We start from the raw sequence: 72,089 nt of genomic DNA, 5'->3' as shown, positions 1-72,089 counted from the left end.
GGTCAGTTATATAGCATTCGCAATTCATTGTGTTCTCTTATATAATATAGACCCACTGACATTGCAGTCAGAGTCAGGCAACTCATTTTGCACAGCTTCACAATATGCACCTAACCTCTGCTGTATATAACATCCCTGATAGATGTCCTCTCCATTGTTCATCTGGATGCTTATATCACAAAGATATCTTCTCCATTATTGTATCACCTTGTGTAACAGCCACATAATACACATTTTCACTGTGCAGTCCATACTGTATCATGTCGATAAGTGATTAGTGTTCCTGCTACAACTGTCTTCATTTACATGCCCTCATCTGCTGTATATTAAGATGCTTCATCTGTCCTCTTTCCTTGTGTTTATTCTTGAAGTTCATCTGTGTCCCTATTCAATAAATATACTCTTCCCCTGACTGTTTATTTTAAATGGCAGTTCATGTACCGTTATGTCATTTACATAACTTTTGTACAGAATGCCTGAAATGGGACTCCACAATCCTCTGCACTGTATACACTGTCCTGTTTTGTGTTTGGACTATATACATTGCTATATTATTAACCCTGGTAATCACTGTGGCATTTCGTGCAAACACGAAGACCTAGTTTGCCTGTAGATAAACAGGTCTACAAGACTGCTGCTATCCATGTTGCTTTACACAGTTTTCTGGTTAGCAGCACTGTTGCTAACCATGAAACCATGGTTGTTTACATTTAAATGCCGTGTGTGGCATGAATATGTAATTAGCGCTGCTGCTCACAGCTCAAACACATAAACTCTGTGTAGGCTTCATACATAACCAACATGGAGTTTATTGAATCCCCAGGATTGAATATAAATAAGGATGCGTAACTTGCAGTGCAAATATCAGACAGTTTTTGTCAAGAATATCTAAGGTTTCACCTGTCATACATCAGTTTGTAAGTCATATGTTTTTTGAAGTGTTAAATGCATGTGGAAATATTATTTATTTTCATAATTAACAACTAACAATATCTTAGGTATAGTGTGATATAAATGGACATTGACAGTGAATTTTCTTGTCTCTTACCATGGCATTTACACCATGTCCTTCAGTAACATGTAAAACTCTCAGTTATGAGAATATGAACATAAATATGAAAATATGAATATGTGACAAATTGCTTAATTTCTCTACTGTAGGACACCCAAGATTAACAATCTTACTATCGTTATAATGACTATTTGCGCTTACTATTATTAGCTGATAAGTCACTTGGTTAAAGAAGCCAGGCCTAAAAATGTCTGGACACCATAAGGCAGTGTGGTTGTGTATTAGAAATATATAAAAATGGCATTATAGGCTTGAATGAGTTAACTTTTACTTTTGTTCATTATATGTTCATAATTTTACATTGTATAATATTATCTTTATAGACTTCTGGGAAAATTACAATATTTTTTCCTTTTTTTGTGTACAGTGCCTTTTTCATACTTTTCATATTGATATGTCAAGCTTTTCTCCAAGCGTCTCCACTGAAAACAGGATTAGCTTTTGCTGACCCACTCTATCCAGTAAACATATAAATACATAACTAAATCATTTAGCGTATCCATTCATTCATTCACAACCCCTTTTCCTATTTTGCACATGAGGTTGGGATTTCATTTCGCCAGAGACAATCATCTATAACAGTGCAGGCAGCTTTTCAAATACCCAAAGTGGGACATTTTTTTCGAAGAAATATGAGATTTTGCAGGCCAAACCAAACCCACACCCAGTATAAGGGACAGAACGTCACTTTTTGACAGAATAAAATCTTCTTCTTGTAGCATTTGAGTTGCTTATGCTGTTTCATTTATATATTTCAGATGAAAACATACTGTTTATACAACTATTAAAAAAAACTTAGGAGATTTTTTTTTTGTCCTAAAATCTCAGGACATTTGCTTTTCTTTATGTTTTTCACAGTACACAACTGCTCAAATAGGGACTGTCCTACACAAAGAAGGACAGAGGGTAACCCTATTAGGCTTAAGGAGGCATGAATATGTCTAGCCAGTTTGTTGACATGCGAATGTCTGGGGTTCTACTGAGTGATTAGAAATATAGTCAGATGAAATACTCTGGTACATTCTGGGAAAGCAACCTGTCAACAGAGAAACCAGTTTGTTTTGTTTTCTTTTATTATGTTCATACTATACATTTCTTGTGCTATGGAAAGCAAGTATAACCAAAAGATAGAGTCTTGGAAGCAAGTCACTAAGAACAGAAGTGGAAGAACATTCAATAGTCCTCATTTATCAAGTATTTCACTTTTTGCCCTTACATTTATTTGAGTAAGCTTTATGTATGAACTGCATGGGAGAGCCCTACAACAATCTGTCCAAATCCATTGTCACCATTTTCATGCCATGTACAATTTATACAGTCTTGATGATAGCATTTGTCAGTCTCACTTGAAGCTGCAAGTTTATCAACAACTCTATGAAGTGGTAAGTTTTATCAGTTTTTTCTTTTCTGTGAAGTATATCATAAGTGTCATCTTCTTGGGAAGTATGCAACAAGTACCCTAGCCTGTGACAGAGATACTTGTGTATGGCTTATTTTACAAACACTCCTGATACCTGTTTGAGGTCCTTGTATGCCACATTTTACAAGTACCCTGATCCATGTCCTTGTCTGCAGAATATTTAACAAGTATAGTTGTTGAGATCCTGGTATGGGACATATTTCACAAGCATGTCATCCCTGATCCAGCTGCTTGGGTGTAGCACAATTCTCAAATTCTGATATATATAAAACTGCATAATTTCCCCAAGTATTCCTTTTAAGCGGTGACTATAAGTCTCTGAACTCAGGTTTTATGGCGAATATTGCTGCCTTTTAGAAGTGTTTTCCGTTTATAATCCTGATGGATTTCTTGGAAAGTATAGACTGTGACTCATCTAAAAGCTGACCTTGCCTGGTTTATGCTATAAGGCTAAACAGAGAACACATTGAAGAAATAATGTTACTGCTAATTTCTTTCTCAGATACATTTTTGTGTTATAGTTAGCTCATGGGGCATAGCTGTCTGCATGGTGTTTGTGATGTCACAATGAGTGTGTAGCCATAAATCCAGAAGTAATGTAAACTTTAGCCCCAATTTAATTGTATATTTTAGCTGTCAGTTAATGATGTGTCAGGTTCCTAAGAGATGACAGGCTGGACAGCAATTACTTGGAGCTCATAGTTATAGTCATACATAAAGTGAAAAACATTTTTTAATTAAGTATTTGAATTAGTTATTTTCCTGACATGTTAAATGTAACAATTTTCTTACATTTAAGCTACTAAGTCATGACATTGAATGCCACAAATTCAATGAGGTGAATGAACTGCATTGTAACAATAGTGCTGTGTCTGTGTGTGGTCTGCTTTAGATGTGCTGCAGGCTTGAATGAAAGAAGGTTACCCATACAATCAATGCTGCAAGAAGGAAGCAAAACAGAACACAATTTGCAATCTAGACATGAACGAGCTGGACTTCACCAGTGAATAATGAAGCTAAGATGAATTTTTTTAACATAAGTAAATGATAAAAAAGAAAAGTAATTCTATTTCACATCTAAACTCCTTCAAACAAAGTCTGTGCACCCCTTCATATGCCAAGAGCAATCCACTCCTTTCTAGAAGAGACCTCTATTTTATTTTTATTTTATCTGCCTTATTCACATTCAAGCAATAATTCATTCCACTGTATGTGGTAGAGAACAGTAACTTGATTGTAAACTAGAAATATAAAACTGTCACAGACTTACAAGATGGCTGCACATGGAGTAATAGCTTAACTCTAGCTCTCCCAGTGTGAAAATGCAAATTCAACAGAGAAGGCCAGTAGAGTTTTGTGTTTATGGGTAAATTTCAGTAACTAGCTAGTAAATGTACTGCCTGAATGCCAGGAAAAATGAAATACAGAGCACATGGAAAAAAAATCAGTTACAAAAAGTGAGGAAGAAACACTGACTGGGAAATGTTCTGCAGCTGTTCAGCAAAAAGCAATGCAACCTCCAGACATGACTTTCAGTAACCTACAGGAAGATTATAAGACAACTGCACAAAGATCTGGTTAAATAAATGAAACCCTATTGGAGTACATGAACAGAAATAAAATGCTGAAAAAATGGAAGACGCTTTAAACAGATATTAGATGAGGTTATAATGCAAAAATCAGAGGCTGAAATGAGGAAAAGGCTGGCTGAATATCAGACTGCCCAGGAGGAGAGGGAATGACTGGATTAAGGACTTTTGATTTAGCAACATGTTTTAAGAGAAAGCAAGTAAATGACAAATAATACTGAATATTATGAGACTTTTTTCTATCAAATGAATGTATGCTTAGTATCAATTCTGTATCTGGCCCTCATGTCTCCATGGAAACAATCTGATAAAGAGAAATTGACTATCTGGTTCTCATGTCTCCATGGAGACAATCTGATGATGAGAAATTGGCTATCTGGTTCTCATGTCTCCATGGAGATGATCTGATAACGAGAAATTGGCTACAGTCTGTTGGAGAGTGATTGGCTAGGGAAAATAAAAGAAAAAAGAAACTGGCTAGGAGATAATGTTCTCTAAAAGCATTCAAGAGTTTTTTCCAGCTGGGAGACCTATAAAGATAAGACAAAACCAGTTAGCACTTAGTAGAAACATAGGCTGCACCATGCATCTTAGAATGGATAACCTTTCTTTTAGGGTAATTCAGGTCTATGAGTGTGGCTGTCAGTTTGGGACATTTGTTCCTATTAGGAGGGCAAAACTTCAATATTTGAAGATGTACATAGTTTTGTGTGTTGGTATTAAATTAACAGGTTTTAGGGGGTTTTGATGACTTTCAATAAAACAAAAAGTCTTGTAAGATGTGACAAAGGCTCAAATGGATATGACAAGAAACAGCTATATAACACTTCAACCTGCCAAACAGTATATGCATGTAACACAAAAGCTGATACTAAATATTTAAAAAAAGGTGTTATACATAAAAGGTGGGAATAACGGCTTTATAATACAATGATGCTTTCCATAATGTCTTTAAATGCCAATGGTCTCACAGATAAATACAAAAAAGAAAGAATAGTGAACTATATTTAAAAAATAAACAGTGCAAATAGCTATGTTACAGGAGACAGACTTGGAAAGATCTGAACATGTGAATTTGATAAAGAAAGGTTTTCAGGATGGTTATTCAGTGCAATATCTGAGGCAAAGGAAAAGAGGAGTACTTATATTAATTGCAAGAGGAGCTCCAATAGTGATAGAAGAGGATAAAAAAAGATGATAATGGCAGATTTGTAGTTCTAGGAGGTTACTGGCAAGGGAGGAGGATTACACTGGCATGTGCTTATATTCTATGTAAAACTGCAGTAAAGGACCTTAAGAAAATTCTGGGAGAAATATTCAGTTTTCAGCAAGGAATATTACTTATGGGTGGGAACTGGAATTTGATTTGCAGCAGTGAATACGTGTCTGGAGGGGGCAAGAAGGGAAAGTACAACAAAGGAGGATAGATTTTTTTTTGAAGAAATTTATGAAAATATTTGCCATGGAAGATGTGAATTCAGTAATAGGAGTTCAAAGTAAATGTACATATTATTCCCCAAGACATAAAAACTGGGTTAAGCCAGACAGAATTTACATTTCACAAGAACATGTGTATTTAATTGAAGGTCTTGCTACATACCCAATAACTATTTCAGATCGTGCCAATAATAACCAAAATAAAAACACAGGGTAATGAAATAAAAAATGAGACACTGTTGCTTTCCCACCTATCCATTGAAAAGAGAGAATTTAAGGAATGGGTAGTGGAGCCTTTTGAGAAGATAGAAATTACTTTTGAAAATATAGCTAGGGAGTGGGATAAAATTAAAGTGAAGTTTAACAGTAGGGTGGAAATAAAAGAAAGGGAGCTATGGTTAAGAAGTAACAAGAATTATTTAGAGGGACTGCCAAACATTGAAGTATTGCAGAATAGGGGAAATCTCACAGAACAAGAAGAGGATCAACTGCAGAATGCTAAGCAGAAAATAAGGGATTACTTCAATAATATACACAAGTTTAGAAAGCTTGCTGTCACGCAGCTGTTTTTTGATAATAATATTACATTTTAGTACAACAACTCAGGCAACAGAAAGTAGAAAAGGCTTTCGCCAAGCTTAGGGAGCCTCTGACAAGAAAGGTAATACGAGCTCCTGAAGAAATACTAGAAATATTTCAGAAATACTATGAAAATCTATATAAGGCAGAGAAATGGGAAACAAAAAAAAAAGATACACATGGAAATGTTTATGGAAAAATTAAATATGCCAAGGCTAGAGGTAGATGAGGCTCAATTACTAACAGAAGAGGAAGAGATGAGATAAAAATTGTGATGTATAACCAATCTACAGGAAAGTCCCCAGGAATAGATGGTACTCCTATGGGAATTTGGAAGCTAGGAGGGAAACAACTGATAAAGATCTAAGAAGAGGAGAAGTACCGACATCCTAGAAGAAAGCTGAGGCAGGTGTAATACCTAAAGAGGGTAAAGATCCATCAGATCCAGCTTCATACAGGCCCATTTCAATACTAAACCATGATTATACAGTAAAAAAAAACAGAAAAAAACAGAAAAAAAAATAGTTTTATCTATTTGTTTTATAGGTGAGCTTCTGCCCACATCGGTGATATTTTGCAGTTTCTGTGAGCGTTACCAGACTGCTTGTTGCTAGCTGCATTACTGTCATAGCTCATCTATAAAATGCCTTAAGTAACACTAATGCTTATGTGCATTTGTGACACTTGGCTTCAGCAGTATCAACCCCCCCCCCCCAAAAAAAAAACTCTCCACATAGCATACATACAGGAACAAATGGACTATGGCACACACAATAAGCATTTACTACTTCTATGGCCAGTAACAAAAATGCAAAAACACCCTCATACAACATACAAAAACCTGGCACCTGCATAATCTTGGACTAAGTTTCACAACAGCAGTACACGACTTCCTTAACATTAAGCTCTGCACCTTCAATGATGAACTGCTCCTTCACCTGAAACGCTATGACCATTGGTACCCTCTCCTTTTGACAAGTTTACCTGCTTTGATTGCACTTCGTACTGCAGCAACATCTTACAAATGGTCCCAATATTTATTTTATTTTATTTTACATGTGTTAACCGGGTTAGTCTGTCTGGGTTCTTAGAAGCCCTTTTTCAGCAGAGACCCAAGGAGAAAAGCTCCCCAAAAAAGTTTAAGCAACCAAATAGTAAGAACAAAGAAAGACAGATCACATTTTAAGTAAACATACCTCTGAAGTAATTACATAACATGTAATAAAGGAATATTTAGAATGGATAGAAATACAACACATATATGGAAATTTTCATATAGTATGGCAAGAAACTAAGCAGAAATATGGTAAGATTAATGTCAATACATTGCTGAACCAAGGTACTAGGCATGAAGTAAGTAAATATACAGATAAAGTTGTGTGAACTTTGGAAGTTAATAAATCAATTGAAGAACAATAATAAGGGATTATGGGAAGTGAGTGTAACATGAGCCAACTAGTATGGAATATGACGGAAAAAAAATGTGTAGGTAGTAGTAAGAGAGAGAGAGCTAGAAGTGATACGGTTAAGTTGAGTTATCCCTGAATGTTTCTTGGGGATTAGTTTAGAGCATGAACATATCCAGTTTGATAGGGAAAAAAGATTTAAGCTGTTTCTTGAAGGCATTTTAGTCTAAAAGTGGTCTAAGAGCTAAAGGGAGTGTGTTCCAATGTTTTGCAACTGAGTGACAAAGTATTTTCCCAAAGGTTTTGTTTGGCTTATGAACTTCAAGAAAGTATTGATTAGTACTTATTAGTAGGCGTTGAGGAGTATAAAAAGTGTAAGAATTTGCAAGGGATGGGCAAGATTTAGGACTGTTTAGTATATTGTGGGCTATAAGGAGTTGGGATTGAGGCAGTAAGTTGGAAAATTCAGGCCAGTAAAGCCTTTAATGAGAGGCAGTGATGGGATTTGTAAGGTTTATCTGTTGCCACATGTAGGTCTTGCCCAGCTTTTTATGTGGGCAAGACTGATAGGCGACTTAAAGATAGAATAAGAGAACATTTATATAATATTTGGATCAAATCAGATAAAAATGCATTATCCAAACATGTTCTGGATACATCTATAGAACATACGTTTAAGTTTATGGTAGTTCAGGTTAACCAGCCAACCATAAGGAGGGGTGATATTCAAAATCGGACTGAATAGAATGAAACAAAATGGATTATTAGATTAAGAGCTGACCGGGAGCCTGGGTTGAATGACAGGGTACCCCTCCGACCTATGCTGAAGGGAAGGAAGCTGAGAACTTAAAATGTAACTATTTCTTACATTGTTTTATAATATTTATTAGCCAGAAATGTATTCTATATGTATTTAAATTGATTGCTTATATTAAGCGTGTATTTTATAGTATATATATATATATATATATATATATATATATATATGTATATATATCGGAATATGAAATAAGGAAGGTACTCGATATATAGCAGCTTAATTATTGTTTTTATTTTGTGAATATTAGATGTATCAGTTTAAGTAATTTTAGTATTATTGTATAGGTTAGTTATTTTATAGGTCGTTATGTCATTTTAAGATGTTGCTTGTTAAATGATCAGGAGGATGTGATGTCATTACTTATTTGTGTATATATGCTGGTTTTTAAATGATTGCTTTTTAGCCTGAAGAAGCCCTTTGGGTGAAAGTGCTTGCCATGTTCCTGTATCATTAAAAGGATTTGGTTTTTACATCGTCCTTGGATCAAATTATTGGTGAAGTGAAAACTGCCTGCGTATACAAACTGCTTTTTTGCATTATATTGCATTTTTGCATGGTGTATTCGTGTATCCAGTACAGCCGATAGTGAACGCTACCATAGACTGTTTAAATATCCTATTTATGAGGAGCATATTGCTCTGCCATCATTCTCTACTGTGCATTATTTCAATTTACATGATTATACAGTGTTCATGTCTATAATGGCCAAAAGGAAGGCAAAAGTAATTCCAAAATTGATAGATATGGATTAGTGTGGCTTTGTGAAGGGGAGGCAAACATTTGACAACATTAACAGAACACTGATGATACAGAGGGAAGCAGAATGTACAAAAAAAAAAACACTGTTGTTGGTAAGTCTTGTTGCAGAAAAAGCATTTGACAGAGTAAGCTTGGACTTTATGAGCAGGGGAATGGAAGCATTTGCATTTCCTGAAAAATTATAAGGTTGATTAGGAAGATATATGCAGGATCGGAGGTGAAAATTAAAGTGGGTGGGGACTTCCTGATAATATCTGTTTGAGCAGAGGAACCAGGCAGGGGTGTCCTCCTTTCCCTTTGTTATTTGCATTATATTTAGAACCATTGGTAAAGAAAATAAGGAATGTAGAAATTCAAGGATATAATTGGTATGGTACTCAAGTAAATTTGGCTCTGTTTGCAGATGATATTATTTTATACCTGACAAAACCAGAAAGAGACATTATAGTGTTGTGGAACATTTTGAGAGTTTCAGAACTTTTTAGGATACAAAATTAATGAAGTTAAAACAAAAGCAATAGCAATACATTATGTACCCACATATGAATTGGTTCAGCAATATCCATATTTATGGGGATATAATAAAATAAATTATTTAGGAGTATGGATTAAAAATTATTATGGTGTGGCAGGTAAGGATATGTGGGAAGAGACTGAACAGAAGATAATACAGAAACTGAGTGAATGGAAGCTTTGTTATATTGATATTGAGAGTAAGATACGACCAGTTAAAATGTTTTAGTCCCATTAGTCTTATACACAGGTAAGGCATATTTTTATCAACCAGAGGAAAAGTTTTGGATAGCAATTAATAAAGAGTTGAAGGACTTTATCTGCGAGGGGAAGACGGCAAGAGTCAAGTGGGATAAGTTGATTCTTCCAGTAGAACAGGGTGGATTGGGATTACCTGATTTGAAGGAGTATTTCAGAGCTACACAGTTAAGACTCTTATACATAACACAAGCAGAATACTATAATTCAAATAAGAAAGGGATGATGATGAAATGTGGGAAAGCTCAAAAAACAAGGAGAGACTGGAATTTTGGATGCAGGCCTTTAAGGGGAATAACAGTAATCATACAGAATATTATATCTATAAAGTAGCAGAAAGTATTCTAAGAATTAAGCCAACACATGAATGGTGAAAGGAGATTCTACTGATGGAGATGACTGCAACTAGACATACAGACAACAGGCAAGAGGGGCTTAAATTTATTGGAGAATACTGACAAAGGAACCAAGGTACTGGGAACAAATAACTAGAGAGAGAAGGATGATAGAATGGGAAGACACCAATAATTTATTTGGACTGTAGGTTAGAGATTGCCTTCCCTATTGAGGATTGATATCAGAGTATAAGGAAAGAGGAAGAAATAGGGGGTCGTAAATGAAAGGCCAGCACTGGTAGAGTTTTTAGTAGAATCTAGAAAAGAAGATGCCATTAAAAAAGGAATAATTAGTAGACCATATAACATATTGCATGATAACTATAAGAATCAATCAGAGGAGGTTACAATGGAATGAGGAGAGGTTGGATAAGCAATTCACAAAGAAACAAGGGGAGAATATATGTATATCTCCCAAATATGCAACAAAATCTAGAAGATTTAAAATTTTTGCTTAGAAATGTTTACATAGATATTTTTATACCCCAAGTAGACTCTGGAGTATTTTTCTTCAGGTAGACAGCAAATGGAGGTATGGCAGGGAAGAAAGAGGTAATTGGGAACATATTTTTTGGGAGTGTGGTGAGTAGGTAGACTTTAAGGATTCCCTGTGGCATGCACTGTCAGAGATGCTGGGCAGATTTTTGTGATGAGGGAGATGATTTTTCTGAGCTGTTAATCAGAATTGGAATTACGTAGACATGGTAAGGCCTTGCTGTGTCTAACTATAGTGGCTGCCAAAAAAGTAATTACTAGAAAATGGAAATCAAAATCTAAACCATCTATAGTAGAATAGTCAATATAGTAACAGAGATAAAACAACTGGAATTGAGATCTTTAGAAAAGGGCAGGAGCAAACTACATAGGAAAAATGGGAATTGTGAGAACAATACATACAGGGGAGGAATGAGGCTTAAAAGAAGGCAGGACTTTAGCTATGTAATGTCTGACTATATATATATAGATTATAAGTGATGTGTAATGCTTGCAACCGGGAGTGTGTCAGCATGGTTAGGGAAGTAAAATGCTTGCAACTAGAATTATGTCAGTGTGGTTTGTTTTCATTTATATAAATGTATGGTTGCCTATGTCATAAGTGATGCTTTAATAAAGTTGTTTTTTGTTTAAAAAATGGTCAGGAATCGAATAATGTATGTAATGTTGCTTAGGTTATATGATATATAGCAATATATGTGAAATATGTTTGTAAACGTGAAGTTGCTAATACAGTTTGATTAATTTTATATAAATGCAAATTTGCCCGTGTCACAAGTGATAATTCAATAAAGGTGTTTTAAAAAAAAGAAATATAAAACTGTCACATCCCAAACTGAAAGCTATACAAACCTTGACTGCAGCATTTGCATCCTATTGGACAAAATCACAAACAGAATTGAGGGCAAGACATAGCCTTGTGTGGAGTCCCACACACTTTGAATGACTTTAAATTAAAACCAGGAATACTGAGACCGAAAAGTGTGCTAAAGTACCTCTGGGGACAGTTGTAGCACTTCCCACAATACATTTCTGGGTACATGCTCTTAGTGTCTTCTGAATCTAGTAGACATGGGCATGTAGTAATGGCAAAAGTCCATGTCTCTTCCAATATTTGTACAAGGACAAAGAGTTGATCCATTGTTTTGAAGGACAAAGAGTTGATCCATTGTTCTGTGGCTAAAATGGAATCTGCATTGCTTCTTCTGAAACAACTTTTTGACTCTTGGTATCTCCTTCCCAGCACCCTGGTGTATACTTTTTCAGGGTGGCTGAAACACACCCTTTTGTTTTTATTTTCTAAAAATAGGGCTATTACTCCAGTTTTCTAGGACAGATATACATTCTTGGGCTTCCACTCAGCACTAAAATACATGTTAACCATGTCTGCAACTTCAGCATTTCTGGATCAAGTTGGTCTGGTTGACAGCATTTCCACAGAGGAAATATATCACACAGGATCAATTTGTCCTGCCTTTGACAGTTACTACTAAGAGGATAGCTTGTCCACTGGATTCAGAAACTGCTGAAAGTACCCATTCTAACTCCTGAAAATGCTCCTTCAATGTCGATGTTAATTAACCCTTGTTGAAAACAACATGGACAGTATCCTACCTCCTCCTCCTCCTTAGTTATTGACTAGTTTGCCAAAATACCCAGAATGTATCAATAATTCATTCTCTGTGCTTATGCTAAACTTCACCCACACTCAAGCATTCATTTTTTTCACTGCTACAGCTGCTGCTTTCCTGGTTTGTCAGTACTTAAAAGATAGATTCAGCGATCCCTTTGTGTGATAGACCTTTTTCTCTGACATAGCAGATTCCATGTGCTCTAGTGTTTATACCAGCAGGACCTAGGTATTACCATAGTGACAAGTACTGACCACATTTTGACCACATTTCCTCACTACTTCCTCAACTATTGAAGTATGGAATGGAGTTCAGACTTCACATGTCCATATTCCCCAAGTGTGTGGGAGAAGCTGTTGTGGCTATGGAAATTGAACTTTCCACAAACATAAAAACAGTGGCTAAACATGTCCAGGAGATCATTGTTACATATTTATGTTTCCAGATCTTGTCTACTACTGCACTGGCCATTTGACCCATTCTGCCATGAAATGGTAATCATCTTGACAGCTCAACACATTGTTTGACCCCAGTATTAAGTTATTATAGTTGTGGTTCTGATGACATTTGCACAGGTGGCCCAAGTTGTTGTGGTGCTATGTATACTTATGACAGTCCTTGAGTTGAAGAATAACACTGAAGTCTAACATTTCAGTACTCATGCTCAGATCAGACAAACTATTTGTTCCAGTAACCACCCCCCCCACAGCTATCTCAATCTTCCCCCATGTAAGTGCTGAAGTCTTTCAATACAGGTACACAAATCCACAGATGGTACTTTATCTTAACAAGCACTGCACCTATGGTCTCTAAGAAGGCTAAATACACTGAATAGCTGTTGACTACTGTAGATCACAGTGTATGTGCTATGTCTTTAAGAAGCATATCAAGGACTGAATGTGCACATATAAATACTAGGCATGTGTTATTCCCAGTGCCATTTTGAGAGTGCAGCCAGAGAGTGAGCATGTATGATTTAATTAGTTAGTTTGTATATAAGTTACTTAAGTTGTAGTCAGTAAACTTCTATTGTGATTTGTTTGTATATAATAAAAGCGGCTTGAACAGAAACCACAAAGACTCTTCTACTGTGTCCAAAGTAGGACAGCAGCATGGTGTCAGAATCAGGATTCCAGAGAATGATATTCAGAGCCATGAGATGCAGAGATGGCAGTGAAGGTAAACGAAGACAAACGAGCATGAAAAAGAGCCAGAAAAGAATCAAAGGTAATCAAAATTTGCACGAACTGCTTCTTTTATAAAAAAAGATAAAACAGAGCATTGCAAGGGCACAAACCACATTACTGAACAAGCAGGAGACACAAAGGTTTATTAACAAAGGTAAATGTTTAAAATTAAGATATTTGACAAAATGATTATTAGAAAAGCAAAATGAGTATGTTTAAGGCAAAATGGGGATGTTTAGAGTAAAATGAGCCAAAGAAAAGTACAATGGGCATGAAAAGAGATTAAACGAGCAAAACAAATATAATAAGGGCAAAAAGGGCACATTAAGCATAAATAAAGCAAGATGACTGCATGTTTTTTGCAAAGTGCTGTGTTTTGGCATAACTATGACTTCATATTCTATCAAGGGCCTAACTAGAGTTATTCGGAGTGTCTCAAAGTGTGTAAAATTGCTTACAGTATGTGCTTATTACTGTACATGTATTCTGAAGAGTTTGTGGGCAAAGTGTAGCTATTTCGTGAAGTACAGTCAAAGTACAGCTGTTTTGAAAAGTTTTTTGTGCTGGGTGTGTCTCACCATTTCAGAGTGTTTCTTGCAACGTACCGCCATTTTGTGGAAATTTCAGTGTGCTGTGTACATTTTATTCACAAAGTGCAATTACTTTGAAATGTTATTGACTCTGAGCTTTTCTTGCCCAGTTTGTTCACATTGTGTAGTTGTTTGAAATGTTTCTTAAAATGATGATAAATTACTTTTGCAATACAATAGTTTCAAGAGTATTTGCAGTAGTTTCAAGAGTACTTATTTCATAAAGTTCAGTTACACAGAGGCTTTTTGTGCTTTTAGGCAAAGTTACAAATACTGGCATAAAATTCTGGCATATGTGTATGTGTGTTTGTGCTTATTTACAAAACCCTTTACCAGTATCTATTAATATGGCATATGGATTTTGAAAGCCCTTACCACTTGTATTTGATCAGAATATTGCAGAGAATTGGAGAATATTTGAGCAAGAGTATGATATTTTTATACAAGCAGCTTATTCAAACAAAGATGCATGTACCAGGGCATTCATTTTGTTAAACCTAGCTGAGTCAGAGGCCATAGAAAGAGCCAACAGTATATGAGGGAGAATGTGAAAATCATCATATTGTTGTAGAGGCTGAATCAAGGGAAGACCCCAAGTATTTGAAGTGGAAGTACAGAAAAATGTGTAACCCCAGACAAATATTACATTAGAGAGGCATTTGTTTAACATGAGAGAGCAGAAACCAGGGGAAACTTTTGCAACTTATATAACTGACCTGAGAAACAAAGCCAAAATGTGTTGGTTTGTTGACTTAAAAGAAGGGTTAATAAAGGATAGGCTCATGTGTGGTATTAATAGTGCTGCTGTGAGAAAGATTTTGTTTCGTAGTGGTGATTTAACGTTGAGTAAAGCCGTTGAGATTTGTCAAATCTATGAAGTGGCAGAAAAACACACAAGTATGCTTGCAGGTGACAAGAGCATGCTTTCAGCAGGTTCCAGAGCAAATATAGATAGCATGCAACATGTGGCAAACAGAAGTAGGACTAAGCACATGGCATCCATAGCCACTGCTGGCCCACCACAGAAACCATGCACCTTTCCAGCAATTCTAAGACTAGTTCAGTTAAAGGAGCACGTTCCTCAGTGCAGTACAATCATGAATCAGCAAAAACAGAGGTTGACATACAGCCATTCTCTGCAATTCCATCTGACACAGCCAGTAGGCCTATGCCTACCCACTCCATTGACACCACAGATATTGGACAGGTAGAGGGAGAGGCCATTGATCAGGTAAGTGTGGTTAATGTGGTTTCACTGCCAGTGGAGTTTGTCTGTAGCCCAAGTGTGGGCAAGGTACCATGCAGGAGAGTTGAGAGGGGTGCTTGGAGGGGGCCTGCTGCCCCTTCTCCACTTAGTGCAGGTATCTCTTCCTGTGCCACAAAATGTATGTTTAGGACCATCATGGAGGTGCAGGCACATTCCCATAGGTACTCCAGACACATGCTCAGGGTTGTAGATGAGGCTCAGGCTGACATGCATGAATGCCTCCACCGTGTTGCCGATTTCATGGATCGGGTGAATGACACTTTGGAACATGGGGTGTTTGTCATGGAACATGTGGTGTTTGTTATGGCATATCAGCTGGGAGGGAAATGGCATCCTTGTGGGCATAGGTTACCCATATCATCTGTTGTCAGCCAACATGGCCATGCCTTATCACACCTCCATATTCCACTGCACCATCAGTGAGTGTGCTGTCCACACCCAGACATGGCACACCACTGGGTCGTGGTCCTGAGTGCCCCCGTGAAGGAAACTTGTCTAGCAGACATCAGTCACATTCAGGAAGCAGCAGTGCATCTGACTGTGGACATGCCAGTACAACTCCTGGCAGATCCAGTTCTTGTGGTCAGGGAAGACAACGTTGAACTGCCACCTCTACCATGCATGTCTCACACCTGCCTAACATACCAAGACACAGAGTCAGCAAAGAGTTTGGCTATATCTATGCAGACTCTCATACACCAATTTCACCTGGAGGACCCATACAGACACACACACACACACACACACACACACACACACACACACACACACACACACACACACACACACACACACACACAACAGTTAACATGGTTCAGGCGTGCAGCTTCAGACTCATCTTTGTCTAATTTCTTCTCTTTCTAACTCACACACACTCACTAATCTTTATTGTCAGCCTAGGCCTGCTGCTCCCCCATACAACACCCTATGCAAATGATGATAACTGTGCCATATCCCTGTTTTCTATCTTTTGGATTCAGGGATGCATAAGCTTTGTGTCTGATGCTCAGGGTGCATATTTGACTTCAAGTGCTTACTACATCTGCATTTGTGGTGTTGAACTGGTAATTTTACCTTTGATGTATATTGGCCTTTGAAAGTTACACAACTGATAGCATCAAAACTTCCCAACTTCATTGTGAATGATCTTGTGTGGGTTTTGAAGTCAGAAACTGCAATGTGTATTTCTAACTTCTCTCTTTAATGAATTTCCATTACAAATGTATGGTGCTAAACTGGGCCATGCAGTGACCATCACTACTTCTCAGTGTATGACTGTGTGAATCATTGATGCCTGAGGTCTAGTACTTAATAATGAACACTCTGTTCTCACATTTTAAGATCATGTCAATACCAATCTCCCACTTCTCACTTGTGTGCAATGCCAATTAGTGTGATACTACAAGGATATACCACTCATTCATATTATTACACAATACATTGCAAGTTAGACGTACATTGCAAAAGCAGCAGTTAACATGGTTGTAGTTCAGGACTGACTCTGTCTGATGCAAGCAGTACACAGCCAATACATGGGGATGTAAAGGTTGTGACAGTGGCCTGGCGTCAATGTAACTATATGTATTTGTGTAGGAGGAAGGTTTTAGGCCCCTAGGTGGTGAGTGAGTATGGTATGCATTGTCTGTTAGCCAGTGCAAGGCATACTGAGCATGTGTACATCTGCCTACACTCACAGTAGTTGGTGGTTCCCCCTCTGACTCCTCATCTGCCTGTCACTGTGGTGACCTTGGGATTGATGCTGGGATGTGTGCCCCTCCCCTTGCATATCCTGCTGAAGCTATTTCTTCAGGACTATGTTGTGTAGCTTAGCACATACTGTGACTATTTCTGTACATGTCCATGGACTGTACTGCAGGGATCCCCCAAATGTATTTAGGCACTGGAACTATGACTTCAGCAGCCCAAACACACGGTCTATGATATTTCTGGTTTGAGTGTGTGCCTCATTATGGCATTCTTCCATGGGTGTGTGTGCATTTCCGATGGGTGTCATAAGCCACAGTTCCAGTGCATAGCCTACATCCCCCAGTAGATGACCCTGTGGGATATTCCCCCTAGCAAACATCTGGTATAGTTGTGAGGAGTGTCAGATATGTGATTCCCCTGGCATTACACACAACTTGGCAGTTGATTGAAAAACAGCCCTTTCTGTTAATGTAGAGCCTACCCTGCTCCCCAGGTGGTGCCTTCATTTCTATATGTGTGCAATCTATGGCACCCGGTATTTCAGGGTAGTGTGCTACACAGTAGAACTCCTGCATATTTCTGGCCCTCTCCTCAGAACTACAGGGAAATATATATGTGGTCACTGGCATGTGGGAGCATAGCATTCAGGAATTGGTGGAGGATCCTGGATGCTGATGCCTGACACCCCCAGCATGTCCCCTGTTGGTCTCTGAAAGGTACCTGTAGCTAGGATTCTAAGGGCTACACATATGTTTGTCTCCACTGGGATGGGTTCCCCTCAGTTGGCTCTGGCTCTGAGTTGAGGATGGCAGAGATCACAGAGTTCCTTTACTGTGTCCATATCCACCCTGTAGCATTCTACAATTTCCACATCACGGAGGCTGTGAAAAGTCAAATGGGGCCTGAAAACTCTTCTCCTTCTCAGCCTAGGCCTATTACCATCAGCAGCACTGGCTTTGGCCTGTAGCGCATACAAATGAATTAAAGCACCAGCAGCTCCTAACATTCTGTCATTGCAGATTCCTTTCCATGGCTGTATTCCAAAAGTTTTGGAATTCACAGGGAAAACCAGCAAGGAGTCTACATGAATGCTTTATAGCTTGTTGAATAGTTGCAGCATGTTAGATTGGTTAATTAGCATGTAATTCAGCTGCTTATGCTGTAATTAGCATGCCATGGTGTTTACCTTGTTTTCATGGGGGTGCACACCTTTAGACGATACTTACTGAATCTAAAACTTTCCATGCCTCTGTTCACATTGGGCCGTACCACGCATATGATGAAAAACAACTGTGTAGGATTTATTGAATCCTGGGGTTTATCATGTTCATTTTTCTTACTAGACTTCGCCAGCTATGTTTTAATATTATAACTCTTCTTGTTTGTGAAAAATGGTCTATCACCTATTATCTTAGATAAATCAATATTACCAAGAATAATTTTCCAATTACTTAAAATTGTTTCCCTAATATCATCCATGTCAGTAGAAATAGCTAATGGAAAGGCTTTTTCCAAACATCTCTTCTTTACTTGAATTCTCTTTAATCACCCCTTCCTTATATACACTTCACAAATCTGAATTTACAATAGGTTTGAAAGAATATAGTCCTTTACTGACAACATCCTTTATAATTTTTTTCTAAAAAATCATTGTCATAACCTCTTTCAAGAAACATATATTTTTTAGAAAAATGGCATATAGTATGAATGTATTGCCCGCACTGGTGAACCTACTTAATCTAATAAATTGTCCCATAACAACTTTTTTATATGGACTGGATGTTGACTTTTGCATCTTTTCTAAATATTTTAGTCTGACATTTCCTGTTCTTTCTATCAATAGTTAATGGTTAAATCTAAACAAATAATTGTAATCTTCAACATTACCTAGTGAAAATAATAAAAATTAATACTGATATTCAAGTCCTTAAAAAGTAAATTGAATTCATCCTCAGTTCCATTCCAGAAAAAAATGAGATTGTCTATAAGTCATTCATATATATATATATATATATATATATATATATATATATATATATAGTTCCCTATCAGAAGCCTGAAACACTATAAGCTTGAAAATCAAAATCCTGAAACCAAAAGCCTGAAAATTCAAAATCCCGAAAACCCAAAATCCTGAAAACACAAAATGGACATACTGACGTCATTGTGGCTTTGCTATTGTTAGCCCTATGGTGTTAGGTCATGCGTTGGGTTCAGGTGAGTGTGCAGTTGGTTTTATGTTAGGGTTAGGGCGCAGGTTAGGCATGTATGCAATAGTGACAAATATTGGGGTTAGGGGCGGTTTAAGTGAGTTAGGGTTAGGGCGCGGGTCAGGTGAGTGTGCGATATTGACGGACCTTAGGGTTAGGGTTGGGGTCAGGGTCAGTTGGTAGATATTAGTGTCTTTAGAGTGACATATTAGCATTATTTGTGTTTTCAGGATTAGGTGAGTTTGCGATAGTGACAGTCTTTAGGGTTAGGGGTGGGTTAAGTGAGTTAGGGTTAGAGCACGGGTTAGGTGAGTGTGTGATAGTGATAGTCTTTAGGGTTAGGGGCAGGTTAAGTGAGTTAGGGTTAGGGCGTGGGTTAGGTGAGTGTGCGATAGTGACGGACCTTAGGGTTAGGGGCGGGTTAAGTGATATGGGTTAGGGCGCGGGTTAGGTGAGTGTGCGATAGTGATGGACCTTAGGGTTAGGGTTTGGGTTAAGGTTATAGATAGTTGTGTATGTAAGGTTTAGTGTTGTTTTGGATTTTGGTGTGCTTGTGTTGTGTGTGTGTGCTTTTTGGACAGGGGATTTGTTTTGTTTGTTGAGTGTCGGGATTGTGGTGTGTCGGGCATGTGAGGTTTCGTGTTTGTGAACTTTCGGTTATGTGTTTTCGGTGATTTCATTGTCGGTGCTGTAGTGCGTCGGTGTTGTCAGGTAGACCCATACATATATATATATATATATATATATATATATATATATATATATATATATATATTTTTTTTTTGCATACCAGAGAACATGCCTTATGTTATTATGTTCACTGTATGAAACATTTAACTTTTTTTGATATCCATTTTGTCAGTAGATGTCACAGCTCACACCACCATGACAATTTACAGTCACAAATGTACCAGTCATTATTTAGTCATTATTGTAGTAATGTGTAAATTTTCCATAATGCACAGATTCTTTTATTACAATATCTATTCCACATTGATCTATAATAGCCAAGTGGAACCTGATACCTTCCTTATTTGTGCCAGTTCACGAGGGCCACTTGACAGCCATCCATGACTTATTTGCCTTAACAAAAAAGCGGCTGCATCCCCAGTGCAGCATGATACAGTACCTTTTTGTAGCCTCCCCTACACATTAAACCACACCACCAGTCATGAGTAAGCCCCTTTCTCGTACTTCTCCTGCTCTCTTGCTGGTTCCTTCCACAAGTTCTTATATTTTTCTCACTCCTTCTCCATTATTTCCTTTCCATTCTTAAGTAATCCTGTTCCTCTCTGTTAGATGAATTTGAATACTTTTTCTTGACAGTCTTGCTGCCTCTCATTGGTCAGAATCTTTCACACAACTTTATCTTTCTCCTAGAAGCACTTTTTTAAATCCTGGCTTTTGGGATTTCTAATACCATGATGGGAATGGACCCCATTCCTAAATCAGGGTATGATTAAAGTTCAAGAATTAAATATTGTTTCAGTCTTTGATGTTAGCCAAAAGCACACATTGCAGAACCCACAATGTGCCCAAAACTGACTCCTTCTGTAATATATGTAGAGTTACGTGTATCTGTATCATACCTAAATATGAATGTAAATTCTTTTTGATTAGACCTGTTGCTCCTACTACTATTGCAACTGTCTAGGTATCCTTCTTCCACATTGCTCTTGTTTCTGCCTGCAAATCATGGTAGTCTCAATATTTCAGTAGTGATCCATCAGTGTTTCCATTCCAGGAAGAAAGTATAAGGAACAAGAGAATTCTGTCTAGACTTCCCTGGGAATTATGCTCTGTAAGTGCCTCTGTAAGTGGCCTGTGTAGAGGTTGGAAACCCATATTCAGGGCACCAGGTTATATTCCCTTTATGCTCTTGGGACCAAGTTATCCTTAATGGATTTTTTTATTGAAACAGACTTGTGTGTACTGTTTTGCTAACACTGCTGAGGATACTGGAATTGTAGTTACTCAACTCAAAACAACTTTATTACCAAAGGTGTGTGCATTAACCCTCATAGCCACATGGTAAAACATACAGTTGTTTTGTTATACACAGCAGTTACTTTATTTTTTAGTAAGGTTAAGTTTAGGAACAGGCAAAAAAATTAGCTCCTCTTGCAACTATGCTAACATGACAGCAGCCCAGCTGGCAAAGAAATGTAAAACCTGAGGAATTCAGTAGGCTAGTATGTCCAGAGAGGAAATAGTGTCAGCTTTGTACAGACTGCAGCATGGAGAGATTGTGTAGTTGGCAGACAAAAGACATTCATTTAAATTCCAAGAGAACTTTAGAGCCCAACTGGAATTACAGAGACTGTTACTTGTATTGAATCATATAGAATTTGAGACAGCTGAGTGACTGTAGCAGCTACTGGTGACACTAGAGGGTCACACAGGAGCACGTGTCCCATTAACCGTCCCACCCAATGTGTGTGCCCCCTAAGTGCCCTAGTCCCTAAGAATACTGGAAAGAATGTTGGGAGCACTAATACAAATATTTAAGGGTGTTAGGTAAGTATATCACAAAAGATCATACATTCTTATATGAGCAAGTGCACCTAGTGTACCTTTTGAATGTCATCTGGTCAGGTGATAAAGTGAGGTGGAAGTTGTGACAAACTGAAATGCTGCCAGCACAGCTAGCTGGAATTTTGTAAATAATCATATGTCATTTGTGAATATTAATATGATCCATAGGCTTGTCTTAGAAATGTAAGAGAACTATGCTATGTGTATATTAAACTAATGGTGCGGAAGTGTGTGTTGAACTATATGTTATTTACTGAGCTTCAAGAATGTAACCACAGTGTACCCTGATGGAAAAGAGCAGAATGTGTATAAACTATATACCTGTGTGGTAGACGTTGGAACATACAGAGTTAACTTGCAAACCTCAAGAAAATAAGCGGAAATTGTTTTACATTTCTGTTATCTCTGTTTCAGCTCAGAGCAGACACAATGTCTAGATTTGGAGGTTTTCCTATTGTCTTGAAAGAGAAATAATTACTAAGTTTCACATGTAAAAGTGTTTAACTGTTTTACGACTTCTAGTTCTAAGCAAACTTCTGAGAGATATGTAGCTCTGACACAGAGGTGCTAAATTCTAAGTTTATGTTAGCTTGGGAACTGAAGGCGGGTTTAAGCTCTCAGAGTACTCGCATATGTATTTGGTGACACTGTATAGGCCACTCCTAAATAGCCTTGACCTTGGTCACACTTACCATTTAGATAATAGTAACATTACACAGTAAGATTGGTCACCCTTTGAGAAGGGCCTTAAAGTAGATGACAACGGATTCTGGTGGCAGTGCTAATTGCCTTATGGTCTGGGCAGAAGGGGACATAGCTAGTAAACCTGTGCCAACCTTTCCCAAGTGTGTGTTTGTGTACAAATCAAATCTCAAAGTGTGTGTGTGTGTGTGTGTGTGTGTGTGTGTGTGTGTGTGTGTGTGTGTGTGTGTGTGTGTGTGTCAGCTACTTGGGCGGGGACATGAAGCACTGGATGGACAGAGAGAGTGCTGGGAGGACTTGGCTGAGACTGAAGGTGAGCCACAGCTGCTTGTGGGCACTGATGCTCCCTTGGACAGAGTGACTGCAAGGGCAGAGGTGAGTAGTAGTACCCATGCTTACAGTGAGGCACCACTGGCTAAGGACTCAACTCTATAGCCAGTGGGGAATCTTATTGGGTAAATGGAGAAAGAGGGAGAAACCAGCCCCAAACTGACTGTGATCTCTATGTGCTCTTAAGGGAAATTGTGCTTTACTGTATGTTTACTTGCTATCCTCCCAATGGGTACGTCCCTCACTGGTGCTAGTGGTGAGGACTGAGGCCCATTGATTACTGGGCCCGTGCAGGGGCATCAGATATTAATTGTTTGGCAGTGGTGGGATAGCAACATCACATATTAATTGGTTGACAGTGGTGAGATAGCCACATCACATATTAATTGGCTTGTAGTGGTCTGGATATTGAATTCCTGTAGCCTGTGTACAATGGTCACTGAAGGTGTTTGTACTCTCAACCAGCAGTGAACATTCAGAGTTCATATCACAATTGTTTTTTTTTTTTTTGTTAGCTTAGTTAGTCAGAGAGAGTAGGCAACCATGTCAGCAGAAAAGTATGGCAAGCTGACAAGGAGCCAGTTGGCTTAGATGTGCCAGGCTAAAGGACTGGTGCATGCCAACCTGACTAAAGCAGACATGACTGCAGCTTTAGTCACAGCTGCATCAGAGAATAGCAACCAGCAAGACAATCAGACTGGCTGTGGAGATGTACAGCTCTCAGAAAATGGACAGCTTAACCTTTCCACAGAGGACTTAAAAATCTGTCTGGAGTTAAAGAGACTTGAGTTGGAAGCCAAGCATTTGGAAATAGAAGCAGCAGAGAGACTGAGACATCTGGAGGCTGAGGAAAATGAGAAACTGCAATGTCTAAAGGCTGAGGAAGATGAGAAACTGTGACATCTGCAGGCTGAGGAGAATGAGAGCCAGAGGCAACATGAAAAGAAGATGCTGACTCTTCGCCAGAGTCATGAAGGTAATGGGAAAGGGAGTAACCAAGCCCCAGAAGCAACAAAGGTCAGTAAATTTCTTCCACGATTTACAGAGGGGGATAATTTTGATAGTTTCATTCATATGTTTGAGAGAGTATGTAAACAGGGTAATGTTGACCAAGAGCTCTGGGTACAGTTCCTGGCCCCCTTACTCCATGGTAAAACTGTAACTGTTCTTTTCAAATTGTCTGATACTGACAATTTAAATTATAATGTTGTAAAAAACTGTTTTTTAAGTTAACACCTGAAGCTTATAGGAAAACGTTTTGTGAGCATAGACGCAAGGCAGATGGAAGTGTGTGTGAATATGTTGCTGAACTAAGCACTTATTTTCATAGATGGGTGAGTGGATGTCAGGTCACCAATTTTGAATGGCTGGCAGACATTTCGATAAGAGAAAAAGCCATTAGCTCTTTGTCTGAGCACATGAGAATCTGCTTAGCTGATGGACAATGCACTACTGTAGATGAGTTGGGGAAGAAGGGAGACCGATACCTAGAAAGCAGGGCATCACTGCACAGGAAAGGGACACTCAGTGCTGCTCATAGGTCTAAGGGAACCCATGGTTGGTAGCCCAGACTGCCCCAACAGAGTCCACAAGTAGCAGGGGAAGTCACTAGTCCAGGTACACATCCAGGACCAAGGGTTAAATGTTTTAAATGCAACCAGTTAGGCCATATAACATATAGAAATCCACAGAGGCAAGGTGGGGAACAAAAGGTGGGAGAGCCAGTAAGTGGGAATGACAAAATGCCAACAGTAGTTGTCTCGAGACAACAAGGCTACCAAACTACCACAAGAGGTTCTATCCTATCTTAGTGAATGGGAAAGAGGCCATGGCTAAGAGAGACACAGCCTCTGACCTAACCATTGTGAAGCTTGCAATGGTTATAGTAGAGCACTACTTGCTTGGGCAGTCTACTCCAGTCAGAGCTTTAGGAGGGACCCCATTCCAAATACCTTTGGCTAGGCTTCACCTTGACTGGGAGGGTGGAAAAGGAAGCTAGCAAGTAGGTGTGATTGAGGATATCCCTGCAGATGTCATGATAGGGAATGATTTTGATAATGCAGTAATGTGTGTGCATGCAGTTGCACGCAGTCAGGCTTGGAGACAAGCATGTGGGTCTGGTAGCCTGGGAGAGACCCAGACAGATCGCACACTTGCAGCCAGGACTGGTGAGGTGGTTACTTCAAGGAGGAAGCTACCCTATAGCAGTGAGACTGAAGATGAGCCACAGCTGCTTGTGGGTACTGATATTCCCTTGGACTCACAGGCTTCGTGCCCACTGAGTGGTGCACAGCTACAGTTATCCCACTCCACAAGGGGGTATGCACCTTGGATCCTGGGAACTACTGCTCCATCAGTCTGACGATCCTGATCTGCAAGACCATGGAACGTATTATCATGGAACTTATAAACAAAGACATTGGCAACCTTCAAACACTGGACCCCACCCAGTTTGGGTTTGTGAAGGGGCAATCTTGTCTCCTGAACCTGACTGACTTCTTGAAATCAGTCTCCAGAGCCGTGGAAAAGGGTAAGGCAGTCCACACAGCCTATCTGGACCTCTCCAAGGCCTTTGACACCATCCCCCACTCTGGAATCATAGATAAACTTACTAAGCTTGGCATTAATCCCTACATCACTCGATGGGTTGCCAACTGGCTTACTGACAGAACCCACACTGTAAAAGTAGCTGACTCCAAATCCAGCTCCAGACAAGTGACAAGTGGAGTACCTCAGGGTTCAGTCCTTGGACCTCTCTTGTTTGGCATCTACTTCTCTGAAGTACAGGCCAACACTAAGGGACTCTGGCTAACAAAGTTCGCAGATGACTGCAAACTGAGAGCCATTATTGAATCCCCAAATGATGTGGATACTCTACAAAAGGGCCTTACAGAAACAGTTGCTTTGTGCCAGAGCCATGGACTCAAGCTCAATGCCAAGAAATGTATAGTTATCCCCTTTGGGAAAAAACATGTACCCGTGAATTACCACATAGGTGGCAGTACACTAAACACCAAAAGTGTGATAAGAGACTTAGGGACACAGGTGTACAGTGGTCTCACCTTCAGTAACCACATTGCCACAACAGTCAGGAAATCCTTCTATGTAGCATACCTCATCACTAAGGGCTTTTCATCCAGAAAAAAGAAGGTCATTGTCCCACTGTACTCATCCCTCATTAGACCCATTATAGAATACACTGCCCCATTTGGTATGTACCTCTCAAGACATCTGCAACAACTGGAAAGGCCGCAGAAATACCTCACTAAAAAATCACAGGCCTAAAGCAGATGCTCTATGCTGACCGCCTTAAAAAACTCCAGCTATACTCTGTCGCTTATCGTCTACTCCGAGGCGATCTCTGCTTAACATACAAGGCCATGTCAAACCCAGAGCTGTTGGACATGCTACACTTAAAGAAATCTCAATCCCTCAGAGCCACATGCTCCAGGGATCTAAACCTTGTCATCACAATAAACAAAACATGCTGAAGGGATAGGTTCCTGACCCAGAGACTCCCCAGACTCTGGAATAGACTGCCCATACATGTCAAGCAGAGCACCTCTTTGGCCCCCTTCAAAAGGAACCACGATGATTGGATGGGAGAAAGGAAATTCACCCCAGGGATCACGTCAGTTGCCCTGCTAGGCAGGGTTCCAGGGAAGTAAATAGTGTGGGAAGAAATATCCAGGGAATTGTTATGGCTAGGCTTGTATAGGCCCTACGGCCGATAGCCTAGTACCAACCTATGAATCTATGAGTGACTGCAAGGCCAACAGTGAGTAGTAGTACCCAAGTTGACAGTGAGGCACTGCTGTCAGAGGATGCCAGATTTCCTGTGGAAGGGGAGCTGGGAAGGGTTACAAAAAGAGAGCTGAGACAGGCTCAGCTCTCAGACCCTACATTACAAGGCCTGAAGAATGTAGCTAGTTAGGCACCTGGCTCTTAAGGGAAGGGGGAATCTGTATACTGGGACAAAGGGTTACTGTATAGAGAGTGGACCCCTGAGGAAGGGCTAGAGGATGAGAGAATACAACAGTTGGTAGTGCCCGGAGCCTACCATCTGGCACTACTAGCCATAGCCCATGATATTCCCTTTGCAGGTCATATGGGCATAAAATGTACAAAGAGACATATTACGCAGAACTTCTATTGGCCTGGGATTTCCAGAGATGTAACAGGGTACTCCAGGACCTGTGAGCAGTGCCAAAAGGTAGGCAAGGCAGGAGACAAGGTGAATGCTCCTTTGATGCCTTTGCCTGTGATTGAGGAGCCATTTCAAAGGGTATCTATGGGTATTGTGGGGCCACTGAGTACCCCAGTTTTCATAGGGAAAAAAGTATATCCTAGTACTAGTAGATTATGCTACCAGATACCATGAGGCAGTGTCTCTGTCCTCCATTGAGGCAGAAAAGGTGGCAAATGCTTTGTTAGAGATTTTCAGCAGGGTAGGTTCCCAAAAGAAATACTGACTGACAGAAGTGCCAAATTCATGTCAAACCTGCTGTCTGTGGAAGTACTGTGAGGTGAAGCACCTAAAGAACACTCCCTACCATCCCCAGACTAATGGTCTTGTTCAGAGGTTAAACTCTACCCTCAAGACGATGCTGCGGGCATTTGCAGACTAGTTTAAGAGGGAGTGGGACAAATGTTTGCTTACAGAGAGTTGCCCCAAGAATCCACAGGTTTTTCACCCTTTGCGTTGCTGTATGGGCATAGTGTGAGGGGACCTCTAGATTTGATTCAAGATGAGTGGGAGGGTGAGTGTGAATCCCACAAGGAGTCTGATGTGGCATATGTCCTAAACCTCAGGACAAGGCTCAGGGCTTGTACCAGGAGAACCTGGCAGAAGCCTAACAGCAGAAAAAGGTGTGGTATGACAGGAATGCTTGAGATAGATAGTATTCTGTAGGGCAGCAGGTAATGGTTCTCATTCCTGTCAAACACAACAAGCTGCAGGCAGCTTGGGAGGGAACCTACAAGGTGGTAAGGAAGGTCAGTGATGTTAACTACATGGTAGAACTGTATGGCTGGAGGCAGGGGCACAAATTGTACCATGTTAACATGATCAAACCTTTCCATGATAGGGATGCCCTTGTGCTAACTGTTGGCAGTAGGAGGCAGGAGGAGTCTGAGGGTAATCTATGACTACAGGGAGCCAGCCAGGAAAGTCCCAGATTACTATGGTGGAGCCTAGGGTTGCAGGCATATGATGGGACAGTGCAGCATGGTACTGGGGTCAGTAGTCTCAAGACAGGGAATGGGGTACTGTATACCCAGATAGGCTCAACCCTGTTAAGCAATGTTTCTCAAGGGTCATTTGAAAAACTAGCTTGAGTTCTCGTGGGGGAGGTGTGACAAACTGAAATGTTGCCAGCCCCACTAGCTGGAATTTTGTAAATAATTATATATCACTTGAAAATATTAATATGATTTATATAAAAATATGACACTGTCAGTCCAGCTATCTGGAATTTTGTAAATAATCATATGCCATTTGTGAATATTAATATGATCCATAGGCTTGTCTTACAAATGTAAGAGAACTACATGTTATGTTTATATTAAACTACTGGTGCAGAAGTGTGTGTTGAACAGTATGTTATGTACTGAGCTTCAAGAATGTAACCATAGTATACCCTGCAGGAAAAGAGCAGACGTGTATAAACTTTATACCTATGCAGATGTGTATTTTAATGGTAGAAGCTGGAACATACAGAGTTAACTTGCAAAACCTCAAGAAAATAAGTGGAACTTGTTTTACGATTCTGTTATCTCTGTTTCAGCTCAGAGCAGGCCCAATGTCTAGAGTTAGAGGTTTTCCTATTGTCTTGAAACAGAAATAATTACTATGTTTCAAATGTAAAAGTGTTTAATTGTTTTACAACTTCCAGTTCTAGGCAACTGTCTGAGAGATGTGCACGTCTGACACAGAGGTGCTAAATTCTAAGTTTCTGTTAGCCTGGAAACTGAAGGTAGGTGATAAAGAGTGATGTCGTCCCAGCTAACCCAGCAGTAATGTGTATTATTAATTTAAGAAATATCTCAGAGATTGAGCCTGTGCATTTTGTGTTTGTCTTCTGACCTGGAAACATCCTCTCATCAGCACTTGTCTTGCTAATAGTAAGTAAGTAACTAGGGAAAAGTGATTTCTTTCAAATATAGATAGGAATATAGTGAAGATTATTTTAGATGTTTTCTGTATTTATTTGAGACTGTCCTGCAATGCTGTTTTAAAATATTTCCTGTGATTCTGAACTGTGTAGTCACTGTGTTGAGTTATTGAATGTTGCTTTGTTCTTTTATTATTTATTATTAAATATATTTAAACCTTTTAATTGTGTTTGGGTTGTTTAGAGATATTTAAACTCTGACAGTACTAAATAGCCTTGGCCTTGATCTTAATTATCACACAATACATACACATAACATTATAAGATTGGTCACCTTTTAGGAATGGTCTTAAAGTAGCTGATAAGGGGTTCTGATGGCAGTGCTAACTACTTTATGGTCTGGCCAGAAGGGGGCATAGCTAATAAACCTGTGCCAGCCTTTCCTAGGTGTGTGTTTGTGTATAAATCAAATCTCAAAGTGTGTATGTGTGTCGGCTATTTGGGCAGTGACACAAAGCACCTGTGAGAAGAAAGAAGCTGAGGGGGAGGATTGGAACCACTGGCTAAGGACTCAACTCTATAGCTGTGCCAGTGGGGGGATCTTATTGAGGATCTGGAGAAAGAGGGAGAAGACCCCCAGCCCAGACTGTATATATGTGCTCTGCTCTTAAGGGAAATTGTGCATTACTGCATGTATACTTGTCATCCTCCCAATATGTACGTCCCTCACTTGTGCTAGTGGTGAGGATTGAGGCTGCTTGATTACTCGGCCAGTGCAGGGGCATCACATAAGTGTACATTGAAATTTTAAGCTGTTGGAGGAAGAAAGGAAGCGTCTTTAAGAAAGTAGTTGTTACTATACTGTGTGTGTGTGTGTGTGTGTGTGTGTGTGTGTGTGTGTGTGTGTGTAATGCGCAGTTAGATAGAGAGTTTCTGGTTAAGTGACTAGCTCATACATACAGATGGAGATATAAATAACCAAACCCTGTACCCTTGAATGAGTTCATTGAGAGCTTGGACCCTTAACCCTCCACACCAAATTTCAATAAAGTTTTTGTTAGGTAAATCAGTCATTAGCATTTCGTATTTCTCATTATTTGGAAACTGCATATGCATGCAACACATGTTGCAGTCCTGTTAAACTTAAGGCTTTGAACTGTTAATGAATTGCTTCTTGTAGTCAAATGTACAAGGTTTGAATCCTCCCACCTCCATTTGTCTACAGTGTGATCATGAGTAAGTCTCTCAGACAGTACCCTGGATAACCCCTGAAAAGTGATACTTTCTCCACTGGATTTAACTGGCTAACAAATAAATAAAAACTAGGATTTAAAATCTGACCCTTTTCGGCCGTCCGTCCAATTATCTTTGGCTTTGTCCAGAGTTCTTGACCAATGAAATTGAGACTTATTTTTACCTGTTCCTTGTAAAATGTGTGACTTTCTGGCAAACTGTTGTGGATTAAAGTTAAAAAAATAATGATAGACGTGAGTTTCACAGTAACCATGTGAATGTCAGTCTCCCAAAATATGGAGACCGAATGTCTAAACAACCGGACTTATATTTATCAAGTCCAAGATGCCATGTCTCGGAATATTCCCTTTTCTCCGAGGTATGGCAATCTTGGATTTGGTATATATATATAAGTTCAGGTGGTGTGGGAGCAATTTTTGACATTCGCTCTTCTGTATTTTTGATCTGTTTTTTTTTTCAGTTTGTCGGCACTTGGCATTTCAAGCACTGATATTTCAATAGGAAGCCAAGTTTCACATGTTATAGCCTTCAGAAAATGTTTGCATCTTTTTACTTATATAAGAGAAAGGTTTACAATCTTTTCCCGATTCCTTTGCCTCTAACTCTTTAGCTAAGAAGCTGGGAGGGCCATGTGTGTGTGTGTGTGTGTGTGTGTGTGTGTGTGTGTGTGTGTGTGTGTGTGTGTGTGTGTGTGTGTGTGTGTGTGTGTGTGTGTGTGTGTGTGTGTGTGTGTGTGTGTGTGTGTGTGTGTGTGTGTGTGTGTGTGTGTGTGTGTGTGTATTTATAGTGTAAAGGAAGGAATCAGTTGTAGTAAACAGGAGTTTCATCATATGAACCATGTTCTTTGGATATGACCCTTGGTTTTCTTGTTTTGTTGATTGATGACGGTGTGTGCGTTTGTCTGCAAATAAACTTCACAGCATGAAGTCTGTGAGATTAATTTTAAAATGTTAAATATGAATGCATTTTTAATTTAACTTGTTTTTTTGCAGGCACAGTAGTGTGAAATGCAGTGTGTTGGACTGTAACAATTTGGTACTTAATGCAAATGATCTAACGCAATGAGCTGTTAACAAGCTGGTTCCTGTAGTGCAGTTTGATTCCCTCAGTTTTATTTTGCCTACTGTACAATCTGATCAAGTCGCTTCATCAGACAGTGCTCCTGGGCTGCCCCAGAAAAAAAGACATTTTTATCCAGTGGGCTGTTCCAAGCTGTTAGCAAGTTGATTACACATTTGTCTTTTGAGTTCCTGCACCCTTCAGATAATCCCTAATTGGTGTTTCACTATATTCTTTTTGACTATGAATCACGTCTGTTGTAGTTTAATGGATTGCCAGTTGCATGTCTAATAAATGTAAGTTCCAAAGGAAGAGAAGTTTACTGTTGTTCATATTGCCTGTTTTCAAGATGACAGTATTTGTTTTATCAAATGGCTGTCAGTATTTTGCTATATTTTTTAATAATAATTTTAAAGTAATGAAGAAAACACTGTGCATGTTGGCAGGTTCCAACAGTGTTCTATGGTAACAGAGGAGAGATAGACAAGTGTTATGATAGATAGATAGACAAGGATTATGGTATGCCTGATTGGGGGGACTGGTGCATTACTCTGCTTAGGACCCCATTTGTCCTTAATCTTGCTCTGCTCTTATTGTTCAGAAAGTGCACCTGACTATTTTGCCCCATACATATGCCCTGTATTTTTGTTTTTCTATCTTTTAAACTAAGTAAAGGGGCAACCCAGGAACACTGTTGCTCAAAGTCACACAGTAGACAAATGGAGGTAGAAAGAATCCAACCCTGCACCCTTGACTACAGGAAGCAGCGCACTAAGAGTTTAGAGCCTTAATCCTTTGTGTTAACTACCAAATCTTCACTCATTGATTCATTTTCTGATAAACCACTGAGGGTTAAAAATCACTAAGGCTTATAGCTAGTCCGTAATGCCAATAATTAGTTTCATAGTTTTTTGTTCAAATGTAGAGAAAATACATATTGATGCAAAATCTATATAGAGTAGTTCACCTATTATCTGTCAATGATTTTGCAAACCATCACTCATTTTGCCTTAAATCTCTGAGGATTGCTGTCAGTCAATAATGCTAGTCATTACAGTTTAATACTTTTTATTGTTCAGGAAATGCACATTCATCCAAAACGTATTACTCTGTTTACATTTAAAGTGATTTGGAGTTGTCTGTCACTTATGTTACTGGACTGATTCCTGTAGTCAGAGGTACAGGGTTTGAATCTGTTTACCTCCACTAGCCTATTTTGTGACTTTGCGCAAGTCACTTAACTAGACACTTCCCCCATGTCACTTCTGATAAAGGACACTTTGTCCATTGCGTTAACCTGGTTAATAAATACATAAGATAACATTTAAAATGTGCTTCTTTTTTGTTCCCCATTATTTTTGGCATTAACCAGAATTCATGAGCAAAGAACATGAGAAGTATTTTGTTGTAGACTACAATACATAAGTAATGACTGGCATGTGTGTAGAACCACAAAACAAAGGTAAACACCAGAGTATGCTAATTAAAGATAACTGGCCACAGTAGATGCTACTTAACCAGTCCAAGATGGCGGAGCCATTCAGGAAGCTATAAGGTTATCATGTACACTTACTCTTTGCCATGAACTCCAAAACCTATTGGAATACAGGCAAAATCTGGATTGCTGTTATTTAAATTGTACAACCTTATAAAATATTTATAGTGAGTAAAATATGAACTGTAAATGTGATAACACAATAAAATATTTTGGAGGGAAAAAAAGCAATGTTTGGGGTTGCTGCTGCTCTGTTGCATGTGTATGTGCAACAGGTTAGATATATGCTGCTGCTGCTGATAGACGTCAGCAAAGGATAAGAGAGTTCTGACCCCATTTAACATATCATGGACTGCATGACAGCAAAATACTAGAGCGATACAAGGTGGATAGGGAAATATTCTAGGAACTCTGCAACCTCTTCCACAACCACTTCAGATCTAGGCGAAATCAAGGAAAACCTATACCGATTGAAGCTAAAGTACATGTAGCATTAAGGATATTAGCTACTGGTACATTCCAGAGACCCACAGGGGGATATACTAAGATTGTCACAGGCCTCAGCTTCCAGAATATTGCAGTAATGTTTTAATGCTATGCTAGAACATGCAAGAGAATACGTCTATTTTCCCTATGCTCCAGAGGAAAGGGCAAGAACAATGCAGGGATTTTATACTGTAGCACACTTCCCTGAAATTTTGTGGGCCATAGACTGGGCACACATAGAAATAAAAGTCCACCTGGTACACAAGGAAGGACATACATCAACAGGACTTACTAAGTCTAACTTGTGCCAGCCAGCCACACAATCTACTATATCAGTTACCTACCATATCTTCTATTCACTCTTGATACTGACATAGCAAAAGCTTTATAGCTATAACTTACTTTCAGTATCTTTAATCTGCTGCTCTCCATCGTTCTTTCTCTACTGCAAATCTGCAAGACCGTACTGTTCACACACTCGCTATTATCCCATGTCATCAGTTGTATTCTTGTTTGGCTCGTATACAGAAAAGCTAACATCTGTATAACTAGCATTATCTATTTTATTGTATCACCTATTCTGTAATGTAGTGTTCTGCACCATCACTGCTTGATTTCTGTATTTTGATTCTGTAGCTTTATCATGTTTTGGTTTTTGGAGCTTTTCTCCCTGGGCCTCTACTGAAAACGGGCTCTCCCTGGCCCAGTAGACCTCCTGGTAAACACATGCAAATAAATAAATAATAATATTGCATAGCAACTATAAGAATCAATCAAAGGAGGTTAGAAAGGATTGGATATGTGTATGTCTCCCAAATATGCAACAAAATCCTAGAAGATTTAGGATTTTTGCTTTGAAATAGTTACATAGATATTTTTATACCCCAAGTAGACTCCAAAGAATTTTTACTCAGGTAGACAGCAAATGTTGGAGTTGTGATGGGAAAGAAAGCAGTAATTGGAATCATATTTTCTGGGAGCATAATGAGTTGGCAAACTTTAAAGATTCCCTGCAGGTACACTGTAAGAGGTGCTGGGTGAGAAAATTGATGTAAATAGGGAAATGCTTTTTTTGAGCTGTGATACAGAATCTGAATTGCCTAGACATAGTAAGGCCTTGCTGAGTCTAATTACAGTGGCTACAAAAAAGGCAATTACTAGAAAATGGAAATCAAAGTCTAAACCAACTGTACTAGAAGTAGTGACTATAGTAACAGAGACTAAACAACTAGAACTGGAATATTTTGAAAAGGGTAGGAGCAAATTACAAAGAAAAATGGGACCTGAGGGAATGGTACAAACAGGGGAGGAATGAGGTTTAAAAGAAGGCATGTGAATGACCTATGTAATGTCTGGCAATGAATGGCTAGATTATAAGTGAAGCATAATGTTTACAGCTAAAATTGTGTCAATATGGTTTGTGATGTAAAATGTTTGGAACAAAGTTTCTTTCAATATGGCTTGTTTTCATTTATATAAATGCATGCTTGCCTAAGTCATAAGTAATAATTTAATAAAGATATTTCTTGTTAAAAAAAGGGTAGGCAGTGTGAACCATTTTGTCCTTATCCATTGTAATGGTGACATTCTCAAAGAAATCTACCAGGTTGAATAGGCATGACCTGCCCTTGATTAAACCAAATTGGGTTGGGTTCAGTGTCTGGAGGATTACTATATAATTATTGATCATTTCCATGGCTTTGCATATGAGACTAGTGAAACTTATGGGTCTGTAGTTTCCAGGGTCTGTAGATGGCTCACATTTATGCAGAGGGATGACTGTTGATGTTCTCCATTCATGAGGCACAAAGCCTGTTTGGAGGCTACAGTTAAATAGCAATTCCAGAGGACCTGATAGGTCATGTTTCATGCTACTTAGAAGACATTCTGGGATATTGCCTGGGCCCATTAATGCACTGTTGTTCGCCTTAGAGAGAGAATTAAGGGACTGTTTCCTAGCGATACCAGGGAGAGTTATATTTGATGGTATTTATTGAGGGAAGGTTGGGGGGGGTAAAGCTGGAGCTGAATTTGTCAGCCAGTAGATTTGCTTTATCTTCTAGCTCAGTATAGCTGGTTCCATTTACAATGAGCTCTGCACACAACTGTGTATTGCTTTTGAGTTTGTGGGCATAGCTAAAGAATGCCTTTGGTTGTCCTTGGTCTGGGAGGTCAAATTTACATCAGATTTGGTTTTGATAGACTTTGTCCTCTGAGTTTAGTTTGATGAAATTGCTTTTATCCTGCTGGGTGCTGCACCTCAAAATTTTGCCTTGATTGTCTTCCTTCTGTTATACAGTCTATTGATGTTGTGATTCCACCACGGTGTCTTTATTTTTTAAGTTAGTTCTGCACTTCTTTCTTGTGGGTACAGCTGCCTCTATGCAGCTATTAACATGCATGTATAGGGTTTCTGTGAACATTTCTGCATAGGCATCAGTGTTCTCAGGGTTTATGGGAGCTTGAAATTGTGCCAAGTTATCACTTAATAGCAGGAAATTAACTTTAGAGTAGTTCCTGAATATTCTGGGTCCAGCTGGGTGTCCAGTTTTTATTTTTACTTCAAAGGAGACCATTTGGTGGTCTGACCTTATCAGGGAAGGCATTACAGTAGAGGGTGTGCAGCACTCTCCCATATTAGCAAGGACCAGATCCAGTATGGTTGCACCCCTGGTTTGTGTATTGACAATCTGGTCCAAGGAGTTTTTGTTTAAAAAATTCAGGAATCTCTGTGCCTGTACCTTTGGTGTCATACAGGATTCCCAGTTAATAGTAGGGTAATTAAAGTCACCCATGAATATGGTATTGGGATGGATGGTGATTGTTTCCTATAATTTTAAATACATGGTATGGGTTTCTTGGGTCATAGAGGGAGACCTATAGTTTGCAAGGAAGTGGTGTTGGATTTTGTCTATAGTGATTTGAACATGGAGAAGCTGAAGTGCATTGTCCTGTTTGACCAGCCTTGAAGTATATTTATTTTTTATGTAAATCAGGACACCTCCACCATTCGTCCCTGTCTTTGCAGTAGCTGGTTTAAATGTGTGGAAGGCATTATAACCTTGCACTGTCATTGTGCTGTCCATGGCTTTAAACCATGTCGCAGGGACCGTACAGATGCCACCATTCTACAGGGTGAAGAGAGCTTCTAAGTGGAGTTTTTTCTTTAGACTCCTAGCATTGAGCTTTACCTTTAGATTTACTTGGTTTTGATTTGCCATGTCAGAAGTACTTTCAGTTTGGCATTGCCTTAAAAAGGCACTATGGAGGAAGACAATGCTTTAGCTAATATTTAAAAGCCTAGAGGGGAGAGCTGCAGACCATCCCTTAACATGCTGACAAATGTTGCACCCCCTTAGAATGACACCAGAAACAAAGCCAGTTATTAAAGTCAGTTATCTTTTGTTCATATTGTGGCATCATCCTTGGAGAAGGTAAAATGCTGCTCAATGGTCAGCTCATACCAGCCTGGATGCATATTCTGGGAGGTCCATGATGTCTCTCTTCATATAGTTTAGGGAAGTACGTCTCAGGTCGTTTACATCTACAAGGACTGTGCTGTATTAAGTATTCACCTTTCATTTTGTGTCTCCCATTTCTCATATGTTTTTTTTTGTATATACATATATACATGTATGTATATATATATATATATATATATATATATATATATATATATATATATTTTTTTTTTTTTTGTGCCCAAATGGTCAATTTAGTTAAGTTCTTTTGCAGTCATACCCTATCTGTGATGCATACAATCAGTTTACTCATTTTCAAGTCATCTGCATACAGACTATAGAACACCTCAGAAGAAAAAGATATATCTAAAATATACAATCCAATCAAGTATGGGCCTAGGATTATCAAAGCACAATTTTTCATTCATAGCTGTTATTATATTGCTATAGAACATCATGCTTCTGGTGGCAATGGATCTATTTTCAAAATATGCATGATGATATATGGTTTCACGTTCTAAGCTTTCCAATTCTGACAATAATTTATCCAATATGACCTTCTCCATTATTTTTCCACAACACAGCTGTATGACTCAATTTGCCCTGCTTCCAATTCACTTAAAGACAGGTTTATCAAGTGCATGTCTCCAATCATGAGAAATCTCTCCATATTTATATGACCTAGTAACTAACAGATAGAGTGGTACTGTAAGTTCATGTCAAAGTGTTCTCAGGTCATTATTACTAATTCTGTTTCCTCCTTGTGCTTTGTTTGGATCCAGTTTGCATAATTCTTTTTCAATAAAATCTAATTTTATTTCAGTATCTGAGGATACCTGGATGTCACTAGGACAATTTATCACCCCTGTGCTTAGCCAAACTGCTTTGCAAAAGATTTTGTAAATGTATCTACAATGCGTTGAATCTGAGAATAAATTTTAAACTCTACACAGTTTATCAATTTGTGTCTTTACTCCTACCATATCTTATGTATTGATCAAATGGTTTCTATTATGCTCAGTATCTTTATACAATTTTTCTTCAAATTTTTCTTGATCTTGTCTCTTAATACTGTGTTTAATTTGTCTGTCCAGCTTGTTCATTACAGTTTTTAAAGTAGTAGTTTGACCTTTCCATTTCTTATATTTTTTCGGTACTTTTTCATTAACAGGGCAACAGCTTGCTTGGCCTCATTGACGGTTTTGTCGTAATGAAAGTTGTTGTTCATTTAACCTCCTGATTCTGTCTTGAGATTTGTCCCTGACTGGCTGACGTCTATGCTACGGGGTGCAGCCGGTGGAAGGGGGTGCCTGACAGATGTGAACGGGACTTAAAGTACCAAATGCTCTGCCCCTTTTTAAAATTTCATAGGCATTTATTAAGTCAACAGACTTAAAGCCTAGAACCAAAGTATGTTATAAGCAATAATACCCATACTGTTTTTGGTTATCATTCTAATAACACAAAAGAAAAACAGCTGTCCGACTTGGTTCTCAGCCTTAAGCAAATTCGAGGTGATAGGCTTGCAGGTTGTCTGCTCTGTGTTTGGGTCCTCACCAGGGTCATTGTGTTGTTCTGGTACCATGTTGCTGTTCATGTAGAGCAGTTTTAGTTGTCTTCATCTCTGTCGTCCTTCCATCCGTGGTTATAAAGGCCTATTTGTTAACCTGTGTTTAAAGTTCCGCTAACATTAAATATTTATTCAGAGTTCAGTTAGCTACCTTATGTTCTCTTTTTATTTTTTTTTCTTCCCGTACCCTTTCTGATGAGTTTGTTTCAACAGTGCATACAGTCACCTAGTTTCTTTTTAGTTCTTTTTAGGACAGTGTTAACAGCTAATTGGCATGAAAACAGATTGTTGTATTCTCTAGTGTTAAAAGAGTGTTTGATATATTGTAGTCTGTCAAAATACACATATGTCAGATACCAGTCTTCATGCTTGTTTGTGTGAGTGTGATTGTAATCAATCCACAACTCTTCTTTCCCATTATTGTACATGGGGTTGGGGTGTCACTTCAACACCGACAACCGTCTAGAGCCAAGGTTTATACCGGTGGGTAGCTACCCTTGCACGCTATTTCATCCACACCGCACACTTGCACCCAGTGACAACATATAAAGCAACGGTATTCTGATCTTGAGCAACATAATGGGGGAGCAAGGAAAGTACAACTTTTTGTATCAACATCAGCGGCAGCAGTGTGGTGTTTGCGACCGCGGGCTAACATTCCAAATGCTGATTACAGATGTTGCCCCGAAAACGGAAAAGTACCATTTTTTTTTCTTACTCAAGTATCTTGTTCTTAAAGAAATATTTCCTCTTGATGTTGTGTGCCTAGATCCTGATGTTAAATATTTTTTTTATTTTTCGCATTCAGTTTCTCTTTCAAAACCTTCCACATTCCTTCTGCAGTTTATCCTCTGAATGCATCACACCAGTTAGTATTACATAGTGACTATGATCTGTTATTAATCTTCGGTGCATTGCTTTAGATTTCAGATTGGCAGATTTATCCCCCTGATCACTGCACATCAACATGGTAAAACATGACATGAAGTAACAGTAATTTCTTTATGGGACACAGACAATGTCTACTATGTTCCTTTTCCTGGTAGGCTTATTATATTGATTAAAGGTCAGCTGGTACACAATTATACCCAAAGCATGTTAATATAACTTATCACACAGGAATCTATTTTCCTTGATGCATACAATTTACCTGCTCACATACAATTAAAATTAATGAAGAAAATTTTAGTAAAGATTACCTGTATAGATCTTAAATTTTGTTAAGATTTTAAATTTGTATATTATTACACCAGAAATTTGCCTAACAGAAAACCTGTCCCTCTTTAGAGCACAGGGGAAATTTCTAATGCAGCAGCATACAAACAGCTCGGGACTCCAAGTAACATTGTACCAAACTGTTAAAGTACTTTATGACTTTCACACAAGATAGTTCGGCAGAGAATAACAATCTGTTTATTGAAAAGAAAGACATGTATGTGGGAGACAAGTAAATCAAGATCCTGTGTCATCAAGCTACATTCATTATAAGCAGCATTACTGTTACAATTATAAAACTACCATGACCAATTAGAAATGAACACTATTGCATTAATTTTGCTAACAAAGATCTCCTGACTGCTTGTTTATGACATTCTGTATCAGGCGCGAGTTCTGAATTCCATGCTAGAATGTTTTACTCAGTACAAATCGTATACTTTTCTAACCCTGTCAGCAGTTACTAATACTAGACAGGAAGCAGGCTAACAGATACATACTGAAGGACACCTAAGATTTCATTCTGCTATGAAAGCATATTAGAAATGAAGTGAAATGCTAGCACTAACATTTGTCTCTTCTCTGTACATCTCACTCTTCACGTCAGTCACTGGAACAGCTGAAGCACTGTCATGTTTTGAGACCATGGCACTTTCAACACAGTTAAGAGGTTCTTGTTCTGCAGTGTACAGCTTATGGCTGTATTTTTTTCCAAAAACATTTTTATTAAATTTCGTTAATAAACATGGACATAAAGTATTAAAAATAAACAATATAAAACATAATAACTATTTACACTATATACAAACATCCACGATAAACATTTGTTGGTACTTTTCTGTTATTGGGGCAACAATGAAAATGCGGTTGCTGAGCTGCGAATGTACACAGAACACAGAATAAACAAGATTTAACAGATGTTGGTTGACTTCATATGATTTTTTTTTTACATATGTCACTGTCACTGTAATAAAAGTTTGTCATACCTGGTGCTCTTTCACTTTATTACCTCGTAAGTCTTAATTTTGAATAGTTGGCAGTTATTACATTAATGGTTCTTTAAGCAGTTCTTGTGTAAGAGGTGACATTATTTCCGCGGAACTCCTTTCTATAGTTCTTTCTGCAGTTGGTCAGTGGTGAGGTCGGGTGCACTTGTCAATATATATGGTATACATGTTTTTACAGTCCCTCAAGTTTTTCTTGTCTGTATTTCATCTTCAGACTGTCAACGAACGTTGTTTTCAATGTTTATTTCAGGTTGAAGGAATTCACAGATGACTTTTCTATTTGTGTAGGTAATTTCCCCTATGTAGATTGTGGGTGCCGAAAATGTACTTTTCCGAGGTGGTTAAAACAGCATGTAACAGACATATTTCACTTTTTTAAGGTACATTTCAATGAATTACCAAAACGGTCCTGCATAAACGCCAGTCCTGCATTCATATGACGATACACGTATGCCAAGAAAATTATCTCTTTCATTGCTGGGGGCAGAACTAATGGCAGTCAGTTTCCATTATATCACTGGATAACCTGCATTAATAGCAGTCAGACAGCAAATGAGGAACATTATTTTTCTAAAAGAAATGCTGTTTGACCTTACTGGTTCTATGTCCTGTGTACAGTCACGCATTTCGAATGTTGCCCCAATAATGGAAAAGTACCCATTTGTTTTATCCAAGAAAGGTAATCAATATTTATCTAACAATCTCTCCAATTTTTGGCAAGCTAGTCTTTTGTGTGCTACATTTGACAATCTCTGATAAATAGTTTGCATTTCTTTTTTCCGTACAGATTTTGCTATTGAAATAAACTCAGTAAACATAAGATCTTGCATATTTTTCCAGTTCAATGTAATTATTTTTCGAGCAATAGCTAGAATTAACCAAAGAACAGGTAACTGATGTCTAGGAATTACACGTGGGGTAGGGACATTGAATAATATCAAAAAGCTAATAATTTGATAGTTATCAGACCACAGGGCTTTTGCAAAATGTCTAAAATCACTCCAGTATTGTGTGAGAGTTCTACATTCGAAGAATATATGAACCCAGTTGGCTTCAAGAATATCACCACACCTCCAGCATTTGCTTTCATTACTCTTGGTTATAAGGTCAATTCTGTGTGGAGTGTAAAAGCTGAATAAATCTCCAGGTATATAGTCTCCAATAGAAAGATGATGAAGTGTTTTTTAATGAATTTAATAACTGCTTCTTATTATCGTTAGATAAAGGTTCACCATTAATCTTTATGGAGTAATTCCAAAAAGCTAGGTCAAAAGTAATCAAGTCTTCTCGTAGGATTTTATATACAGGTGATATGCTTAATTTATGTTCAGTGTTCATCGAACTACACCATATGACTAGTTGTATCAGTCTTGGTATAATATCAGTTTCCAGATTTATTGACACTCTCACTTTATTTTCAACAAACTGTCTTAAAGATTGAATACAGAGCCAATTATCTTGACAAACATTATATCTGGCTAAGAGAAAGTTCATTGGTTGGATGTTCTTATTTTCTATAAACTGGTGCTAAAACTTTAGATTATTCTCTTTAAGATTCCGCATCTTATTGATATTGAAGGTATCTAGGCAATCTGGTGTATAAGCTATGGAAAATGTAATGAAAAAAGTGTTCTTTAGACTATAATTGTTGTCTATTATATTTTTGAAAATATAAAATATTTGGTGTATACCATTTGAGAAGTGGCTAAATTTCCTATTATATAAGCAATATTCATGGAGTATCCAAATTATTTTGTTAATTCCAAAGGTTTCCTTAAACTGGGTTTCTGAGTTCTCAGAGGAATTATATGCATTTCATGTAGTTGTTTCCAGCTAGAGGTGTATATGGATGAAATCCAGTGTAGTATTATGTTAATAATAACAGATTTGGAATATAATTCTGTGTTGGGAAAGCCAATCCCATTACTGTCCCAGGCTCCAGCATGCCATTTATAGGCTATTCTTGGTTTCTTTGGGAACCATAGAAAAGTTAGTAACAGGGAATCTATTTGTTTAAAGAATTTCTTAGGAGAAGGTAAAATCAATGAGTGTATGTAAAATAAAATCTTGGGCAAAATAATCATTTTTATTAATGTAAGTCTGTCTTCCATGGTGAAAAACATTTTGTTCCACTTTTTAGTCAAGTCACTGATTATAGCTACCAGTTTAGTGATGTTAAATTTAATAGTCTCATTCCATTTATTCTTAATACTTATTCCTAGATAATCTATTTTATCATTTCCCAGTTGAATGTACTGCATTTTTGCAAATTGCTATTTATTTTCTTATTGATTAAAAGTGTTTTGGTTTTATTTTGATTAAAATTGAGCCCAGATATTTTTTCCAAATAGAGCTATGGCATTCATGATATGTTGTAAAGAGCCTTCCTTCTATGTCACTGGATGTTAGTAGGATATCATCAGCAAAAAGCTGAACTTTTGGACAGTATCCTTCATTAACTTGAAATCCTTTGATATTTGGGTTATTTCTAATAAATGAAGCAAAAGGTTTCACTGATAAAGCAAAAAAAAAAAAACAATGGGGATAGAGGGCAACCTTGTCTAGTTCCCTTATGAATTTTTACTGGGGATGATAGACATGAACCAATCTTAACAAATGCTTTAGTATCACTATAAATATTTAATATCAGTTTAGTGAAATCTGAAGTAAAGTTAAATTCTTTAAAGATTTTTTGTAAGTATGACCAACTAAGGGAATCGAACGCCTTATCAATATCCAGACTAATAATAGTTAATTGTTTCTTGGTTTTGTTTGCAATGTCTATTAGAGATAGTAGCTTAATAATATTGTCATGCACCTTTCTATGTAAGATAAAGCCAGTTTGATCAAAGTGTATTAGATTGGGTAATATATTCTTTAGTCTTTTGGCCAGGATAGACATGAAACTTTTATAATCAATATTTAACAATGATATGGGTCTACAGGATGCACATAGTTGGGGGTCCTTACCATGTTTTAGAATGGGGGAAATTATTGAGTACTTCCACGAGGGAGGGAAAATTAAGTCTTGTTTAACCATGGAGAATGTGTTTAATAATAACTTTATTGTGTGCTCTGGAAGAATTTTATATATTTCTGGGATTATCCCATCTAACCCTGGGGCTTTATTATCCTTCAGATTTTTAACTTGTTTTTTCACTTCTGCTAAGGTTATTTGTTTATTTAGGGTACTATTTTGAAGGCTGTATTTTTAATGGTACAAATGACAGATGCTCAGTCTTACCATGGCAACAGCTGATCGGCTAAATACATACCTCATTTGATTATCTTCTGGAAAAACATGATAATGACTCTCCAATTGCTCCATTAAGTCAGTTGAACCAATATGGAACAGGATAGACATGTTGTTACAGATGAATACTGATGAATACACTGACTTATGTATGTGTGCTGTACAGGCATCCATACCTTCCTCTTCAGCTAGCCCACGGACATCAGACTCGCATCCTGGACTCATGGGACCATTTATCTGGACTCCATAGCTATCAGAATGGTAGATGTAGATATTTTACAGCATTGGCACAGACCCTTGGCTTTTTATATGTCACAACTCATTGTCTATATACCTACACAGACTGCCTATTACTTTGTACAGCATTAACATGCTAGACAATTGTCTGCCACAGGCAGTCAGGTTTTGCCCCCCATCGGCTTAGCTCAAGTTGAGAGTGACCCCACAGTTTCAGCCAAAATGACTCATTTTCATCTGCACTGAACATATGAACATATTATGGTACTGATGCCTACCATCTACAAAATACTAATATCATGAGTATTATTTAGTGCATGCCTCTGTAGTGCATTACTGTAGGAGCATGATGTAGCACCATGAAACTAGAAATGTGACATACATCTTCCAGTTACATTATTCACTTATTTGGTGCACTTTGATAAGAGTAGCAAAACCCACCTGAGAGATAAGCCACATAATGTAGCTGTCATCACATAATATGCATAAATCTCTCCACAACTACAACATATTAGCAGGAAAGTATGCATACTATGCATCTAATTCTCAAGTCTGAGACATTGAAAGTAGAACTCTTCAGATATTATCCCATATTGCACAAAAGTAATAGGTAAAGAATGACTATCCTGATCCTGCTGTAATATTGTTCACAGTATTCAGCAATATATATTGAGTTCTTTATATACACACTGTCCTATATTGATTATCAGGGACAGAGGCTACAGACTCTTGATTAGTAGTTCTGTCCAAATAATAATAATCAGAAGAAGAATGACTATCTGTCTCTGAGGGAGACGGCCTTTAGAGCATATAACAAACCAAATAAACTGCAGCTTTGGGCTAGGACTAGTACTAGGAGTCTCTAAAAAGGTTGACTACTGTACAGAAGCAGAGCTGTCATATAACAGTGAAACTCCAGGGACTTGCCCACTTCACTCAGTGCTATCTCTCTCATAGTATCATACGAAGTTACTAGGCTAATGGCCCTAGGGCCCTTATAGCCTAGCCAAGTTCTTACCCTTATTTCTACGATCAACACCTATTGTCCCTGTCCAAGAGGAACACAGGTGGAACCCCTGGGAAATTATGGTCACCCATCCAATCGTCCAGACTGCATTATAAGAGGGCCAATGAGGTGCTCTGTTTGACATGAAGTGGAGGTCTGTTCCAAAGGTGTACTAACTTCTGGGAGACAAATCTGTCCCTCCAGCAGGTTTTACTAATTTCACTTACCAGGTTAAGGTCTTTAGAGCAAGTAACCTGTGTACCATTTCACTTTCAGTTATGAAGCATTTCCAATAACGCAGGGTCAGAGATTGCCTTAAACGTAAGGCAGAGATAATCTCTGAGTAGTTTGTATGAAACAGAATAAAGTGACAGTGATTTCAGATGATCCCCATAGGACAGATGGTAAAGATCTTGAATTTTCCTTGTGGGGAACCTTTGTGGTTTCTCCAATTTTTGCAGGTGCTTAGAAAGGTGCATACCTAAAGGGGCTCTGTACTCATTTATTGGCCTGATGAGGGAAAGTACAGGGAAGTAATAACTTCTTTTTTTCTGGAGGCAATGCCCTTACTTACGACATGAGCAATATAGAATGTCCTTCTTACCACTGTGGAGACATGGTGGTCAAAGGTAAGGTTGCTGTTAACCTGTGTGCCCAGGTCTCTCACCAGTGAGTGCATACTTAAGGTGTTGCTATTGATGTGGTAGTTAGCAGGAACATTGCTTTTACCAAAAGGAATCATCATCTTCTTTCAGCTGTTCCAATTAGGGGTCGCCACAGCAGATCACCTGTTTCCATTTCTTCCTGTCCTCTGCATCTTGCTCTGTCATACCAACCACCTGCATGTCCTCTCTCACCACATTCATAAACCTTATCTTAGGCCTTCCTCTTTTCCTGTTACCTTTTGCATTGAATTTAAGGGCATTATTTTTTACGTTGGCACCAATCATTTCTTTGTGTAAGACCCTCTTGTATGATGCTGACATCATTTGGACATTTTATGACCTCTTCCAGTTTGTAGTCCTCAGCAAACTTTGTCAGCCCCAGACCTTTAGTTTTTGCTTGTACTTTGGAGAAACAGATTCCAAACAGTAGAGGTCTCAGGACTGATCCCTGTGGGATACCACTGGTTACAGGTCTGCTGTTGGCGGTGGATTCCCCTGTTTTGACTACATGAGATCTATCAGTGAGCCAGTTAGCAACCCATCTAATGCTATAAGCGTTGATGCCTAGTTGGGTGAGTTTGTCAATGATGCCTGAGTGGGGAATAGTGTCAAATGCTTTGGCTAAGTCCAGGTAGGTTGTATGCACAGATTTCCCCTTATCCAGGGTGTTGGTGACTGTCTCGAAGAAGTTCACCGCATTTAACAGGCATGATCTCTCTTTGACAAATCCAAACTGAGTAGGGTCATGTGTTTTTAGATTACCTATATCTTTGTTGATAAGGTCCATGATGAGTCATTCCATGGCCTTGTAGATAAGGCTAGTCAGGCTAATAGGTCCATAGTTCCCAGGGTCAGTGGAAGCACCACCTTTGTACAAGGGAATAATGGTGGCCATTTTCCATTCAAATGGTATGAAGCCGGTGCTTAGAGTATGATTGAAAAGAGCACTCAATGGTGTTACTAATCCATGTAGGATGCAACCTGGGATGTTATCTTGTCCCATATGTGCTGTGTTTTTGGTCTTAGAGAGGGTGTTTATGACCTGCTCTTTAGAGAGACAAGGTAGGGGACAGGTTGTAGGGATGTCATGGGGTATGTGTGGTGGGGATAGGGGAGTGAAGTTTTCACAGAACCTGTCAGACAACAGGTTAGCTATGTTTACAGGCTCAGTATATGTAGTATCATTAACTACTAGTTCTGCACAAATCTGAGCCTTTCCTGTTAGGTTATGGATGTAACTATACAATGCCTTGTGGTTATCCTTTGTTGAGGAAGCTAATCTGGACTCATAGTTTGCTTTGAAGGACTTCACAGGAAGTCTTATTTGCTTGTTTAAGCTGAGAAGGGAGTGTTTCCAGTTTAGGAGGACTCGCGCCCTCTTAATCTTAGACAGAAATTTCTTGCTGTTATTGTAAAGCCTGTTAGGAGAAGAGGCAAAAGGCATGGCCAAAGACAGGAAGAGAGGAGAAAGGCTAGAACTGTGGTAGTGAGGGTCAGAACTTTGAATGTTGGCAGTATGACTGGTATAGGGAGAGAGCTAGCCGATATGAGGGACAGAAGGAAGGTTGGTATATTGGGTCTGCAAGAGACCAGATGGAAGGGGAGTAAGGCTAGGTATATCGGAGGTGGGTTCAAATTGTTTTGTCATAGTGTGGATGGGAGGAGAAATGGCATAGGAGTTATCCTGAAGGAACAGTATGCTAAGAGTGTTTTGGAGGTGAAAAGAGTGTCGGATAGAGTGATGTTTATGAAGCTAGAAATTGATGGTGTAATGATGAATGTTGTTAGTGCATATGCTCCACAAGTTGTATGTGCGATGGATGAGAAAGAAACATTTTTGAGTGAGATGGATGAAGTGGTGATGACTGTACCCAAGGGTGAGAGAGTGGTGATTGGAGCAGATTTCAGTGGGCATGTTGGTGAAGGGAACAGAGGGGATGAGGAAGTGATGGGTAGGTATGGTGTTAAACAAAGGAATGCAGAAGGTCAGATGGTAGTGGATTTTGCAAAAAGGATGGACATGGCTGTGGTGAATACGTATTTTAACAAGAGGTAGGAGCATAGGATGACATAGAAGAGTGGAGGAAGATGCACACAGGTGGATTATATCTTATGTAGGAGGGCCAGTCTGAAGGAGATTGGAGACTGTAAAGTGGTGACCGAGGAAAGTGTAGTTAGGCAGCATAGGATGGTGGTTTGTAGGATGACGTTGGTGATCAAGAAGAGGAGGAGGAGGAGTGTGAGGGCAGCACCAAGGATCAAATGGTGGAAATTGAAAAAGGGTAATTGTGAGGTGGAGTTCAGGGATGAGTTAAGACAGACACTGGGTGGCAGCGAAGAGTTACCAAATAGCTGGGTAACTACAGCAGAGCTAGTAAGAGAGATGGATAGAAAGGTGCTTGGTATGACATATGGACAGAGGAAGGATGACAAGGAGACATGGTGGTGGAATGAGGAAGTACCGGAGAGTATACAGAGAAAGAGGTTGTCAAAGAAGAAGTGGGATTGTCAGAGAGATGAAGAAAGTAGACAGGAGTATAAGGAGATGAGGTGCATGGCAAAGAGAGAGGTGGTGAAGGCTAAGAATAAGATATATGAAGAGTTGTATGAAAGGTTGGACACTAAGGAGGGAGAAAAGGACCTGTACTGATTGGCTAGACAGAGGGACAGAGCTAGAAAAGATGTGCAGCAGGTAAAGGTGATAAAGGATAATGAGGGAAACATACTCACAAGTGAGGAGAGTGTGTTGAGGAGATGGAAAGAGTACTTTGAGGTGTTGATGAATGAAGAGAATGAGAGGGAGAGAAGGTTGGATGATGTGCGGATAGTGAATCATGAAGTGCAGTGGATTAGCAAAGAGGAAGTAAGGACAGCTATGAAGAGGATGAAGAATGGAAAGGCTGTTGGTCCAGATGACATACCTGTGAAAGCATGGAGGTGTTTAGGTAAAATGGCAGTGGAGTATTTAACCAGATTGTTTAATGAAATCTTGGAAAGTGAGAGGATGCCTGAGGAATGGAGAAAAAGTGTTTTGGTACCGATTTGTAAGAATAAGGGTAATGTGCAGAGTTGTAGTAACTACAGAGGGATTAAATTGATCAGTCACAGCATGAAGTTATGGGAAAGAGCAGTGGAAGCTAGGTTAAGAAGGGATGTGATGATAAGTGATCAGCAGTATGGTTTCATGCCAGGAAAGAGCACTACAGTTGCAATGTTTGCTCTGAGAGTGTTGATGGAGAAGTACAGAGAAGGTCAGAAGGAGTTGCATTGTGTTTTTGTAGACTTAGAGAAAGCATATGACAAGGTGCCTAGAGAGGAGTTGTGGTATTGTATGAGGAAGTCGGGAGTGTCAGAGACGTATGTAAGAGTGGTACAGGATATGTACGAGGGTAGTGTGACAGCGGTGAGGTCTGCGGTGGGAGTGATGGATGCGTTTAAGGTGGAGGTGGGATTACATCAAGGATCAGCTCTGAGCCCTTTCTTATTTGCAATGGTGATGGACAGGTTGACAGATGAGATCAGACTGGAGTCCCCGTGGACTATGATGTTTGCAGATGACATTGTTACCTGTAGTGAGAGTAGGGAACAGGTGAAGGAGACCCTGGAGAGATGGAGATATGCTCTAGAGAGAAGAGGATTGAAGGTCAGCAGGACTAAGACATAATATATGTGTGTGAATGAGAGGGAGGATAGAGGAATGGTGAGGAATCAAGGAGTAGAGGTGGCGAAGGTGGATGAGTTTAAATACTTGGGATCAATAATTCAGAGTAATGGTGAGTGTAGAAGAGAGGTGAAGAAGAGAGTACAGGCAGGATGGAGTGGGTGGAGAAGAGTGTCAGGAGTGATTTGTGACAGACGCGTACCAGTAAGAGTGAAAGGGAAGGTCTACAAGAGGGTAGTGAGACCAGCTATGTTATATGGGTTGGAGACAGTGGCATTGACAAAAAGGCAGGAGTTTGAGCTGGATGTGGCAGAGTTAAAGATGTTAAGATTTGCACTGGGTGTGACAAGGGTGAACAGGATTAGGAATAAGTATATTAGGTCAGCCCAGGTTGGAAGAAGACAAATCCAGAGAGGCAAGATTACATTGGTTTGGACATGTGCTGAGGAGGGATGCTGAGTATATTGGGAAAAAGATGCTAAGGATGAAGCTACCAGGTAACAGGAAAAGAGGAAGGCCTAAAATAAGGTATATGGATGTGGTGAGAGAGGACATGCAGGTGGTTGGTGTGGCCAAGCAAGATGCAGAGGACAGGAAGAAATGGAAACAGATGATCCATTGTGGTGACCCCTAACTGGAACAGCCAAAAGAAGATGATGATTGTAAAGCCTGTTAATGGTAGTTGTTCACTAGACAGGTTTGCTCTTCCTTGAGGAGCTTGTTTTGGTCCTATCAGCTATGTCCGAGTCAATGCAGTTATAAGGGTGTTTGTATAAAGCTTTGTTGTAGAGCTTGGCAAAGTTGCCAGTTCCATCTGAGGGAGGAGGTGCAGCAAAGCTATTTATACCATCCCATAAAAGTTTATAATCTACTCTGGAGAAGTTTTTTTAGATTAGTTGCTACTGGGGTGGTGTTAAATGTGATAGTTACTTTGAATTAGACCTATCTGTGGTCAGATCTTGCCAGGGAGGACCTCACAGTGGGGGTGCTACAGTGGTTCCCCATATTGATGAGCACCAAATCCAGGATGATGGCACCCCTTGTGGGGGTGTCAACCAGCTGGTCCAGGGCATTGGAGTTAAAGAAGTTGAGGAACCTTTGGGTAAGTGAGTTTGAGCATGAATAATTTATCCAGTCAATGGAAGGTTAGTTAAAGTCTCCCAAAACCATGGTGTTTTGATGTATCTTGATAGACTGAAGAAGATCCAAATAAGCAGAGTGGGTGTCCTGATTCATGAGGGGGAGGGTACTTAGCTGGCATTGACTTGAATAGGTGTTCTACCTACAGTTAATTGCACCTGCAATGTCTCCAGGGAGTCATACTGTTTAACCTTAAACATCTAATTTCCAAACTTCCACAGAAATACCACCTGTTTCTGGCGACATTCCTGAAGATTGATTATACATCACTTTTTTATCTCATCACCTCCTACCTAAACTGTTAATTGTTGAGCCTCCCCTACCTCTAACCTTGGTATAATTAAGTCTTCCATAAATATTTCTATTTGTACTCTTGCTTGATTTCCACATTTCTATACTTTATACACATTTTCATACATTTTCTGGAATACCCCTAAAACCTCCACAGCATCTCTGGTTATTTTTCTAGATGTAGGTTCCCTAGGTTTGGCAACAACCCTTTCAATATTCTGTTTTCCTAAGTCATTCTTCTAAAAGTTTTGTTGCTCTAGAGTTGCTATCAAAAAGTAGTTGCTTAACTGCAGTCTTTCAAACTTATGCATATTATCCAGCTATTCTCTTATTTTCTCTCTAGCAATCTGCATTTCCTCCTTCTCTCCTTTTGTGAGATTCCCCTTATTTGGCAGTAAAAAAAGTTATGTACTCACCATAATGTTCCGTCTGTTTTGTTAATTTTCATTCCTCCTTAACAAATTCTGACACTTTTTATAGCTTTTGGATACTGAAAACTCTCAAGCTCCTCCCTTACCCATAATGCTGTAGTACCCTACCATACCTCAGAACCTATTTGCTGATCTTTTTGCTTATTAGAAACCTAGAAACAATCATAATATGAGAAACTAATATTATCCAGCTATTCCCTTATTTTCTCTCTAGCACTCTGCATTTCCTCCTCCTCTCCTTTTGTGAGAATCCCCTTATTTTGCAATAAAAAAAAAGTTATGTACTCACCATAACGTTTACATCTGTTTTGTCCATTTTCATTCCTCCTTAACAAATTCTGACACTTTTTACAGCTTTTGGATACTGAAAACTCTCAAGCTCCTCCCTTACTCATAATGCTCTAGTACCCTACCATACCTCAGAGTCTGTTTGCTGATCTTTTTGCTTATTAGAAACCTAGAAACAATCATAATATGAAAAACTAATATCTGGAGCTCAAAGGGAGGAGTGTTAGTTCCCTTAGTATCTTCTTGTTCTTCCAAAAGTCACAAACAAAATGGTAGGGTGTTGGAGGGAGGGGAGTTGAGGAAGAATGAAAATAGACAACTCAGTTGGAATATTATGGTGAGTATATAACTTCTTTATCTGATGTCAGTTTTCATTAATTCCTTAACAAATGGGACAGAGTCCCAAGCTACCCGAATCCCAGGAAGACTCTAAGGAAGGATATTCCTGAGCACTGTTGAGCCAAGAGCTGCTCTTTCCCTAAAGACCAGAGTCAATATGTAATGAGCAGTAAAGGTATGAGGATTAGCCAAAGTTGCAGCAAAACAAATATCGTCCATGGAACATCTGGATAAAAATATTGATGAAGTTGCCATAAGCTCTCAAAGGGGTTGGCAAAAATAAACCCAATTTGGAGTAGACAAATGAAACACAATCAGTTAGCCACTCGGCTAAAGTTACTTTGGTAACTAGCTTGCCCAATTTTGATTCTGAAAAAGGAGACAAATAAATGGTCTGATTTTCTGAATTTTTTCCATTCTATCCAAATAGAAAAGTTAACTGTCTGAGAATGTCCAAAAAGTGTAACATGTATTTCCCTTTGTTCAAGAAATTTGGAAAGAAAACTGGAAGACTGATAGATTGATTAATGTTGGATTCTGACACCACCTTAGGAAGGGACGATAGGTTGGTTCTTAATGATACCCTATCTTTATGGAAAATTAAATAAGGGGGCTTAGAAGATAGGACTTGAAGTTCAGAGACAGTTTTCCAGGTTAAAAGTTTAAATTCACACTTCACTGATGGTTCAAATGGTGTCTGAGTTAAAGACTGTAAAACTAAATTCAAATCCAATGACAGAGTTGGATCTTTAAAGGGGGGATTTAAGAAGAAAGATTCCCTTTATAAAGGCTTTGCAAAATTTTGAAGAAGCAGGTGGAATTGTTTACTTCTATGTGACAATTAGAAATGGCAGCTAGTTGTACTTTAATAACTGAGGAGCTAGCCCCTTCATTAAAAATTGCAGCCAAAAACTCAAAAACTTTAGGCACTGGTGCTGAAAAGGGATCAATGTCTCTTTGATGTGACCAAAAAACAAATATTTTCCATGTACTTCTGTAAATTTTCCTAATTGAAGCTTTATGGGAATACAGAATAATGAGATGTACATGGGAGGAGAGCCTTGGTTGTCTGGCTATCAATGGAAATGGAGAAAACATGTGGTCAACTTTAGGCCTGAAATGTCTGCATGAATCACATCTGTCTGATGAGACATGAGGTCTAGAATTGGATCCAGAATCCATGGTAGGGGAAACTAGATGAGGCCAAAGAAATGGGAAACAAATCTGACAAGGCCAATAAGGTGCAATGAGGATGACTGTGTTCTTCAATTGAGATTCTTTCTGGAGAATCTTGGGAATTACAGGAATTGGAGAGTAAGTGTACAGGAGACCAGCGGGGCAATTGTGTAGCAGTTCATCTCTTGGTGACTTCCCCGGTGGGGGGATCAGGGCAAAGAACCTGCTGCACTTGTTGTTGAGGGGAGATGCAAAGAGATCGCATCAAGGTTGGCCCCAATGGCAGAATATCTTTTCTGCAACTTTCATGTTGAGAGACTACTCATGAGGTAATAAAATAGACCTACTCAACTTGTCTGCTACTACTTTGGATTTCCCCGGAATGTGCAAAAATCAGTTTGATGAGATCACCCACTGCCACACTCTCAGAGCTTCTCAACACAAGGGCTAAGAGGACAGCTCTCATTTTCAGTACACTGATATGCGTTTTGGCCTCTTTGGAGGACTAGGTGCATTCGACTGTCTTTCCCAAGAAATGCCACCCTCTCTCAATTTGGGAAGTGTTCATGGTCATTACAGCCCTGGGCTGGGGAAGGCTGAAGGGGTGACCTTGTAAAATCTGATCTGAGTGAGTCCACCATAAGAGGTAATTTTCTGTATGCCTGCATTACTCTGATCCAGGTGGATAAAGACTGGTGTAGTATTGACCACTGAGTCTCCAGAGTCCATTGAAGGATTCTCATATGATACCTTGCTAATGGAACTAGAACTATTGCAAAAGACATTGACCCCAAGGCTTGGAGAATCAATCAAGTGGATAGAGAAGATTTTAAGATGATCTTTTCTACTTGAAATCGAATGGTCTGAATGGAAGCTGTCTCTGAGACCATACTGAACAAAGCCATTATGAACTCTATTACTTAAGATGATTCTAGCTGAGATTTGTTGTGATCGATGGTAATTCCTAGATGCAAACAGCTGGAGTACACAGTCCCTTACTTTTATTAGCAGATGCCTGGTGGAGAGTTTATGAGCCAATCATCTAGGTACAGAAACCCAGAATCCTTGCAGTCTCAAGTGTGCTGCTACTACTGCCATGCATTTGGTGAACACCCTGGCAGCTGTGGTGAGGCCAAAGAGCAGAGCTCTGAACTGGTAATGACTGGCTCCCAGCCTGAAGTGTAGGTATCTTCTGGATTGTCTTTCATTTTTATGTGACAGTATGCGTCCTTAGATCTGTTGAGCACATCCAGTCATCCTGGAGCAGGTAAAGGCAAAATGGACTAAATCATGACCATCTGGAACTTAGTGTATTGAACTAATTTGTTCAGAATGCTGAGATCCGAAACTGGTCTCCAATCCCCTGTTTTCTTTGGCATTAAAAATAATCTTCGGTAGGTTCTGGATTCTTTCTTATCTGGGGGGGCCTCTTGGATGACTTTTTTCTAGCAGCTTTTGTATTTCTTGTGCTGCTTCTCTCCTCTGACTGGGTGGAATGTTGGAAGTTTTGTTTATCATTAAAGAGGGGGGCATTATATAACCTCTGGAAATAATTCTCTGCAGCCATGCATCTTTAGTAATGTCTAGCCAGGCTCTTTAGTGCAGAGAAAGACAACCCCTGACTGCCTCCAGAGGTGGGCAATTAGGCCTCCTTTCAAAAGGGCTGCTAGGATCTTTCAGAAAAAGTGTCCCTAGATCCTTGATTCTGATGGCCTCCTCTGCCACGTGGCTGGCATCATCTGTTAGAGCTCCCCCCTCTGTCATTGGGAGACTATCTCCACATGTATTATGGAAAGGACCCGGGGGGGGTTTAATCTACATTTTATTGACCAACCCGCTGATTCTTAGAGAAGGTTCCTTTAGGAGACTAAACACATATGCCCACTGCAGAAAGGGTTTTACTATCCTGCTCACACCTGGACATAGTGTCTTTAACTTTGGGGCCAAAGAAAGAACATCCAGAAAAGGGATCATTGATAAAGAGGCCTAGAAGGGCTTAGTGAGATCACATAGGCACATGCAAGCATGTCTCTTAATGGAAATCCCTAAACCCCCCACCTTTGAGGTATCTTAAGCTGCACGTGATATGAGCCTCATGGATGAATTTGAAAAGAACTGTAGTATAGCCAACTGTGAGGCAATATAGGTCTCTGCCTCAGAAATAATGGTCCTGGAGAGAGAGATTTGGGGAGTTTTTTTAGTCAAATCTCTCTGAAATCTGGTAAACTGTACCAAATAATTCAGCGATCTAAGTGCAAATGTCGCTGAAGCATATACACTCTTTCCAAATCTGTCCAATGCCCTAGACTCCTGTTAGGGTGGTGAACAGAAGATCTCTGTTCTGTGAGTTTCTTTTTTGTGGCTGCTGCTACGACTGTGGTATCTACTGGTATTCCTTAACTCTAAACTTCCTTACCTTCAGATGGTGCCAAAATCCTGTCTGGTCTCTTCAGGATCAGCTCAACAGTGCCAGATTCCTTCCACGCCCACCTAGAAATCAAATCAATGAGGTCATCAGCAGGCAGAGTCACCCAGAAGGTAGATGGGACAGACCCAAAAGCTTCCAGGAATAATGATTTCCTCTTGAGAAGGGTTATCAGTAGACCAACTACCCATTTGCTTGAGGAACTCCAGAATGTCTTCAAAGGAAACATCATCAGGTGGTGATCTTGGGGACCCTTCCCCCTCTTCAAAATTGGTATCTTCCATGACTGACTTTTGAGGAGAGTCTAAGTATCTCCTCTTGCACTTTCTTTTCATAGGGATTTCTTCATTGAGATGTTCCAGAGAAGTAACAGAAGATATGAGTATACCCTGCTGGGTAGTCTGGAGACGTTTGGTTGGCTGTCCCTGTGGAATTGAGTGTTGAGGCTCAAGGCACAAAGGCATATGAGATTTGGGAAAAAGGATCGGGGGGGTTTCCTTCCTCTAGATGCAGACCAAACTCTCTCCACTACTTCAAAAGCAGAATGCCCCAGAGAGAAGGAGACTGACGGTGCTGAGAAGACATGCTTACAGATGATTGGCTCCATCTGACTGAAAGGCAGCACAACCAAGAAAGAGGTCAGAGCCAAGCTGTGCAATGCTGAGGCTCTGAGGGACAGAGATGACAACTTTGGAATTAACTCCAGCACTTCAGATCCGGCAATGACACTACGGCTCTGAGAGTCTGGCTCTGACACACTCAGAGCCAGTCTACTCAAAGAAGGTATCAGAGTGGAAGGTACAATGATCTTCAGATCCAACACAGATGGTACCAGAAGTCTTGGATCCAAGAGCTCTGATGCCAAAGGTGAGATCAGAGAAGGAGCCAAAATAGGTGGAGGAGTACTGATAAAAATCTCCAGACCTGATGAGGTAGGAGTCAGGAGAACACCCATCTGAATTTCTGCAGAGAGAAATCTCCTCATCATTCTACCCACATCTGATTCTGTCAGACTCCTGGAAGAATGAGAAGAGGCAACTGAAGGGGTCCTGGAATGATGGCATCTCTCTAGGAAAGATGATGGAAGATGGGAAGGAATGGGATTTAGAGATGATGGATATCAGGTCTGAGGAAGCTTCTTTGGCTCCAGGTATGATGGATCCAATGATGTAGATCAGATATCAGAAGCTGTCAGATTGGAGGGTTTAGTCTTTGGATCCAAAGAATTTGGATCCGATCATTTAGATGCCTTGAGAAGTGGTTCAATAGTAGGATCTGAGTTCAGAGTATAGGATCCAGAAGGGTCCAAAGGATGCTTTTTGGTCTCCTTTTTCTCTAGTTTCTTGGAGATTTGAGCTCCAGATATGTCTCAGAAAAGGTCATAGGGAGCAAAGCTTTCAAAATAAGTTTATTTTTATGGTCTATTAAGGTCCATGGCTTAAAGGCCATACATATGTTGCAGGACTCTTTTAAATGAGCTGGGCCTAAACAGTACACCCAAGAATTATGTGCATCTGAAAGAGGAATTTGTGGCCACAGGCCTTACACTTTTTAAATCCTGAAGGTTTTTTAGCCATTCCAGTGAAAAATACAGCACTAATAAGAGAAAGGAAAAACTTTTTTTTGAGAAGTAAACAAAAGAAAGAAAGAAAGTGAAAAATTACCAACAATCATAACTGAAGAAGTTAACACAAGGGTATAGATTAAGAGAAAATAGTACCAACAATGGTAATGTTAAATTATACTGACAAGTGTAAGAATGATAAGGGAGGAATATATTACAGAATTAAACTAGAAAGGATAGATATAAATTTAAATATACTACTTTAATCACAAAAACAACACTAAAGCTTGAGAGTGTACAGCAACCATGTCCGTCTGTGAAGGGGGCAAATGAGATCTGAGCTATGGTAGGGGACTAGAACATTATGGGTAAGGGAGGAGCTTGAGAGTTTTCAGTATCCACGAGCTGTTAAAAACAGCTGAGTCAGATATGAGGGTCAGATCTGAACCCATTTGTTGAGGAACAAATGAAAACTGACATCAGATTTTAACCTTTGTTAGCCCCTCTAAGTAATTTCTATTACTTCTTAACCACATCTCTTGTTCTTTTATTTTGATCCTATTTTTAAACTTGATTTTCATTTTATCCTAGTCACTAACTATAACTTCTGAAGATGTTTCTATATTCCTTAATATGTCTCGAATGATTTCCACTATCCATTCCTTAAATTTCTCTATTTTTAACCGGTAGGTGGGAAGGTGCGAGTGTTTTAATTTTATTTCATTACCCTGCATTATTTTAGTTTTTGTTGGTGCATGATCAGAAATTTAGTGGATGTGTGTTTAAGCTTTCAATTAAATGTGCAGGTTTCTGTGAAATATGATTTCTATCTAGTCCATCCCAATTATTGTACCTTTGGGAATAATATGTAAATTCAGTCAAAGTTTCTACTACTGAATTCACAACTTCCATACCAAATATTTTGATACATTTCTTCAGAAATCTACCCCCCATTTGTTGTAGTGTTCCTTCTAGATCTCCCAATACATTTTCAGTATTGTTAATCAAATTTCATTCTCCACCTATAAATAATATTCCCTGCTGAAAGCAGATTATTTCCCCTCAAACATTTTAACAGCAGTTTTCTGTGGAATATAAATACATGCCATTACAATCCTCTTCCCTTGTCAATAGCCACTCACTAACACAAATCTACCATTTTTGTTTTTCTTTATATATCACTATTGGAGCCCCTCTAGGAATTACTATTATTACTCACCTTTTCCTCTGTTCCTAATATTCTGCTGAATATCCGTTCTGAAATCCTCTCTTTGTCAAATTTGCATACTCATTTCTTTCTAAATCTGTCTTCTGCAGTATTGCTATTTGCACTCTGCATTTAATATAATTCAATACCCCTTCCTTTTTATTTATACCTATAAGGTCATTCACGTTCCAGGATAATATGGACAGCATAGCCATCATGATAAAAAGTTACTGTTCTCACCAATTATACATGACAGTTTTTTAATGTGTATTTCCAGCTTGCATATACTGTTTGGCAGGCTGATCTTTTGTCCACAAAAAAAGAGCTTAGCCAAACCACCACAGCTGAATAAAGTATTATGCATGACCACTTAATGATGGATAAGAAACACACTTTATTAGAGAGCTCCACAAAGTAAGCGCTTTCATGATCCCAATAATCGCTTCATCAGACTACATTCAAACATAAATGCACTCACTTATAAATACATTTCAATCAACAATCAATCATACAATTAGACAATAATTAAATGATTAAACAAGAATAGAAACACTCTGTAAAAACTTTATAAGGACTATAAAAAACTTATAAAAACTACTAAAAAACTTAAAAGTGTATGTTAATGTTTCAAGCTTCTTGCTTTAAGGAAAGGCTTAAGCAAAACCACTTCATTAATACCAGGTGATCTATGTGCATTCAACCTAAGAATCCACCTTTGTTCTACAACTTCAGTGCGATTCTTAATATCACCCCCTCTCATGCCTTCATGCAAGATCTCCAGGACAAAGAATTTAAAGGAATGTGAGCTACCTTTATCCTCTATGTGTTTAAACTAAGCACTTACTACCTTTTGGTTAACAATATCTCTGCAATGCTCTTGTATGCATTCTCTGAGCATACTATTTGTTTTCCACATGAAATAAGCATTGCAGGATATGCAGAACACAAAATATAGGATAATGTGCCACTTCTATCTCAAAATGTGGATCTGAATGGATGTATTTAATACAGGAATGTACATATCTGCAGGCTATACAATTCCTACACATATATGTACCCTTCCTCTGTGAAGTATTGCCTTGTACATTTTGTCTTTCCCTATAGCATAGCTGGTGTTTAAGGCTCTTTTTGTTCTTAAAGGCAAAATTAGGGGTATCATCCAACAACCCATCAAGATATTCTATAGTTTTCAAACTATTCCAATTACATCTAAAACCCTCACAAAAGGTACCAATATCACCACTGTATGTAATTGGAAATCCGAGTTTATTGTAATCTCTATTGCGCTCCTGCTCTGTATGACCTATTCTCTCAGAGAAGAATGGTCTACCTCTAGTGGTCTATCATAGGTACATAGGTAGGTACTAGGCTATCGGCCCTATGGCCTATACAAGCCTAGCCAAAAAGGTACCCTGGCCTTTGCCACCCAAGAAAATTATTTTCCTGTGCCACTGTCGAGCAGAGCCACAGAGGTGATCCCCGGGGTAAATTTCCTATTTCTCATCCAATCCTCAAGATTTTTCTTGAAGAGTGCTAATGAGGAGCTTTGTTTGATAGTTTATTCCAGAGTATGGGAAGTCTCTGGGACAGGAATCTATCCCTCCGGCATGTTCTGTTTATTGTGGTGACAAGGTTTAGGTCCCTAGAGCGTGTAGCTCAGAGGGATTGGGATTTCTTTAAGTGGAGCATGTCCAACAGCTCTGGGTTTGACATAGCTTTGTATGTTAGGCAGAGATCACCTCTGAGTAGGCGATATGCGACAGAGTACAGCTGGAGTTTTTTTGAGTAGGGCATCTGTTTGAGGCCAGTAATCCTCTTTGTGAGGTATTTCTGTGGCCTTTCCAGTTGTTGTAGATGTCTTGTGAGGTACATACCAAAGGGGGCGTTGTACTCTATAATGGGTCTAATGAGTGATGAGTAGAGGGGAACAATGACCTCTTTTTTCTGGATGAGAAACCTTTTGTGATGAAGTGTGCCACGTAGAAGGATTTCTTGACTACTGTGGCGATATGATTATCAAAGGAGAGACTACTGTCCACCTGTGTCCCAAGGTCTCTTATCACACTTTTGGTGTTAAGTATACTACCGCCTATGTTGTAGTTCATAGGTACAGAGTTTTTACCAGAGGGGATGACAATGCACTTTTTGGCATTGAGCTTAAGGCCATGGCTTTGACATCAGGCATCTGTCTTAGTGAGGCCCTTTTGTAGGATGTCCACATTGTTAGGAGTTTCGATTATGGCTCCTAGTTTGCAGTCATCTGCGAACTTCGTTAGCCAAAGACCTTCTGTGTTAGCCTGTACATCAGAGAAGTAGACACCAAACAGGAGAGAACCCAGGACTGAACCCTTGTCACTGGTCTGAAGTCAGATTTGGAGTCTGCTACATTCACAGTGTGGGTTCTGTCAGTGAGCCAGTTGGCAACTCATCTTGTGACATAGGGATTTATACCAAGTTTAGTGAGTTTATCTATAATTCCAGAGTGGGGGATGGTGTCAAAAGCTTTGGCAAGATCTAGATAGGCTGTGTGAACCACCTTACCCTTGTCTACAGCTTTGGTGACTGCTTTAAAGAAGTCTGTCAGGTTTAGAAGACATGATCTGCCTTTTACAAACCCGAACTGGGTGGTGTCCAGAGTTTGGAGATTACCAATGTCCTTGTTTATAAGTTCTATGATGCACAGTATACTAACCTCGAAAAAGGGCATAGCAAAATTCATTTAAAATGGGTGGCGAAAGCCAAACACACTCTGGCTAGGCTTATAAATGCCCTAGGGCAGATAGCCTAGTATGAACCTATGAACCTATATGTTCCATGGACTTGCAGACCAGGCTGGTCAGGCTAATGGGGCGATAGTTCCCGGGGTCCATGGTGGCGCCCCCCCGTGTGGAGTGGGATAATCGTCGCTGTGCGCCATTCAGCAGGCACAAAGCCTTAGGTGAGGCTATGACTGAACATGGTACTTAGGTGGGGTGCCAGTTTGTTCTGTAGTTTGTGTAGAACGCAGCCTGGGATGTTGTCTGGTTCCATGGATGCTCTGTTCTTGGCTTTGGAGAGTGTGGTTTTTACCTGTGCAGCCGTGATTACAGGAACTTTGCATTCTTCCGGTATAGAGATGGGCTCTTTAGGGGGTGAGAGGGGGGTAAAGTTAGCACTGAACCTATCTGCCAGGATGTTGGCAATATCAGTTGGGTCTGTATATTTAGTGTCATTGTGCTGTAACTCAGAGCAGATCTGAGTGTTGCCATTAAGATTCTTGACATAGCTATAGAATGCTTTGTGGTTCTCTTTAGAATCAATGGTAATTTTGTTTTCGTAACTAACTTTGGAGGATTTTATCAGGGATCACAGCTTCTTACTGAGGCTGACCAGGGAGCTCCTCCACTCATGGGATTTTACTGTCTTTTGCAACAGTTTCTTCCTTCTGTTATACAGCTTGTTTATGGCAGGGGACCACCAGATTGGCTTCTTTTTTTTGGACAATAGCGTCTTGGTTCTGTTTGGGATAGCACGATCCATGCACTCATGTAAGTGCTTATTAAGTGCAATTGTGTAGGATTCAGTAGTCGTAATTGTATTGTACATCTGCATGGTTGTCATGAAGTTCACCACTTCTGTCTTAAGAAGCATGAAGTTGACTTATGGAGAAATTTTTTACCATGGTTTCCTTAATGGGGGGGGGTGGGGCAGGATGTGGATATCTATGGTAATTAGCTTATGGTCGGATCGGACCAATGAGGCATTGACTTCAGGTGTGCAACACCTGTCACTCATGTTGGTAATGACTAGATCTAGGATATTATTGCCCCTGATGGGGGTGTGGATAAATTGATCCAGGGCATTGGAGTTTATGAATTCCAGAAAGCATTGAGCGAAGGAGTTGGTACATGAGTAGTTTTCCTAGTTAATGGTGGGGTAGTTGAAATTGCCCATTATTAGGGCGTTTGGTTGAACCCTAATATTTTCCAGTACATCAAGAAAAGAGGAGTGGGAATCCTGGGGCATGGTGGGTGATATGTAGCAAGCTACAATTTAGATTGCAGTTTTGCCCAGAGTTAGTTGCATTTGGATAACCTCGGCTGCATTATGCTGAGCAACTAGCCTGGAGGTGTGGATATCCTTAATGAATATGGACACACCTCCGCCTTTGGTGTTCCAGTCCAGGTTACATGGCCAAAAAGTTTGGTATGAGTTATAGCCTGGTAGTGCAGTGGTGCTCTCTGGAGCCTTGAACCAGGTCTCAGTCACTGCACAGATATCGATGTTCTCCATTTTAAGGAGTGCCTCGAGTGAGTGCATTTTGAGGTTTAGACTTCTAGCATTGAGTAGCATCACCCTCAGTTTTTGCTTGCCTGTTCCTGTTACGGTGGTGAATTTGTCATTTGAACTTTGCCTAAAAAAGGCACTATAGGGGCGGCAAGAACCTTAGCCAGTATCCGGATCCCAGGGGTGACAGGTGCAGGCCATCTCTGGCAAAGCATCGTGGTCTGTCTCAGCCATTGGTTCTGATACATATTTATCAAACTTTTTTTAGAGTAACCTCTTTGCATAAAGTCATTCCCTAAGTTGTCAAGGGCTGTCTGAAGTTGAGCCTCGTCATTGTGGAGTTGCATTAACCTAAGGATTTGTCCTTTCACCACATTGTTGCCTACAAATCTGGGATGCATACTGTCTCTGTAACAGTGCATTTCTTCTAGTGGGATTTCTATACATACTTGTCTGAATTCTTAACATTTCAGATTTCTTAAGTTTAACATCTAGGAAATGTATTTCCTCAGATGATATTTTGCTAGAAAACTTTAAGACAGAAGTAGTACCATGTAAAAATTCAATGAATGCATTTAACTTATCATATGTACCTGTCCACAGAAAAAACATATCGTCCACAAATCAAATATACCATTTCACGTTTTTTAAAAACTTCATTAACTAAGAATGAGTTACATTCCCATTCAACAAGAGCCAAGTTGGTGTAGCTGTTGGCACAAGGAGTGACCATCACTACGCCAATCGTATGTAAATATAGGTCATCCCTAAAGCAAAAAATATTATTCTCTAAGATAATTTCTAGAAGTGAACACAGCAGATTAATTTTATCATCAGAGTAAAAACGCTTAGCATGCAATAAATGTCTAACATTCTCAATCCATCAGGTATTGGGGATAACCGTAAATAATGATGTAATGTCCATAGTAAAAAACAAATAATGTCCTGTAACTTTCTTAATTTCATCATAAAGTTTTTCTAAGAACATACTGGTGTCCTTGAGTACACTATTGCGCATCTCAAGGACTGGATGTAAACACTTTTCAACATAAATGGACAGGGGCTCAGTTATCCAGCCTCTGCTAGAAACAATAGGTCTCATCGGAGGGGTACGCAAGTTTTTATGCACTTTTGGTAGCCCATAGATAGTGGGGTATAATGGTGTATCCACAGTAAAATACTTAAAAAGTTCTTCAAATATTCTCCCTTCAACCAGTAGGTCAAAGATCATGATAGACACTCTATCCATAATGGCTTTAGCTTGTATTGAAGTGATCTTATGATAGGTACAATTGTCATTCAGTAACAAGGACATTTGTGAAAAATATAGATCTTTATTGAGCACCACTACCCCTCCGCCTTTGTCAGCAGGTTTTATCTCAATAGAATGTAAACGTTTTAATTCATACAAAGCACCATTTTCAGCTTTATTTAGATTATAATAATTACATTGAGTCCCCTCTTCAAAAATGTATCTAATTTCATGTTCACATACTGAAACAAAAGTATCAACCACTGGATGCATTTTTGGAACGAAAGTGCTAGGTTTAACAAATGTAGAACAGACATTATCAGTATTTTTATAGATAGTTTTTAGAGTAAGTGTCCTAGCAAACAGTCTCAACTCCTGTAAGATGTCTGCCAGGTCAGTCCTCTGGGTCGGGATGAATGACAACCCTTTACCTAAAACAGAAATCTGTGTTTCAGTCAATGAAATGTCAGATATATTTAAGACCAACATTTGAGACTTGGCTCCGCGTTAATCTCTGCTGTTGCATTGGAGCAGCCTGTTTGTTCAGACTGTTGCTTTTCCGTCCTTGACTCCTCGATCTTTCCTTGTTGGGCAGCGGTTCCTGCAACTGAAAAGGTATAGGTGGCATCTCCCTCTGTCATCTCCCCTCTAACAAAAAAGATCTGGAGGCTGTTTCCTGATTAGCATTAGTAACGCTATTGCCTTTAGCAAAATTCTTTGTCTGTGAACTATTCTGAGCGTTTTGCACAGACGTAGATGCCTGTGTCATTTCAACCAACCTTGTTTGCACATTAACCTCTTCTTCCACCTCTGTAGCTGCTGTTGGTAATTGCATTGCACGTGGTTCGGTTAATTGCTCTCTGTTATTCTGGGTTGGTCTAGGCCAAGCAAAGACCCTCCCACTCTGGACGTCGTTCATATCTCTTTGAAGTTTTTTCAGTTTCCCATTCTGAAGGCATTTATCATAACCGGATATTTGTTCCTGTAAAGTATCAATCTTGTCAAGAATAATGTCATTAGTGAAAGTATTCACTAAGCCCATATATGACTTTTTTAGATCTTCCATCAATGATTGTTCTTGCGGCAAGAAAAATTTAATCAACAAATTCATATAGTCATAGCTTAGCTGTAAATTCATTTGTGGCCACTTTTTAAGAAGGTCAGGGTATAAAACTCCATATGTGGGCATTAAGACACATAAGCCCCTGGGTACAATCTTGTATCGCAATGCAGCTTCAAAGTAAAATCTCTGCCATTGCAGGCGCTTAAACATATATAATTTGTTCTCGTATTCTCTGAGCTGTTCTCTAAAGCGTATTTGCATACCTTCATTGACATTAGCCATACTTCCTTCAGGAAAAATCGGTTGGTTAACCAATGGGTTTACATCCACACATAGAATACAATCAAGACTGCCACTGGTAAAAGTTCCCAAATCCATATCCAAACTTTCAGCCATGTTTAGGACTGGTGTAACAAAAGACAAAGTCACAAAAGGAAAAAAGCACCATTATGGATAGAGTATCTATCATGATTTTGACCTACTAGTTGAAGGGAGAATATCTGAAGAAATTTTTAAGTATTTTACTGTGGATACACCATTATAACCCACTATCTATGGGCTACCAAAAGTGCATAAAAAGTTGCGTACCCCTCCGATGAGACCTATTGGTTCTAGCAGAGGCTGGATAACTGAGTCCCTGTCCATTTATGTTGAAAAGTGTTTACACCCAGTCCTAGAGACGTGCAATAGTGTACTCAAGGAAACTAGTATGTTCTTAGAAAATTTTATGATGAAATTAAGAAAGTTACAGGACATTATTTGTTCGTAACTATGAACATTACATCATTATTTACGGTTATCCCCAATACCTGGGGGTTGAGAATGTTAGACATTTATTGCATGCTAAGCGTTTCTACTCTGATGATAAAATTAATCTGCTGTGTTCACTCCTAGAAATTATCTTAGAGAATAATGTTTTTTGCTTTAGGGATGACAAATATTTACACAAGAGTGGCGTAGCAATGGGCACTCCTTGTGCCAACAACTACGCCAACTTGGCCCTTGCTGAATGGGAATGTACCTCATTCTTAGTTAATGAAGTTTTTAAAAAACATGTGAAATGGTATACTCGATTTGTGGATGATATGTTTTTTCTGTGGACAGGTACATATGATGAGTTAAATGCATTCATTGAATTTTTACATGGTACTACTTCTGTCTTAAAGTTTTCTAGCAAAATATCATCTGAGGAAATAGATTTCCTAGATGTTAAACTTAAGAAATCTGAAATGTTAAGAATTCAGACAAGTATGTATAGAAAATTCACTAGACGAAATGCACAGTTACACAGAGATAGTATACATCCCAGATTTGTAGGCAACAATGTGGTGAAAGGACAAATCCTTAAGTTAATGAAACTCCACAATGACGAGGCTCAACTTCAGATAGCCCATGACAACTTAGGGAATGACTTTATGCAAAGAGGTTACTCTAAAAAGATGTTTGATAAATATGTATCAGAACTAATGGCTGAGAGAACCTCTAGAGGTAGACCGTTCTTCTCTGAGAGAATAGGTCATACAGCGCAGGAGCACAATAGAGAATACATTAAACTCAGGTTTCCAATTAAGTACAGTGGTGATATTGATACCTTTTGTGAGGTTTTAGACGTAATTGGAATATTTTGAAAACTATAGAAGATCTTGATGGGTTGTTGGATGATACCCCTAATTCTGCCTTTAAGAATAAAAAGAGCCTTAAACGCCAGCTATGCTATAGGGAAAGACAAAATGTACAAGGCAATACTTCACAAAGGAAGGGTACATATATGTGTAGGAATTGTACAGTCTGCAGATATGTACATTCCTGTATAAAATACACCCATTCAGATCCATATTTTGAGATAGAAGTGGCACATTATGATGATTGTAGAACTAGACATATAGTATATTTTGCATTCTGCATATCCTGCAATGCTTATTACGTGGGGAAAACAAATTGTATGCTCAGAGAATGCATACAAGAGCATTGCAGAGATATTGTTAACCCAAAAGGTAGTAAGTGCTTTGTTTAAACACATAGAGGATAAAGGTAGCTCACATTCCTTTAAATTCTTTGTCCTGGAGATCTTGCATGAAGGCATGAGAGGGGGTGATATTAAGAATCGCACTGAAGTTGCAGAACAAAGGTGGATTCTTAGGTTGAATGCACATAGATCACCTGGTATTAATGAAGCGGTTTTGCTTAAGCCTTTCCTTAAAGCAAGGGGCTTGAAACATTAACATACACTTTTAAGTTTTTTAGTAGTTTTTATAAGTTTTTTATAGTCCTTATAAAGTTTTTACAGAATGTTTCTGTTCTTGTTTAATCATTTAATTATTGTCTAATTGTATGATTGATTGATTGTTGATTGAAATGTATTTATAAGTGAGTTCATTTTTGTTTGAACATAGTCTGATGAAGCGATTATTAAGATTGTGAAAGTGCTTACTTTGTGGAGCTCTCTAATAAAGTGTTTCTTATGCATCAAGTGGTCATGCATAATACTTTATTCAGCTGTGGTGGTTTGGGCTAAGCTCTTTTTTCTATTATATTGTTTTTTGCTCAAGCCACTTCTTTACAGTTGACTGGTACGTTTTTCCTCTTGTGATCTTTTGTCCAGTTGTTTCTTCTCATCTTCATTTGAACCCATGTAACATTTTCAAGACTTTTTGTTTTAATGAAAATCCTCAAACAAAAAAAAAATAACTACCAAACACCTCCATTCCCTATTAACCTGTTACACACACACACACACACACACACACACACACACACACACACACACACACACACACACACACACACACACACACACACACAAACCTATGTACATCTTCAAAACATGAAGTTTAACCACCCTCCAGAAGGGAACAAATGCCCCAAATTGATGGCTGCACCTACAGACATTATTTAACCTACAATTAAGGTTACCCATGCTAAAGCACATGCTACAGCATGTGCTCCCACTTTTGTATCTTTAAATTTTGCATTTCCCGCAGCAAAGACTATTCAGAATTCTCAAGAAAACTGCTTGCACCTGAGACAGCTTGTCTCCATGGTAACATACTTAGCAATGAGTTTTTGTAAATTTCACTCAGCTGCAGATATCTTGACTCTACTGAATATTTGCCAATGGAAAACAAATAAGCTAATATCTTTGCAGTTATAAGAAGCTTAGCATTTTCATGGCATTCATCATTTTGTCTTATTTTTAAATCCTACATGCTTGCAAAGCATCTATTTACAGCTAAAGCCAAAAGTAATAATATAGACGTTTACTCTTTTAAAATAAAAATAAAAATATTCTAATTCCACATATAATATAGTCACTGCATTTTTACAAACCACTCCCACCCCAACAGCTGAAGATCACAGCATATGAACATTAAACTTGCTTTCGTACAGCCTTTTTCTCATTATTCTGTAAGATCTGTATTTCTTACAACTAAAGAAAGTACTTGTTTACTTTTATATCTTTACCACATATACAACAGTCACTGAAAAGACTCCCCTACATTTAAAGTAACCCTGACTACACACTACACAAATCTGTTTTACTGTATATAACATGCAGTTTATATCATGAAATGTTTTATACAAATACTAATAAGAAAAAAATTGTTTTGCTTACAATTAGTTTTCCCCCTTTTAGTGTCCTTCTAAGCATTAATTATATAAAGTGGGATATATGTTTTACTGTCCTCCCACAAGTTTGAAAAATCAACAAAAGTCCAATGTTTTTCAGCCACTTCTTGCAAAACCATATTTCACAAATGTGATAAGATGCTTTATAGACTTCCATTTATTCACTAATTTCAGAGTTGCTAGTCTTCTTCCTGTTCACCTCCATCTCCCATCACCAGACTATGGTTAAAGTCAGAAGTGCGTAAGTAAGAAACCTTCTTACACTGTAAAGGACACCAACGAGGAAAAGAAAAGGCAAACACTACTAAAAACTCCTGACGTCCCCCATGGCAGTAAAACTTAATAGTAAAATCAAAACTTTAATAAAAAGAAAAAGAATATAACATAAAACAAGCAGTCCTCAATCTTCCGATAAGCGCTTTCGGCAAATAAGCCTTCCTCAGATTGTATAAAAAGGACTGTTCAGCTTTTGTATTTATAAGGCATCACAGCCATTCATCACTTAATTCTGTGACACGCCCTTGTTGCAAACCAAAAATAAAGTCAGATACAGTAACGTCCAAAAAAGAGATAGAAGAAACATCATAATCTACTGTAAAACTAATACCCCATTTATTTTCATTCAAATATTGGACGAGTTCCTGAAAATATATAGAATGTCCGACTTCCATACCATCCAGCAGTCATCCAAAAACTTACGCCAGATGTCAGTTTCTCCAAGAAAAATATTATGATTTGCATCATATATAATTATCTACTCCAAATAACCCATAAAGAGGTCAGCATAAAAGATGCACCCATAGCTGTACCTCTCAGCTGCAAAAAGCATTTAGTATTGAAGAAGAATGCATTTTTAGATAACACATGCTCAGCCAAGCATAAAAAAATGTGTTAAAGCCAGGACTATTTAGGGACATTCTATCCAACCAATACCCTAAAGCACATAAACCCACCCAGTGAGGAATACTAGTATAAAAATACGTAATGTCCAATGTACACAGTAACCAGTTGGGTTCTAATTGGGCATCAGACATGATATTCAAAAATTCTGTTGTGTCATGTATCCTGGCTCTAACCTCAGATAACAATGGCTCTAAATACATGGTAAGGTAAGCAGACAAAGGTTCAGTGAAGGAGTCCTTACCAGAGACTATAGATCTACAGGGGGGTTCATGTCCTTGTGAATTTTAGGAAGGAGATAGAAATACTGAGAAGATGGATCCTTAACCTTTAAATGAAACATAGTATGTTTATCTATAATCCCTTCACTAACAGCAGACTCAAAAAAATACATCAATTTCTTTTTTGAAATCAAACGTGGGATCATAGGGCATACAAGTATAAAATCTAACATTTTGTAACTGATTTTGTGCTTCAGCAACATATAAAGATTTATCCATTACAACTGTTGTTCCACCTTTATCAACTCGAACAATAACAATATAAGCATACCATTACACATAAGACAGCTACATTTAAATTTGTTGTCATTGATAGAATTTTGGGACATAGATCAATGAAAACTGGTTGGCATAAATTGTTAAATAAGAAAGAAAAATCTTGGATTGTGAAACTGGGAAGATTGTTTTCACCTGGTCTTAATGAACATTTGTTATAATTGTTTAATGGGGTTTAATTATTCCATTATATTTTGATATATAAGGTGATGCATTTACTGATTGTGTTTTACATTGAAAAAGGCCATTGGGCCGAAACCAGTCTGTTTTTTGTGCTTTTATACATTAAAAGATGTATGCTCCAGTAGAGTGTTGGCTATTTGTTCTTTTACAGAATCAGAACTGCCTAGACATAGTAATGCCTTACTGAGTCTAATTATGGTGGTTGCCAAAAAAGCAATTGCTAAAAAATGGAAATCAGTGTTTAGACCAACTTTACTAGAAGCAGTGAATATAGTAACAGAGATAAAACAACTGGAACTGGGATCTTTAGAAAAGGGAAGAAGAAAACTACATAAGAAAAAATGGGAATTGTGGGAACAATATAAGCAGAGCAGGAATGAGGTTTAAGAGGCAGGATTTGAATGAGCTATATAATGCTTAACTGACAATGACTGGATGGTTTATAAGTGATGCATAATGTTTACAACTACAGTTGTTTCAATAGGTGTCTGTGATGTAAACTGTTTGCAACTAAAGTGATATCATTCTGTATGTTTTTCATTTCTATAAATGTAAGATTGCCTTTGTCATATGTGTAAATTTAATAAAGATGTTTGGGGAAAAAAATAAAATATACATCTTTTTTTCAATTTTTGTTTTTGTTTACAAATGAACACCTCTAAGTCCACCTGTATATACATAGCACATTCTCTGTAAAAGTGCTTAGCCTACCCTTTAGCTTTCCTGGAGCTTATTCTTAATTTTGCCCAAGTGTTGACTTGAAAAGATGTTCAATAACTTGTCACATTTGGTAAGCAGCTTGGATTTCAGAGTGAGAGAAAGAGATCAACAAATCAAACCAAAGTGTCATAGCTGTCATTAATAAATGACTCCGTTTACAGCAAATCATTACAATGTTTATATTACTGAGTGAACTGGCTGACTCTGGCATGACCTAAAATTGCTTCTGATCAGTCAAGTGTGTGCTATCTGCTTGTTTGTACATATACTCAGGTACACTCATACTGTAGCAGTAGTACTAGGCTAATACTAGTCTGAGGTGGCAAATACTTTTACTATAAAAGTATATGTCACTTCAGAATTCGCCTGGTACTGACTGTTATTTGGGAATTGGATATCATCTGATCAGGACATGGACCATAATAATGACTAAAGGCTGACTAATAAGGAATTATAAAAAAGAGTTCAGTCACTGTGAAAAAATAACTGCTTATTTTGGGAATATAAAAAAGTTATTCTTCCTCCACACTGGTGACACAACAGAGGAGATGCGGTCTATAGAAGTGCAACAGCACTTGTTAAATTAACTTTTATAAGGAAAATATACCACTGCTATCCCAAAGTGTCCCACCAGCAAAAATGGAAAGAAACACGTAACTTTTGAAAAACTGTAGGACACACCACGAGAACTTGATTGTAGTAAATCACAAATCCAACTTGAATAAAATGAACTTTCTTTATTCCATAGATATATACAAAAAAGAACGAGATGAGCGCTTTCGCGTGTACTATACACGCTTCTTCAGATCTAACTAAACCATTCTAACTTACTACTTTTATATTATACAGTTTCATTCAATTACGTCAATTGATTGGTAATCATCCAATTAACCAGTCATCTAACTACAGAGTGCATCAGTGCTTATACTCTAAGGTTTACTGTCATTAGCGTTCACATTTTCAGCATGAAACTCAGCCTTCAAGTTCAGATCTTGTATGAATTCATAGATAAACAGATAAACAAATAATCACTAAACTTCTATATTTTAAAAAATATATATGCTTTTTAGATTTTTCAAGGTAAATAAAATTAAATATATATATATTATTAAAAAATATATATATTATTAAAAAATACTTATACATTCTATAAGCTAGTGCTTCTGACTTCATCATCACACCATGTTCTTTCAATTAGGCTTCTAGTATTAAGTAAATAAATAAATGAATGGAACGGACAACTTATTCTTTATAAAAAATCCATTCTATATGCATC

This window comes from Protopterus annectens, chromosome 6.part1 (genome assembly GCF_019279795.1).
Source record: "Protopterus annectens isolate FY-2018-M chromosome 6.part1, PAN1.0, whole genome shotgun sequence".
NCBI classification, from domain to species: domain Eukaryota; kingdom Metazoa; phylum Chordata; order Ceratodontiformes; family Protopteridae; genus Protopterus; species Protopterus annectens.
The sequence above is the reverse complement of the archived record's forward strand: the minus strand, read 5'-3'. Positions refer to the sequence as shown.